This window comes from Lepisosteus oculatus, chromosome 13 (genome assembly GCF_040954835.1).
Source record: "Lepisosteus oculatus isolate fLepOcu1 chromosome 13, fLepOcu1.hap2, whole genome shotgun sequence".
NCBI classification, from domain to species: domain Eukaryota; kingdom Metazoa; phylum Chordata; class Actinopteri; order Semionotiformes; family Lepisosteidae; genus Lepisosteus; species Lepisosteus oculatus.
This window is the reverse complement of record NC_090708.1, coordinates 15,073,972-15,146,060: the sequence shown is the minus strand read 5'-3', so window position 1 is coordinate 15,146,060 and position 72,089 is coordinate 15,073,972. Positions and strand designations below refer to the sequence as shown.

Genomic DNA, 72,089 nt, shown 5'->3' with positions numbered 1-72,089 from the left:
TATAGCCCTACATTCACTGCGTGTGTATTTATTGTGAGAATTTGATGAACTATCAAACACTTCAATGAACACACTTCTCATCAGAGTAATAACGGCCATATTGCTACATTTGTGAGGCACTGGCTCTTGAAAGGTAGCGTTTAAGGCCTGTGATGGATACTAGAGGACCAGCACACATGCAAGCACAGTAACCTGAAATGTCCTAGAAAGAAGAAAAAACAAATGCTGTGGACAAGCAGTTATATTAAATGTTGAAAAGAAATGCCTATTAGAATTTAATTCCAAGATTAACTATAAAATACTGTGTATCTATATCTTATCACCTTCAGCATATATTGTTATATATGCTTCAGAGTTCATATGCTTTCTCCAAAAACAGTGTAAAATGAATTCTTACACAAATTCACAATGTTTTAATAATGACTAATCGGACCGTCACCTGGTCAAATTGCAAGTGTTTACTTGTTATCTTTAAAATCTTCCAATTTCTTGTCATTTCTGTTATTTGTGTTTTCTAGCATCAGACACTTTTAATACCCAACAACACTTTCTGTTTTTATTTTCAACCAATAAATAATTCGAACTTTTTAGCACACATTGGAATTATTGACCACCAAGACTTTGTGATGAAAACTCACCCTGCTGCCCTTTTTCAGCCTGCATATGCAGCAACATCTCTGCAAGAGGCTGAGATTCCCATCCATTTGCCTTGTGTTGCACCTCTGTAGAGCAACATACTTATAATATAATCCCTTACTTAAAATTTACATTCCAGAACCAATGAGTCTATTGACACTTAACCTCTCTAACCTTTTATGGAAAGCTGTTTTCTACCTTATTATTTAACCCCTTCTCTCCAGTCATCAGCTTTTGACATTGTAAGGCCACCAACTCTAATGACCTTTCTGACAACCTATCAATCAGCCGGCAATTACAACATCTGTCGCTACTACAAAGCAGCCCATTAAGATGACTCCAGCTTGTTCTTTTCTTTGGGATACTTCCATTATCTCTGAAGAGTAGCCTCTTTTTGTTGCGAGAGGGGTAGCTCCACAACACAGACAGAAATGTTGACAGCAAACACAAACATAGCAAAAGAATTGGTTTATCAGTTTTGTTTTCCATTCCAGTGCACTAATTTTAATTATATGAAAGTATTTTTTTCCGACTATTTATACTATTTTCTACTGAAATAGCTATGAAAACCTTTTAAAAAGAATAAATACAGACAGTAAAACCTTTTATGGTGTAATTGAGGACATTTTTCTACGCTCAGAATTTCTTTGCAAGGTTTTATATTTAACGTTTATGGTGACAAACAAAAACTGACAAAGCAATACTGTGTCAAGCAAAGTCTACACAGTTTACTTGCAAAACGTCAGGAAACCACGTTAGTATTTTAACCCATACTTTAACATTTTAACCCTTGTTTCATACAATTATGTTATGGTGAATACTATTTTAAATGATCTAAAACCAAAGTCTAATTAGTGTATGGTGTGCTCTATATTTTTAAATATTATATATATATGACAGAAATCATTCCCTAATCCCTATGGATCAATCATAAATCTTTTTCAGGTGGATGCATTTGTAGTTGATGCTTTAATGCTGTCTTTTCTGTTTCACAGTAGGAGTGAGATGCTAGATGGAGCTCCTCTTTCTCTCTCTTCTTTTAGTAGACTAGCAGATAGATTGCATGACATCACTGGCTGCGCTGTGAATATAATGCAAAGGTCATTCAGCACATTGATCTGAGGTCCTGATAGAACCTGGGTATTATGGTCCATTCTTGGATGGTTTTATACACACTGAGCCATAGAAACCATTTACAAATGGAGTCTCATTGTCTTCCTATTCAACTGCTGCAATCACCGGATTTTCACTTTGATGTGGAGCTCAGCAATAAAGCTCTTAGGAGTTCTGACCTTTATTAGAAGCAGATTAAATCTATACTTGCACTAAATATCTAAAAAATATAGTGTACCCAAGATTATGTACTGCTCATATTGTAATTCTTTTTTTTAACTTTCCTTATTTTTCCAAACGTGTAACATTCATTGTCATGAGGAAAAATAAATGAAGCTGGGCTGCAAGACACAACTAGCTTTGAAAATAAAACAATAATAAACCTGTCTCATTACCGAATGTAAAGAATTAATCATTTTCTTTGCAATAGTATTTATGTTATGTTTTTAGACTTGCACAGTTCCTGTGTGTATTGTATGTCTGTAGTATATATATATTTTCCCATGTAGGGCTGCTGTGTGCTCTAAAATAATACTCCTTACCATAGTATTCATAGTATGATAGTCGTGTTTGTCAAAGACAAAATGCTAAAGGGATGAAGGTCATTACAGTGACATTAGTGAAACATTCAACTGTAAGATTTGTTCTACTGCCACAGAAAAAAAGCAAATGAAATAAATTGAGCAAATAACTGTCTTCAAAGATAATAATGAGTGAATATACAGCTGTATTAATATGTAGCTATTTTTTAAAAGATAATGGGTTGTGTTTCATGCATTTTAGAAAAACATAATATACCTTGAACCTTTTCAAATGCTTTTTTCTTAACTATTTGTTAGCGTTTTTTAGAGAGATAGAAGGTTGTTGAATATTGTGGCTTTCTTTTGTTTTTTTTAGAATACAAAAACAGTTTGCAAGGTTAGTCTTTTTCAATCACTAATATGCTTTCACCCACAGACTGTTGGGTTTTAAACTTTCCCCAATGCCTAGTTATGTATCAGTTCCCTATTCCTCTCCCAGTACTCTAAGCTTTATTTCTGTCAACTGCTGACAAATTCAGGTCTGCTTTGCTGCAGTATCAGGCCCATTGATTTAATGGTTTGTTTCTGCTTTGTCAAAGAAAAATATAAACCACCAAAGAACTCTTACTACAGTAATGTCATGGAATGATTATACTCTCCTGGCTATTGCATACTTTAAAAACCTCATAGCCATACTCACTTAATTCAGTAAACTCCTTGGGAGAGCCCACCTGAGAATACTCAGACTGCATGTGGAGACTCAACCCACAATCAACATTAAGAAGCATTACTATACAACAAAAAACATTTTGCCCCATTTCCCCACAGGAAACACAAAAGGCTGCCTCTGCCTTTTCACTTGAAGTACAGAGTTTAATCTTTTGCCATTAAAAAGGAACATAAAAAGAAAATATGCACAATGTATGCTCACTTTTATGAATTGTATTCTTAATTTTGACATTAAAAATACAAACATATTGAAAGCCTTCATAACACAATGCCTGTTTTCACCTCAAATTATTAATTATTCAATGCTTACCAATTAACCTGCTTGAGTATGAAATTGTGTCACCTTTTCTGTACACCTTTTTGTCCCCTGAACATACGATAAGAAACTATGACAGCAAATGGATGTCGAGAAATGAAATGTGTGCTTGAGAATGTGCATTTGCTAAAGCGTTTGTGAGTATATGTGAAATGTACATGATGGTCATCTATTTTAATCAGACTACAGCGACTGCATGACTCAGCAAAGACTTGGTTGAGGTTGGTGCTAGTGATCTCACCACCTGAGTTTATGCTGATCTCATTTTAAGACATATGCTTAAAATCCAGTGTTACAATGACACATACAGAAATCTTTCAAGAATTTTGCAGCACATTTAGACAAGGCAAGGGTTCCTCATAATATTTAATTCTCATCATTGACTGTTCACTCTGGGTAAACTTGGACATCAGTTCCAGCCACATCAATTATCAGTACTGGTCTGGACATTTTTACAGATTGAATGAAGAAATATACCTGTGGTACATGAACAGTGTCTCTGGCTGTAAATTCTACATCATTGGCATGGTTGTGTTGGTACTAGTGGTGGAAAGTCACACACATACTGTACGGTACTGTATGTGTACTGACAGTGGGCGCAACATACTGTATGATGTGTCACATATGATATTCAATATTCTTTCTCAAAAACTAACTTAAAAGTACAAATCAAGAAAAAACTGTCTTCCAATACTGAATCCTGGTTAGTTTTTTTAAGGTTTATACATATTTGTCTTGTATTCTTTTCTCTATTTTTTACAGTATCACCTGCTCTCTTACTTTAAACAAATCTATATTATTGTATCTATAATTATAGTATTCTGCACTAATAAATTGCTTCATGATAAGAATTAATACACTCTTGGTGTATGAAGCACTTATATAGACTGAAACTTTGTTCCATTGTGAATCATGGGCTGTAAACAGTGACAATATCTATGTGTTCTGATGCAGAAATCATTTTATGGACAAGAGATGTACAGTAGATGGTAAAGACATTTTCTGGTTGATGACCATAAAGAACATAATCATTTCAGACAAAGAAGGGAATAACAAGCCTTAACATGAAGAAGAACTCAGAACAAAAACAGTTGCATTAAATATTAATTTGATTTTTTCTTTGCAAGTAGGCAATCATAAATACAGTGATGGATGTTCCTAGTGCTTTATGGTTGATTGCTGGCTGCTGAACATGCGCGATGAAGCAAATGTTGTTTTCTTGGCATTAAGAGTCATTAAGAGTCATGGGTAAAGTAGCACCTAGAAAACATGTTAATCTAGAAAAGAAGATCCCTTCTTTGGAGCTGCTGCCTCCGGAGCCCTGAAGCCTTTTTGGTACATTTAACAAGACAACCTAAAGGCACAATGAGCAGTCATTTAATTACTATAATTTTCAGAGATCTCACAATCTACACTTTGGTGAATATATGAATGTGAATTACAGTATGTTGGGGGTGTGATGCAGTAAGGGTTACCATTTTTATCAATCCAAATGCAGGTGATATTATACATTGTGTAACACTAGTTAGTTTTGGATCCATAATGACTACAATTAGATGTCCAAGTGATGTCCAAGATAATCCTGTGAAGAGTCAAATGCAGACAACTTTCATGACTAACATTAAGAGGAAGAATCCCCTAAGACCCAATTTGACATGAATTTCAAATTACTGTATGGGCGGGATGGGTGACAATAATTTTCGAGAGCGAGGCACCTGCAGGTTTTTGCAGGCACTTTTCGATTAGTAACTAATTAAGACCTGACCTTATTTGACAGGTGATTTCACTTTTGATCAAGATAATTAGTTCAATTAAGTATTCAAAGGGTAAAATGGGATTCAAAGAATATGTCCTCAACAGCTTGAATTGACTATCCTTTAAACAGAAGAGATTTAGAGGACATAGGTATGAAAAAAATAATTTTCAGAAGCCACAATTATAATGTAAATAGCTAAACATTTTGGCTAGTAATAATCATAGTAATAATTCATCATTCAATCCCCAGAATACTCTCAAAAGTGAAAAACGACAAACAGGAAGGTACGTTATGACAGAGTTTGCCATCAACAGCAATTCCTAGGTAATAATTCTACGAAATAGAATTAAAGTTACATGTTTTTTTTACAGAACCTTATTCTGATATGGTAAAGGATTTCTTTTTGTAGGAAGACTGCTAAAAACTTTAATGTAAAGCATCTTACATTTTTCAGCTATGTATCTTCAAAACTCGGGTACCTAACTCTACAACATATTTCTTTTCCACAGGAGGTAGTTATGACAAATTAGAAGTCTAAAAATTTTCTGATGGTGTAAAGACTCCAGCTGTCACCAGGGAGATAGTGATCAGATTTCATAGCTGCATGGTCCCGTGGCGCCACTAAGAGTTCCATATGGTCATCCAAATGCTTCACCTAAATCTGCTTAAAATTTCCAGAGAGAGTTTTTGTGTTACAAAATAATGAAACTGCTGTTGTAATTTTTTTCAGTCTCATTTCTTTATGTGTTAGGTTAACATTAAACCATGTCTAGGTTTATCAAATGTGCTATTACCAAACAGACCAAAAGGTAGATTAAATTGATGGAAAAATGTTGAAAGTATGTGAACATAATTCATCTTTATTTCATTATTTTTAAAACTGTGAATATAATGTTATATTCTTTATTTAATAATATTTCACAATGTGAGCCATCTTTTGTAACATAATCCTCCTTTTATTCCAAATTCCAAATCTGTAATACTATTATTTGCATGTATTGATATCCTGTAATATCTGGCAGTATTTCAATCATAGAAAGCCATTTGTGTCTCAGTGTATGATGGTCTAAGCTATGCCTGTACAACTCTTTACATGAATTACAATTATGCACTGTGAGAAGTTTGAGAGAACAGCAGAGATTAAAATTTCTTCAGACAGAAAGTTAATTATGGGCAACTTAACATCATTTAGGAAAACGTAATTTAAAAAAGAACCCCCCTCCACACCCTCTTCCAAAATAAGAAAAAGAAAATTCAGAATAGAACGTTTGCATAGAAAAGTAAAACATTAACTTGTTATCAAGGAAATAATCATTTTCTGATATTATATCATACAAACTCACAGTTTTATGTCATTGATGGTTTTATGTAACATTTAAATGTACAGCTGCAACAGATGTGGAAAAAAACTTTCATATTGCTTCAGAAGTCTGAACAATGGTGATTAACCACAAACACCCACATTTCAAATGTTTAATCAGTCTCCTAAAACACCAGTGTCAAGGATACATTTCTCCCTTATGCATAAACCTCATACATTTAACTACTGCAGCGTGATACACATCAAAATAATATTCCTTTTTCAACAAAACTACAGAAATAATAATCTAGTAACAAAAACAGAAATTCAAATCAACAAAAGGATGTCAGACAATCATGTTGAGCTCAACAAGCAGTAAATAAAACAAGAGGTCACTGATGAAAATTGTCATTAAAAAAGCAACAAACTTTCACACTGCTAATCCTTAACCACAAACCCTCCTTGAATAAGAATTTTATTATTATTTTCATAGCAGGAAAGGCAAACAATTTGACAGAAAGTTGGGCAGTATAACATAGAGGACAACAAAGCAAGGTAGCTGTAATGTTTGATAACCCCAAAAGTACCAATTATTCAAATAGTACCCTACCCAGGTACCCTGGGAAAGGTGTCAAAGTCCAAATCAAACAGGTCTAGAATAACAGCCAATATTTACAGAGTGATATAAGAGAGCTGGGAACAGCAGTTAAGAACCAAATATTACAATGTCACCAGGAAAAGCAGATTTTTAATGGGCAATCTTCCACAGTGTTTGCTTTTTCACAAGATTATGCATTCAATTGTACAATAACTGGGCAAGGCAGGCCAATGAGTTCCTTCATATAAACGTATAGATCGATGAGAACAGATGAGAATTGTTTACAAGCTGTTCATATGGAAACAAAACAGACAGACTTGCAATAGAAATTCATCACCTGCACTGTCAGGAATTGTCGTTACTTAATCATAGCGTGAGTCCATTTCAACATTGTTGGGAAAGAATATTTTGAAGTAGCCTTAAATAATACAAATAACCACAAGAACGTTGCTAAATAAGAAAGAAAGGTCACAAATGAGAGTAGGCCATATGGGTCATCTATCTCATGAGCTTGATGGCACCTAAGTGATCCAAGGATCTCATTCAGCTGTATCTTGGAAAACAAAGGTATCAGCTACCTCAGCACGGCAGGGTAGCTTGTTCCAGACTCCCACATTACTTTGTGTAAATAATTACATCCTGTTCTCAGTTTTAAATGCACTTCCTCTGAGCTTCCACCTGTGTCCACGGGAAACAAACATCTAAAGAAGAATGGGATCGGCTCTTCAATTGACCTGGATCAAATTCATGTTGTGGGTAGATCTGTTTGGAACAGTCAGGAAACCCAGTCATTTTTACTCAAAGCTGCTTGCATGTCTATGCTTAGTTTCTGTCTCTACAATATCATTTTGTTAATATTTTTACATGCTTAATAGCCACATTGCTGTCTTTGTGTACCAATTCTATAAAGTTAATTTAATCATATCTTTCAACCTGTATGCCACTGTATATTAGCTATTCAGCTCAGTTTATACAGTAATGGAAAGGCATTCATCTCTGCCTACAGACTCAGGGCACAACTGAAAAACCAACTGCATCATCAAGCCTTTAAAATATCACTTCTCTAACTTTATATTTAATACGCTAAACTCCTTGGTTCAAGTTTAGTAAAATGCAGTCTTTTCCCTTCTGCAGTGAAATAGTTTAATAATTCCTAGTGGGTTGTGCAGTTTTGGACGTATTGTAATATTAAAGCTTAGGTGTTTTGACAGCTGACAAACAGAAAAAATTAAAAATAAATTATAATGCCATCATTTAAGAAACTGCTTCAATATCACAGAGTATCCTGATTTTGAAATAAAAAAAAGAATTTGGATTTTACATCAAATTAACCTTAGTTTTATAAAAATAATGTTATAAAAATAATGTTTATTTTAGAAAATGTTATGTTTGAAATTATACTTTTCTTAATTACTTTTTAGGTAAGAATATTAAAGTTAAGTGTTTAATTTCATAAAGTATCTGATGATCTTAAACAGCTTTATAAATGAAATGTTCATTTGAACATAAGCTACAGTACATTAAAAGATTGCACTGTATTATGCAGCTCATGTGAAGTAATGATGAAATAAAATAATGTACTAAAATGTTTTGTAATGATGAGCATTGTTTCCTTTCAAATATCTTGGAAAGTACTTCACCAAACTTAAAGACACCAAGATAACAATTTCTACCCAAATAATTCAAATGATTTAGGTCTGTCACAATGTTCTCTGCTGAAAAAGAGACAATGTCACAAAATCATTCCTTCTTCATCATTTAATAATCTTCTTTTGTTTTACTTTTGTGTTCTTTGAAGGAAAGATAAACATTGTAAAGAAAACAACACTTTAAAAACTTTTTAAGTCTACATTTCTGGGGTTAATTACAGACTATCTTTGACCATATTAATCTGAGCATCACTATGCAGGCATTTACAAACATGGATGATTATTAAAGAATTAACAGAAGTAGTTTATAATTAAACTGAAGTATGGACTGATGTCATTGACTCAGTAAGGAGGTAGGGATTTTATGCCAAAGCACCTGTTGTTTTGGAGGGAAGCAGCTGATATCATTATCCACCCAGCCAGACAACAGTAGTCCCTGCTGGTTCACGAACTGTCCAAAATCTGACCCAAGTGGTGTTTTGAAACAATCAGAGATTGCCATACATTAATACATTGGAAGATACTGGTCCTAAATTCACTTCACTTTACATAATCTGTTATCAAGGTTATACCCACGAAGAACCAGCATTCTGGGAGAGAAGTCCTCTAAGACTCATTATCCAAAGAGGTTCTTATTTTGCCAATGAGACTTTCCAGAGTAAGACAATAAGTCACTTCTTTGCAGAGATCCCCAGGAAAAAAATATTTTATAATTTCATAATATGGGATTGTGATAATTCCTTATACAAACCTTATGATAAACTGTGTGTGTCTGTTTGATACGTATAATGTGCACGATTAATGTATATAATATATATGTAAATGTTTAACCAAATCAAACCTTTGAAAAACTGCAAACGTACTGCTTCCTATATCTTTCCTTACCTGTTTACAAAGAAGAGCTGCAAAAAAAAAACAGTTTTAGAACTTTCTGAAGTGAAAGAAAACTCCTGGATTAATTCAAATTTTAACTTTTCCCTTTAGTCCTTAATCACAGTTTTGTCAATTATGATAGGTTAGTTTATGGCCTAAACTAGGACAGTTAGAGGATAGTTTATGGTTTTTAATAGGCTCCCCAAATTATCATAAGATAACTCATCATTTTGTTCAAGAAATGCATTTTCTGTATACGCTGATACAGAATATCTTCTGGAAAAGGTTCCAATTTTAAAACATCTTCAGCATTTTAGACATACTCATTTTCTATGATTTTGTTTAAAATGCTTTTTGACACTAGAATTTAAATGATGGGATACTGGAACTTAAATTATTAAAGGAAGGAAAAGTTTTAAAAAAACTTTGAACCTAAGATTGAAATTAACTGCAGTAAATAATCAGAATGTCTAGATGATCAATAATTAATAATAATGTTTTGTTGTACAATGGGAATCTGTGTAAAGCTGGCATTACATGATAGATATAGAATTCCACAGAATGTATCATATGTTTCTGCAAAGCCTCAGAAGTATTGCAAATTAGATTATGTTATACAACAATTACTAACAAATAATAGATGATAATACACACTGCTTCAAAATGTGAATTATTTGATTTTTGACAAGCGTTCCAATTGAATATATAAGAAATTAATATTTCTACATCCCACTGTATACTCATTATCTTTTTCTTGAGTAGGATATATACAATTTAATTCTGAGTAGATTATTTTTCAGTTTTTCACTAATTCAGGTTATTTTTCAGTGTTTATAAAGTCCTCTGACTTAAGCCTGAGTAAAATCAAAACTTTACCCACTTGCCAAAAGCTGATTCCAAACCCATTGACTAACAACAGTTTTCCTTTGGGTACTGACCTTATGCACTCAACTACTGTATTCACAACTTCCTGCCAGTGTGTATGATGTTAAATACATTTATTTTATTGAAGATTTCTGGATAATCTTATAGTAAAATGAAACAAAATGACAGACAAGAACCCAAAGCATTTTTTGTTAAAAAAAAGAAAATAGCTGCCAGTTATGAGATCAATATTTTATCATCAAAAAGACAAAGAGTTACTAAAATAATTGGTGAAACAATTAAAAAAGGTTTTATTGTCTTTCAAGAAAATATTGTCTTGCAAGGAAAATAAAATTTGCCGTCCATGTAGCTTAAGTGGGAGTATTTTGTCCAAAAGTGGATTCAGAGAGGATTTATGTTAGTTGGTACAAAAAAGGGATTAAAAGATGTAAATGTTTTTGCAATACTTTTTGTGCCATAATTATATTTTGTAATAAGAGCTTATGTAACAAAGCCTGTGACAATGATTGGACTTTGATCATTATGTAAATAATTTCCATGCAGACAGTATAAATAAGCAGATAGAATCTTAAAATGCAAAAGTACTGTAGGTCTGCAAAACTGATCTAAATTTAATGTAAAAGAAAAAGATCCTGATTTTTTAGTTGTACAATGATTTTGCTTGCCTCATCTTATTAAAGGCATATCACAAATCCTTGAATTTTGTTTTATTCTTCATCATTTTTAATGAATGTTTGAATGTGCAAGACCAAAATGTAGTGTTCATTTTCCTTCTTACTGTATGTTAATGCCATACAACCTCTTAAGACCATATCCAATAAATATGTAAAACACTGTTAGTTATTTTTTTAATAATCAAATATTTGTTCAATTTGATTAAATATATTGATTCTGGGTTAGTTATTTCATGGATTTTTAAAAATATTTAAATTGAAGCCTTCATCCCATCTTTAGTATTAATTAATAAATGCTTGTACCTAAGACTTTGTGTCTTGGGCTAAAGTTGTTGTATGAGGAAAATTGTTTTCCTTTCTTGTGGTCAGTAGGATTTGGCTACTTTACTTTTACACTTATAGTAGGCTGTAATATCTGTCAAGCAGACTTACTATATTTCTGATTTACATTTAGCCTTTTTCATGCATATTGGACACTGGGTCAAATTGCCACTCTGATTTCATTGTTCTACACTACTTATTGTTGTGTAAACCTTGAGGGTGCTGGACAGTTAACAGCTTTCTATGATATAAAATCCAGGACAGAATTGTGTATGGACATGAAACAGAACAAGCATTCATTTACCAAATATCAAACAACAGTGTTGGCTAAACTAATTTTCTGCAGCTTAGTAAAGTAAGGTTTTCATTATGAATTCTATCTTGAACCTAAAAAAATCATTTTGGCAAAGCTGAATCTCAGAAATTTCAGTTTTTTTTTTCAAAGACACCTTATTCTTTCTGTACAACATAAACTACAAGGTCAATATATTTCAATCATTTTTTAAACAATAATGTACAGTAGTTGTAAATGTTGTGAATGTTTTTCTTTGTCAGGAAAAAAACACAATCTGACTTTTGTTTCTTTAATATAATGTCAGCAAAGTGGTTAAAATAATTTAAGAAAAATAAACAGCCTCTGTACACCTTTAGGACTGCAATGGAATGTATATGAAGCTGAAATTGATTGCCTATGGAGAAGGTTATCATCCTCTTTTTCCCAGTTCCCTGACCCTTGAGACAAAGCCTTTTAGTCTCTCCTGGAACCTTCATGTAAGGCCTGCAGTAGTGAAACCAGCAGCAGAATCTCCTTAGACAGTGACAAATCAAGCAACTGGGTGAAATATTTCCACTGGGGGAAAAAACGCATCTGGATTTTATTGAAGTGACCATGCTGTTTTCATTCTGAATGATATAACACTCTGAATGAATATTCTTTCTGATGGAAGTCTGAATGCACTATGTCATGAAAGTCTTAATTCCATGCTCCAAAGTCACTCTCTTGTCCTTTGCAATGTTTCATTGAGCCTGTGCCATCTGGGAGCTTTTGGAATAGTTACTATAACTCCATCTTGCATGTACTGCATCGCCTTTCTGCTTATATTCCTGTGACTGTAGAAGGAGCACTGTAGGACAAACGTTACTAAGCTACTAAGGGGCAAGACCGTTATATTTTCTTGGATTTAAAACAGTGGTTACGCTCAAATTTATAATCAGCATTATTATAATTTCTACTTATGACACACCCTATATGTCTTCCTCACATTTCATAGGTAAATTATTCACTTTTATTCATTGTCTGATATACCATACTGAAAGTTTTTAGTATTTTAACATGCCACAAAGTACTAAAAAGTATTTTTTTAACTGATATATTAACAAACCAAAAAACCCACAAGCCTTCTGAAATATGTTCTGCTATTTACAGCGATAAGATAAATATTTTTCCCCTGAAAAGGTCATGTCTTTTCTTCTTCATGTGATTTAAATTGTAGAATCCCTTTGTCACAGCCTTCTTAACAAGTGTCCACGGCCAGGCTTCCAGGCATGATGTGCAGTCAGCTTGTGAGTTATTTATTAGTGCCATCTATAATGACCCATTTACATTTTGAACCAAAAAGGTCACTGATGGAGAGGTTTAAAACTCCAACAATTTATTATGAAGTAATCTCAGTAACATTTACTGATATGATCAGAACACCTGACTTCAAGACACCAAATGATTCATATAAACGTGATTTTGTGAAATGCTGAAATTGAACCTTCTGCTTGCATAAGAAACATTTTCTTTTCACACTATTCATTGATAACCCCAAGATTATTATTGAAGATCACTTTCAGATATCACAGTAAAAATGCAGTCAGAAATCAAGGAATGTCAAATATACCCATACCTGTTCCGGCATAAAATAAAAAGAATTGTGGTCAAGTCGCTGAAAGTTCTTAATCATAATACAATTAATGACTATAATCAGGAGAATGTCTCTTGTTATGGGAATTTATTCTTGACATGTTTTAACAGTCATGTTATTTGTTTGCTTTAAGCAGTTAAGAGCTGGAAACTAGTTATTTGTAACACCTATGTGATGTCAAATGCAGATTGCATTTGATTTGCATGCAAAAATATTCCTGCCTAAGGTCTATGAAGCAAAACAACATTTTTATTAAAGTAAATCGAATAAAGCCTTTTACTGAAATAAAAACGTCTACTTCATAGAAGTTGTGTTAAGTACATGTAGCTGTAACCTTTTTATCTGGGAAGATTTTTTATCTGCCACATTACCAGCTACCTAACCTCATTGTTATTTAACACTAAGCCTCTTCCATCAAAATGCTTCTGCTGCCTTGAAAACAACATCACTCAAATACATCTGGTGTGTAACTAAGTAGGACAGAAAACTAAATCCATCTAAATATAACCTTTACTCGGTTGATATTTATGAAAAGATCATTAGGCACATATAGGTTACTTGCAAAAAGAGGTTTAGGCTAACAGAGAAGATGAACTACTATTCAGTATTTTATGCAGCTGTTCCTCAGTCAGAAACATATCATGCATTGCTTGCATTGTTTCTTAGGACCTTAAGATGAGCACAGTAATAAATGGTTCTCTCCACTGGGCCTCAATAATGTCAGAGCTCAAGGATAGGGACATTATGGCCCTCATACCCATGGCATAAAGTCAAAGAAAACGGTCAGGACAGTTTATGATGAGATAGGACTTTACTTTCAGAGGTGTAGTGGATAGAACATTATCCTACTTTAGCTCTGTATGACTGGTTCTCCATCATCATGCTTTGACAGATGTGAGCTTTTAAAAGTGGTAAAGTAACTATTATCTTTCAAGACTAGGAACAAGTTGAATATGTAGACACATATTTGTATATATATATATCACATTGAATGTCAAATGATTAAGTATGAACAGTAATAATTGCAGTTATCATTTGAAGTGTCTTATTCAAGTAATTTCAATTCACATTCAGCTAAGGTTGCCCCAGCATGTAGGTGGCCACTAGATGGTATATTAATCACCATAAAACATTCCTTTGAAGTGGCACCATTACATCATTTTCACACCAGGTGGCACTGTGTGCTGGCACCAAATAAAAGGGAATCACACCAAAACATTTATGAAGCATGCTCTGGCCTGCCTATCTGTCTATCTGTCTTTCGTGACCTAAGTCAGAGGTTCCTAATCTTGATCCTGTAGGCCAACACACACTTGCTGATTTTTGTTCCTGCCAAATCAGATTGCCAGATCATGGCCATCTCAGTTATGCAGTTGTAACATAGTTGGCCCCTTAATTGATTTAATTATATCAAATATATTTATCCATATTTGACTACATGGGTGCTCAGGCGCAATGCAATAATACCCTACAAAACATTTAGGTTTGTTTTGAGCTTTTTCCTGCATTGTAAAAAGATTAAATAGATGCGAACATTTTTTAATATAGTTATGTCCCAGGGCTTTAAGATATATATAATAATTAATAATAATTGCTTACACTTACTGTATATAGCGCTTTTCTAGAAACTCTACTCAGAGCACTTTACAGGTAATGGGGACTCTCCTCCACCACCACCAAAGTGCAGCCCCACCTGGATGATGCAATGGCAGCCATAGTGTGCCAGAATGCTCAGCACACATCAGCTATCAGTGAGGAGGAGAGCAGAGTCATGAAGCCAATTCATAGATGGGGATTTTTAGGAGGCCATGATTGGTAAAGGACAATGAAAAATTTGGTCAGGACGCCAGGGTTACACCTCTACTCTTTTCGAGAAACACCCTGTGATTTTGAATGACCACAGATAGTCAGGACCTCGGTTTTACATCTCATCTGAAAGACAGTGCCTTTTTTACAGTATAGTGTCCCCATCACTATACTGGGGCATTAGGACCCACATAGACCACAGGGTGAGCACCCCCTGCTGGCCCCACTAACACCTCTTCCAGCAGTAAGCTTAGCTTTTCCCAGGAAGTCTCCCATTCAGGTACTAACCAGGCTCACACCTGCTTAGCTTCAGTGGATTGCCAGTTCTGAGTTGCAGGGTGATATGACCTGCTGGCCTACAGTGCGTCTGCTCTAATAAAATTAAATGTGAATATTGTGATTATGAGCTTACCCAATTTAACAGTTATGTTAATGAATGGTATTTGATTAGTCCATGATGATTTATGCTGTTAATCCATGAGCTGTAAAAAATGAACAGTGTAAAACACATACTCATTATCTGCTCTTATACAGGAGTTTTTACCCCAAATAATCCTTATGGAGTGAGGTATAAACTAAATTAATCAATATAATAATTCAACCAAATACATTTTGTTTTGGTCGTTGTGATACAAAATGCATTGCAATTCTATGCACAGAAAGTTCTAACTGGTACCTGACTGGTAAATGAAGACAATACAATCAATGCCTGTACAGTCTAGTCTAGGAGATGCTTAGAGATGGGAAGCCATCGATACCAATTCTCTAATGACTCTCCTTTAATGCCCTCCCATCTGCTTTTCATTGCAGAAAATCAACAGATTTATAAAGCCAGTTGTTTCTCCAGCATCTTCTTTTTATTTATAAACCAGGAGTTGCGGGAAACCATACATATAATCCCTCTAACACTTGCTAACCAGGCAAGAACCAGCAACACCCTATTCAAATGAAATAACCAAACCCTACCCACAGAAATCTTGTTAATGCAGGTGGGAGTTTTTTATTTAATTACATAGAAGTAGAGGTGGAAGAGGACTTTTCTTAACGCACTTAATTGTTGTGTTTGTTGCCTTGTTTGTGGGTAAAGTCTTAGTTTATTTTAAAAAAGGGAAAAAAACACCAAGAACTGTTACAAGATTCTATTTTCTTATGTTTTTCTTGTTTGCAGCTGTAGAAAATTTCTGCGCAGCTACAGCAACCCAGGACTCCAAGTCAACTTCAAAAGGAGGAATCAGTTGAAATGATGAGTGCAGCTGCCCTCTCAGTCTCTAAATTAGGTTGTGACTCAAAGACTGGACTCAGCTGCTAAGCAGCGTATAGACCCAGGAGGAGAGCACTGCAAAAAAAGAGTTAGCTTCCCAGCACAGCACATCAAAGTAAACACATAAGATACAGAGTTTTAAATATAAGAACTAAGAATCCACATGCTGCCTAATTACATTAGATTTCAAAGTATGTCTATATTTTTCAGGCATAAAATTAATAATAACGATTATAAATGTTATGCATCGGATTGTATCCAGAAATTGTTTTTTGTTATCATGACTCTTGAAGATCAATAAACAGATTAAAGTTGGAAGACAACTAGTCCAATTCAATTTAAATGTGTTTCTGGTACACCAACCTTAGAGTCTACAACTAAGCATAAATTAGACAAGTAAAGAAAAATAAGGTTGTTAATAAATGAATAAAAATCCATAAAAGATTAAATACTGTAATGTAGTAATGGATCAAAACATCTGTTGAAAATGAGGTTAGAAAACATTTTGTAGTCTGGTTTGAAAAAAATGCCAGTAGGTTACATTCAGTGCTATATTTCTGATCCCAGCCCGCTGTCGCTGATAAAAGCTGTCTTCACATCAGGATGTCGGCTCTGCTGTGTTGTTGAGCTATGAGACTTATCTCTCAGATAAAACAGACACACTCCAGAACATGCACAGAAGCACACACTGCTGTTCTGTCACTGGTGTGTTTGTTAAAAGCCAGAACATGACAAAACGAAATGAATGTTAATGATTAAATATTTGAATTTGGTCTTTCCTCACAGTTAAATTTTTAATTCCATCCTCTTTCATTCTTTACTTTGTTTTCCTTTGTGAGGCATTACTGTACCATTGTTAGAGCCATGTACTGTACTACCGCTGAGGGGATTCATTTGTTAGCTGGGTGGCTGTCAAACTGTAGCAGCCCTGTTGGAGGGTGTGCCACTAACAAGAATGAAGCCGCACAAAAACAGTGTGTAAGGGATCTTACAAATGTGTTGTTCTGGTATGGCTGAGAAACATTGATCATGGTAAATCTGAAAATCAAAGAGCTGCACAAGAGGGGCAGAACAGTGCATCTCAATGTAAACAAAATCTCCATCACTATAGTCTAAAATAAAATGTACTAATCATCTTTCTACGAAAGTAATTTCTAATATTTTGTATAGGTAAATTATATAGAATTTCTATGATAATGCAAGCAAGTGCAAGATCGCATATTTTCAATACCTGTTAATCTTCATGTTGTATTTTCAGTAGTGGCCATTAGAGGGCGTGCAAGAATAACACTGAATCTTTGTTGGAGCCTTTTTCCGAGATAGAGGTAAACAGTGAGCAGACAGTTTTACATGGGCTGCGTAAAAAAGCCATAAAAACAACAAAACGAATGAATATCTGGATAATAAAGATTAAGGCCAGAAGTCGTTGGCATGGCTTTGGTGCTGTCACAATGCAAATGTTTTGTATGAGTACTGGACTGATCATCTATCCAGTGCTAAACATTGCTTGAGACTTTCAGTATGAGAGAAGTAAGAGTATTACAGTAGGTGTTTGTTTTTTTTAGCTTAATTAGTACAGTAGTGCTGTATAAAGGTACACAGAGCTTTCATGCTATCATTATTTTCCTAGCAGATTGCAATGAAAGTTGATTTTCTTCAATTTGTAACACAGATGGTGAAACATCAAGGCTTTTGGACCATGGCCTGTTCAGTTTTTGGTATGAAGTTCTGTTGATTAACGCTGGACAGAGATAAAGTAGTTGCTACAGACCTCACAAAACAAGCACCTGAAAAAAATTTGCTCATTTTTAACTGTTCATCAAAATGTTCCCCCGATTTACTTGCAGAGAACTTACAAGTACTTCCTGACAAATTTGTCCAGAAGCTGCTATATGAAGTACTGACGTTATTAATTATGGCTAACGCTTTCTTTCTGCGTCAATATTTTGCATGAGTCATAAATATACAGTGTGCATTGTCAAAGCAATTAGGTTTTAATTAATCAAAATATTTTGATATTTTTGACTTTTCCTGTACTCAGCACCATCACTTAGTACATGGAACTCTGCATTTTCTCACTGCACCCTCCTGTGTGAATTGAGCAGATTATAAAGGTTTCTCACAAAAAGAAAGAAGTGTTCTGATCAATATGCAAGACTGCTACAGTACAGTATACACCTATACTAAAAACAGGTATGGCTTTACAAAAAGGAAGAGGGTTAACAATATGGAAAGAAACTGAGGCATGATGATCTCAGGAATTGCTTGATTTTTTAAGTTACTAAAAACTAGGAAAACAGCATTATGGTTTAGAAAAGCAACTTTTTGCCAATGATCTTTGTAGCACGGTGACCTACCACTTCAAAATAATTTAGCCTACAAAAATAAACATCTGTGTTCAGTGTAAGTTATTATGTGATCCTTTATTTAACATAAAATGTCTCTTCTTGTCTTAAAAAAATCTATTTTTTCCTTATATTTATGTACTGTATGAGGATCAACCCACACAGTAATGTACCACATTTTATCAAATACAATTTTTTTGGTGCTGGAAGATTTAGCTTAGAAAATTAATGTCTGTATAAGTAAATAGACAAATTCTAAACATTAAACTTTTCTTCAATAGATTCTGACAAAGAAAAAATAAGTGAGTTTCACTTTGTGGGTGACTCTTATATTAAATGATCAAATGTGTACTGTATCAGCACATTTACTTTGCTACACCCCAGCTTTTAAACCCATGGAGAGTTTGTCCCATTTCTCATAAATAGCTTAGAAAAATACTGTGAGATATCAACAGTGAAAACTACCCTCCAAAATGTTTCCAACAGTTTAGTGCATCCATGTTCAAGACTGCTTTGTGATTATTTTTGTTCTCTCAGAGTATTGTGTGTGACACCAAACCAAACCTTTAGTTATCCTCACCTTTGGAAACAGAAACATTTTAACATATATTGTGTCTTTTGTAATTAAAATGATCAAAGTTCTGCATGTGGGCTGAACAATCAAGTCTTGTGATACATCTATCACAAAGGGGACTGTTCTATGAAGTTAGAAGGCATACTGTACTACTCTCATAAATATAGCCTGCATTAATAAAGAAGGGGCCCCCTGCTCTTTTTTTCATTTTCCATCTAATTTTGTCCCTACTACTATTACAATATACTGAATGATTAGATATTCCTCTTCAACTAAAGAATCCCACAGAACAAATAACATCGTAGACTGGGTTAATTTAGCTTTTCAAATGTAGCGTTAGGCACTGCACAAAACCAGATCCATTTCACCTGCTTAAATATTCATGACTCACTCGCCAGTCTGAAAAAAAACAGATAATGCTTTTGATAGCAATCTAAGGAACTTGATTAACTATCTTCTAATCATCAGTGCCTCTGACCTGATTTAAGAGGATATTAAGCTCACAGTTCTCACATTACTAAAGCATGATTGCACATCCTAAAATCGTAGGTATACTATTGCTCACTATAAGCCACTTCTCTTAAAGGTAACTTGGTAACATAGTGATTAATCTAAAGCAAGATTCAAAATGATCTATGTTAATCAGTTTATTCCTGAATGGATTATTCCAAAAGTAAATACTGTTGTCCATTACATTTTTTATTTGATTAATCTGCATAAATATTTAACTAAGTCTTGACATTTTTATGGTCTGCTTATTCTGCTAAACAATTAATGAGATTGCTGTCCTAAAAGGGCATATGCTTGCCATCAAGCTTCAATAAATTACTTGAATTTATGAAAAAGACAAGAACATTTTTATTTTCAGCTTTAGGTGGTGTGTAAATAATTCTTTTTTTTTTGCATGAACACAAAGACCTCGTTGAATATCCACAATTAAATTCTACTGCAACACAGTTCTCTACAATCACTTAATTTCTGTTAAATGTGTGTTCAGTTCATGACCTTCTCATAAAACTGCTGTATTAGGCTTAGAGCAAGGGATGGCCATTTATTAGAAAATAATTCCCAGTCCATCACAAACTGAGTGTCATGTAAGAGTATTAGGGGCTGCTCATGATCTCCTGTAAATAATTAATTAAATAGACTTGACAGTAAAATAAAAAATCATAAAGTATTTTTGAATTGTTGATTTTTAATATACTTAAAAAAGGATTCACCAGTTGAACTCATGGATTAGAAATGAGCTGCAGGTTCATTTAATTAATTTTTTTGTGTACATTTCAAAACGCGATTAATGAAATATGCATGAGCAGTTCATGAATATTCCTTAAAAATCTTGACTTATTTAGTGGGTGGCCTGTTAATGATAAATCATTGCAGTTCTTGAAATGTTTTAGAATATTGAAGAATAATTAAGAATATCTGAAACATTTCCTGTTTCCTCTTCCAGGAATTGTCTGCAAATCCTTTGATGACTATCCTAAACAAAGTTGAGACTCATGTCTAATTTTTTACTTTTAACAAGGATTTTTGCCTTAGGCATCTCACATCTATCTTATTTTTGCAATGTATCAATGAACCTTCAGTATAAAGAGATGTTTAGAATTCAAAAAATAAATTAGGTATTCAAAGATGTGCTGATGTTTAATATACTGTACGTATGGCCTCTAAGTTATTATATCTGAGGGATTGTGTCCTACAAAGTTTGGATTAAATGGATCATCTGTCTGTGGTAAAGAAATTATAAATGAAATAGTAAAATCGGAGGTGGATTTGGATATAAAATGTCCAAACTGACATACTGTAATCAGGAGCACAAAAACTCTGAAGAGTAATCTGTCAGACCTACAGGATCTGTGCTGTATACCACAAGAAAAGAATTGCCCCTTGTCACTAAAATATTAAAAACAAATTTTGTGACAATTGTGAAAAAGTGGTATATTTTTTTGTGGTGTCGCTTCACTATACCTTATGCTCACTTCTGTATAACAAGCTTTGTGGTCAACATCAAGAACAGCGCAATTTATTAAATTGTGCTACTTGGAAGCATTCAGAGATGAATAGGGAATAAATAATTGCCATAGATTTGGAACAACTTAATTGCACAAAAATTAGAACTGGATTCCCCAGTGATCACCATTATATATGTGGCTTCCCAGCATCCTTCAAAGAAGATGGCCTGCAGAGACTGAGTTCATCAAGTAGCTTAACCTGCTAGAAGAACTGAGGACAAAACTACAGGGACATGTCAGGCTATTCCTTTACAGGAAAAAAATGACTACCTGTGCAGTAACAAGTTCATGTCACTGAATCAAATCACAGCATAATCACTGTTGAATCAAATAATTTCTACTCCTCTGGAAATGGGCTTGTAGTCAATTACAATCAAATGCTGATTTAAAACCTCTTTTGCTAGCTTTTTTATTTAACATGATGTCACCAAAAAAAAAAGCTACTAAAATTACATTCAGTAATTCACTATTTCTTTAGAACAGCATCAAGGTTAAGCCTGTGCCCATGTCACTATTAAAATGTGCAAGGAATTTGTATGTTTCAGCTTTTCTTTTTGAGGAAAGAGGGAATCAGCGAGCACAGGGACTTATGATCTTTCTTTGCTTGCATCTCCTTTGATTATACCATTTTTATCAGTGCCTTTGATAAGCACTGCATTTCTTTAGAGGCTTTTTTCAGTTCTTCAAGAAAAAAAAAGACTTCCATTCTAAGGATCACATACTGTAGGACCCCGAGATGTGCCATGCTTGCTGACTGTTTCTTATGTGCATTTATTCCAAGCTGCTTTTTAGACAGTAAGCTTACTGTAGGTTCATTCTGCAGACCCTAGCATGCCTTGATTACATCATTAACCATAATCAAAAACATCACCCCAGGATGATTTGTGCAGCAGTAGACATTGATTCCTTTGATCTCCCTGCTGTCAGGTTTACAAATGCTCATCATTCATGCTATCACTCATGACAAAATAAAATAATTACTTATGGTGGAAAAGGGGAAAATACATAAAAGGTGTTACTTAATAAACAGTTAGGGCTGGCTTGACTAGATGGAAAAAATAATCACCACCATGACAACTGTGAAACTCTACATATCGCATACCTCAAAGCCCATGTTGTACTGTTTCCCTTTCCATTCACATCTGTTATATAAAAAATAGCCTCCTGCAATAATATGCTCCTGGCAGTCTACAGGGGGAATATACAATATGTGAAAATAACACGAGAGCTGCAGGGGCCCATTTTCTTCATTTCCCCAAGTAGGTCAAATTCCATCCACCTCAGGCCCCTGTTAAGTACTACAATCGCTTTTAGTCACATAAAGCCAGAAAAGTGGATATAAGTGTTTTTGTCCCAAATAAAGTTGCTTTTTACCCCTGTTAACTATCCTTCCCCACAGTAATACAAGGTACATAACTGTTGTTGAAGTTCATTTGAACTTAGCTCACCCTAAAACCTAAAAAAAATATGGATTACAGTCATCTGCGGTGTAATTGTGATGGGTCTCTCTTATTCCGGATTAAATAATACTGAATGCCATGCTCAAAATAATACTTCTGTGACTTAATTTGGTGAAATGATTTATTTAAATTTCAACTCCTCATAGGAAGGCAATGAATTTCTGAAAGTGAACTGAGTAAAGACCTTGCAACCTGCTAGTGAACTTTTGGGTTGGTCATACTGGTGTTTGTACAACACAATCTGTTTGGCACATTGGAAACATTTTTTGCATTCCATATGCTCTTTTGATACTTAAGCACTGTGACCAAATGGCTTTTACTTAGCATGTTTCCACAATGAAGCACCAATCAAGCTGAAAGGACTTTTTCAATCCACGTCTCGGTCCAATGCCGGGTCAAGTTTGCCTCATTTATCACTTGTTGTAGGTGGGGCCTAAAATGCACTCATGTAATGCCATTTTAACATTCTCTGACCCATATGTTGAAGACAGGCTCAGGGCTTGTTGTTAAACCAGGCTTCATGTATAATATGTAAGTCTACATATTATTGTGTTAGTGCATAACACTAAAGTCTTTGAACAGTAACTTGGGAGTTCACTTAGTTTGCATATATAAATGTATTCAGACATCAGAAGGGATGGGATAGGATTATCCTCATCAAACATCACTCTATAGAGGGACACAGGATGTCGGTTAAATCATTGCAGACAGAGCCCACCCATTGGAACTACGTCCTAGTCAGGACACCAGTCCATCACTGCACACACAATTTAGAAACTCAAATTAACCCTGTGGATGTCCCATTCCATCATTTTCGCCTGGACCCAAGAACTGTGATACAACAATGCTGAATTCCATTCTGTGCCTCTCTCCACTAGCCCTCCAATGAACGTATCATAGGAAACTTGATACATTAATAAATACTATCAATAAATTCCCTCCTGTGGTGCAATTCCTATCATCCGACTGTTTTATTTTCAAATTTAGACATTATTGTAGAGATTCGTGTTTGAATATATGAAAGTGTTAAAAGCATTAAACGTCCAATGGGAAAGGAACTGAGTTTTGAGACATCAAATACAAAGTTTGTGAATTAAAACGGCAGTAGGAAAAAGAAAAATGCCTTAAGATTATTCTACACTTCTAAGTTTATTTTCACATATGCATCCACAAGGTGACCGTTTTTATGCTGTGGTTCATGCGTGTTTTGTTTATAGGACAGCAGAAATGGAGTGTAACTTCAGCAGTTTTACTACAGGTCAAACAGAGGGCAGCACCAACAGCCTTATGATCCTTGAAGGCTTCCCAAGGTGCCATTGGTCAGAACCTGTTTGATCCTCCACCTGCTGAGATGCCTTCACTTGGATACATTGTTTCCCATTAAACCTTTACCAGATTGTGGAGAGGCTGAGTTTTTAAAAGACAAGAGTGAGAACCTAAGGAACAGACTTTTATACTTTCGAGTTTTCAAGTGACCTTAAGCACCATGTAAAATGTCAAAGGACAGAGGAAATGGAAAGTTTCACTGTCTTTAAAGCTCTTTGTTTTTACTATTAATAAGATATGTTAAAATATAACATTCTCTCCACTATTGACTATAGCATTCTCTCATCACTTTTAATAATGTTATTTCAATTGTTGGGCCAAAAAACGACTTTGTCTCAGAAGTTATCATTTCGAAATCCTCTGTGAGTTTTGATTTGTGTTTTCCCCAAGAATTATTGTTTGTTACCGGTAGTTGTTGTACTTTCTTTAAGATCAAGAGCCAGAGCCGTGCACTTTCTCATTGTAGCATTAAACTATCTGTTCTATCTGTCTGCATGAGAGTAAAGGTGGAACAGCACTGAAGAACAGAGTCCAGATTCTCTGTTGCTTAAATTTGCTTCTAACATTCAGACATGCAAATTAGGAGTAATATGCTTTGCTTGTTATAGCTGAAGCAGAAGTAAAATATCACAATATCCATTTGGATCTCTAGCGTGTAGTCCGTGGAACACTTGCAGTCTATATATTAGAATAGTTCATACTGTACCAAAGTTATGTTAAAACTGTTGAGCAAAGAAAATTTGAAATGTGACAAATTTGAACATTTAAAGAAATGTATCTCTACAGACAAGGATGATATATTGGGGTGGTAATCATTAGATCATTTAAGCTAGTGCATAATTCTTTGATTTGAAATACTTATAAAGTACATTTTTAAATATCATTACATTTAGGGAAATCACACTGTCATAATCTTAAAAATATGTTATGTCTCACTTTAGTAGTAGTCTTTAGACATATCCTGCTTGAGAAAAAGATGGGTACCTCAGGATTACTAAACATTCATCTCCTGTTAGCATTCTTCTCTCCTGCTGTTTCTCTTGAGCATACCTCCAGGCCACCAGGCCACAGTGGCCTCTTGAAACTTTTTGAAAGGAAGCTATCACTCACTGCAGAGGAACCTAATATTGTATCACACTAGGGGGACGGTTGTTATTTAGCCTCTGGAAGGGCCCTTTCCTCAGAAGAGCTGACAACTAGACATAACAGAGAAAGTATGGAAGTTTCCACCCTGAAATGGACAAGTGACCTGGGGTGTTGAGGAAACTTGGTAAATTACATAACTCAGTATTGATTTTAAGCTGTGGAAAGAACACTTTGAGTAAAATATTTCCATTCTTTGGCACCCAGACTTCAAAACAAGCTTTACTACAGTTTTCCAGGGGCAATCTATGTTACATGTAGTTTATTAAAACAAATGTAGTGTACAAAATACGTAAATTTAATATAAAATGCTAAAATGAATAATTAAAATGATTTTTTTACTGCAAGGTTAATAATCACACATTTATGAAACAATCCATAAATGTCTGATATTTATCTCCCGATATTGCAATGAGCACTAACCCAAGGTGTTTTGTCCATGTATGCAATAAGCAGGTAATTGGAAATGCTGTATATACAGTATGTATTTTTAAAAATGAGTTATTTCCTTAACCTATAAGTGATTTCTGTAGCATATGAACTCTTAGGAATGTCAAACTGCTGTGAAAAGACTTGATGTGAAATTTCTTTTTCAGAAGGAAATTATCCATAGAGAAAAACATTTTCCCATTACCCTTTGATAGCTAGCAAAGGAGACTGTGCATGCTGCTAGAAAGCCTTGGGCTAGGTCAGTTCTGTTTGGACAAAAATGTCCTTCTTTTATGCTTCCTTAACACCCCATGACTTACAAATTTTTGGAAGTTTTATTGCCTGGATGTCCTATTACTTATGCTCATAGTTTAAGATTGCACTCAGGTGTCTAATGTCTACTTTGGTCCTTTAGGCTGTACAATAGAATACATTAAGCTACTTGCAGTTTTTATCATTTAACAGGAAAAGTATCTTTTACTTTCAATGATGTTTGGTTAAACTCACAGGCATCTGGTTTGACCTACAGTATGTGAATCATTGTCCTAAGTTATGTAAACTCATGCTTTTCATTTTGAATGTCCCCCACACTAAATTTGTATGCAATTAATTTTCAACTGTCCTGATGTAAAGCAGAAAATTGTCTGTTAATTATATGCATTGTAAGTGAATCAAAGAATGACACAAAATGTTAATTAGTGAGCCATGACTGATTGACTTGAATTTTATGAGAGTACAGCATTCAACCTGTCTTGTTCAGTTGGCTGCTGTTACTTTGATGATCCAAGAATTCTGGAAAGTCATTTCTTAAAAAGTCCCACAGAATAAACAAGATTCATCTGGATCAGATTTAACAAGAAAGTATGGTAGCTTTTTCTACAATGGATGACAGAAAAATTTGCTCCAGATTCCTATAAGTTTATTTGGCAGTTTAGTTAGATACTAATTAGTGCAATAGAGCGACCAAGTATATATACTGTATATAGTATTTTTCTATCACGATCAACTTTATTTAAAAGAAAACATCTCACAATAGTACACATTCTAACAAATAATTAAACTGACATGCAATAAAAAACTTTCCAAATGAGGTGGTTGTCCATTTTCAATCAGTGCAAGTAGATGATGGGGCCAGATTTGCACCATGAAAGAGTCCCTCCAAGCCCTACCACTTGCTTTTGTCCATGCCTTTTCCCTGTCCCGGCTCTGAAACTGTGGAGCAAGAGCTCAGGGAACAAGTATTTCCATTTCAGTCCCTGTACAAGTCCCACAATCCCTTCCAGTGCTCCCTCGCCATTGAGAAGCCCCATTTGGCGACGTTGAAATGTGACGCACTATCAAAATAAAAACATAGAATCAGTATTAACTATGACCTCTGTGAAGTTCAGCACAGTCTGGGCAGAGCTGATGCACAGACTTGATCAGCCTCTGGACAGACAGCTGTGGCTTGTCCCATCGCTCTTCCTGTGCCGCTGCAGACAGCTCTAGCATTTGTCTCCTGTTGCTGGCATTTGCAAGCTGGTCTCTCATATGTTCTGTTGGACTCAGGTCAGCAAAAAAAAGTTGGTAATGGCAAGACCTTGACACCTTGAAGTTTTTTGAATTTGTGTCCTACCACTATGTGGTCTTGCATTGTTTTATTGACACTTACAGATTGGCTTGCAGAAAATGTTAGCTCAAGAACTTCACAAAAGTATCATGGAACAGCGGTTTCCCTTAATCTGCATCAAAAGGTATTCTCTTAAAAGGAAATCACTCCCTCCATCATCACACTTCCATTGACATGAACATCCTAAAAGTCACCAAACCACCCACCATGATGTCTCCATATTTTCTTCCATCAGGTTCGTCGAGGACACAACATTTCGTTGGTGAATAAAACACTCCACCACTCTCTGAGCTTCTATGTCAGATGTTCTTTTGCCCACAGCAGATGACCATTTCATCTCTCAGCTGTCTACATCACCCTCGTACTGCCCCCAAGTATGCAGATCATTTTCATGCAGACCATGAGCTACAGTCATTCTGCTCATGATCATGTCATTTCTTCCTGATGTTTCTGGCCATGCAGCCGTTGCAGTCAGAAAATAATTCGTCGATTTTTACAGGTCATTCTGAGCTGGCATGGTTAACCTTCTGCCTCCCAGGACATGGCCTGTCCCTCACTCTCTGCACACCTTTTTCGCAGAAAGGCCACCATCAGTTATGCTGATTTTAACCAAAGGATCTTCATTATTCAGGGGAGGCATGGTTGCATATTTTGCTGTTTTGCTGTGTTTTTTTAAATTGTTTTTTTGAAAGGCTATCTATACAGATTCTTAAAGAACACATTTGTCATTTTAACTAAAATCAGATATCCAGCCATTGAATTAAACACAAGAGTTCAGTATTGTTAACCCAAAGAATATTGCTAAATCACTCACAATTTACAGATACATAGTTGTTTCATATTGGTAAGCGCCCAGAGGGTTACCAAAATAAAACTTATACTGCTGTGTTTTCATTATGCTTTTGAAGCAGTATAGTATAGATTCAGAAAGTGCCGTTGTTTAAAATAATATAAAAGTCACATTATTCCCTGTTTCAAAGTACAGCTAGCATCTGTAGAATAATCATTAATTTTAATTTGCAACAAGTAACTTCTGTTGGAATGAAAACGGAATTCTAAATTCTGAATAAATGAATTCTAAATGACATTACACAGGAAAGGACATTACAACACGACTGAAACTTAGTGTGAAAAAAGCTAAAGACATTCTATTGCATCCTGTGTATAATAAATGCATGTTCAAGGGTACTGAAGAAAGACAGTATAATAGTGTGCAACCTTTTCTGTACAAGAAAAACATAAATTTTATACTTGCTACCATTTATAATATATATATGAGTAAATCTTTATATATTCTAATGTTAAAAAATAATTTTTTGAAGCTTTCTTTTTTTGTTATTGATGTGTAGAAAGTTTCAAAATTACCACAACATAACAGATAATAATATGACAAAAACAGATATTTAGGGACAGTATGTCTCTATATACTGTACACACTTGATCACTCACACATGTATTCGAACATACCTTAAATTTGATGAAAAATAGTAATCTGACAGAAAGAAAAAAGAAAAAATGTTCCGACATCAAAGAGGGGTCTTAGCCCCCAATAAAGACAACACGATGAAAGTTGAAGGGAGTAGTGTAGGGAATTTTTCTACCCAGGAAATGGTGTAACAGCATCACTTAAACCAGATGGCCTTCAATGGTCAAGAAAGAAGAAGCATGTAACACTCCTGGAGTTCCCTGCCCTGGGAGTCAGGAATGGAGGCTCAATATTGAGGGCTGAGGAGAGAGTCTACCTGTCTCTAAGTGAAGTGTGCAGTGAAAGCCAGCTAATCCCAGCAGAGGGATTTCAATACACTGGGGCTAGCTGTGAAAGGTCAATTTATTACCATTTATGAACCTAGAATACAAGAACAAGAAAAAGAGATTGCTATAAGAATGCATTAGAACATAGCAATCCATGCCAGAAGCCCTGCTCAGATACTACTTTATCTTTAGGAATATAACAATAAGTCTTTAATAGCAAAATGCGTATTAATACCATAGCACTGAAAAAGTTTTTATTTTACATCAGACAGACATCCAGGATAAAGATGTTGTTACAATAGAACTGGTTTGGTCCTGTCTTTCAAAGCATTATCAACTTTGTTTCATTTGCCGTAAATAGTAGGTTGGATTTGTAATTTCAGTTGTGTAATAGCTGTATTGCACCTTTACAAATCAATGGAAATATTCTGGTTTTACATTTAAGAAATGTAAGAATGACCTTGAAATCCCAATGTCTAATTAAAACCGATTCTCTAAGCCTGCAAAATGCTTTAATTGGAAGTATCCATATCACAGTAAGGGGTCTACATTACAAGATGGTGTGACAGGTATTTAATCAGATGTGCTTTGGGTAATTGCAACAAGAATCCAACTTGCTTTAAGTTGTTTTACATTCGCTTTTAACTGAGGAGCAGTTTTTATTTGTGTGTGTGGTCCATTATATATGTAAAACAAGAAAAAATTATTTAGAAGGAGTGTTTGTTTGAATTATTTTGACTTCATAGCTTGGGGAGAAATCAAAATGACCTTTTTAAAGAAAGTTTCATATTCTTCCTATTTAACAGTTCTTCATCTGAAGCAGAATGTTTTTAAAGAATAAAAAAGGAAGGTAACCACGCGTATTAAGACAATTAAGCATTAAATATCAGCATTTAAGCATTTTAAATGAAATTGCTTGACACTATTACCAAATCACAATTACTATAACTATTATGATGCTATTATGAAAATATTTAATATTTTTCTCACCGTTTTTAAACTTACCTATCATAAATACCCCATCAGCTATGTACTGTATATAAAACATCATCAGAAATTCAGTTGGGTAGCAGCGTCAGCATGAGTAGGCTGCAAAGGAACAAGTAATAGGTTTATTCCATGCTGAAAAAAGAAGAAAGAAAACACGCTTAGGCCATGGAGCCTTCTTCAGGTGTCAGGCCAAACCTGAAGAAGGCTCCACAGCTGAAATGTAGTTTTTTCTTTCTTCTTTTTTCAGCATGAAATAAGCCTATTACTTGTTCCATCATCAGAAATTGTCTTCCATCAGTCCAAAATAGTGTCACACATGCTCAGTGCCATATAGCAGTTAGCTTTTGTTTTCTCCACATCATTATCATTCATTAATTCCTTTAGACAACATTATGCTTCTTGTTCCCACATCTCATAGGAAAGATCTATATCAAGCAGTCCACAGTTTTACTGAAACCACAGAAATCATTTCCTTAAAAACAGAAAGTCATTTTAACAGAAGGAATCACTTATCTTTGATGCAATGACATCGAATTGCTGTCAGTGCACTGCTCCGTCAAAACAGCATGCTATGAACTGCCCTAAACAGCAGTAAAAGAGTAAACTGACATTCTCTAAATATATCTTTTTTAACAACTTGACAGGGTACTTTCAAACATCACCATTTCATCTCCACATATGACAGGGCACTGCATTAAAATGGCCTTTTACAAAGAAAAAGAGCATGTTATTGCTTTTCTACCCACTTCTCCAAAGTGCTTTTAAAAAAAAATAGAATAATGCTGATTTAGACATAAAGATCCAAAACACAGATGCTTAAGTCAACTCTTCTGTGTAACAGAAGGAGCAGCAATGTGTTTCATAAGTTAGCATGGATGGAAAATAAATTTGAGCTAATGAAGACTACATTCACTGGCAGTTGACATGACAATGGTTCTCACAAGAGAAACACTGTTCAAGTATGTATATGAAAGAGAGCAAAAAATACAGGGCTTAGTACATATTAAAATTAAGTGGTAAAGCATCTACTTTCATTATACTGTACTCCAGTTAGTCATATTACAATAGAGTTAAGTTCCCAAGAACGGACACACTTTGTTTTCACATGCACACTTCTAGTCACTCAAATGTTTTAAACATCTGGCTGTAACACCATAAAAAGCATGAACACAGGAACACTTTAAAAGTGCAGCTTAGCTTATACAGTATGGCATTCTCAAAGGCTTCAGTGCTGTCTGTCAAAATGCTACGATCAAAAATGCATAATGGCTTTGATGTGTGGCACAAACAGCAATTTGATGAAAATATTTCGTTCCATCTGTCCATCCCTCGTCATCAAATTATTGCAATGCTGTGTAAATATCCTATCCATCTGTTAAGTGTGGGTGAATCCTTTGCTCATATGTGAGGGTGGTCTTTTGCCACCTCTTAAATACTTTCATAAGTCAATTTGACCCTAAATGTATTTTTCAGTGCTTGCGGTGTCTTGATTGCTCCATTATGTTGATCAATTTAGCAAGGTAAAGAACGAGCTTTATAATGTAAAGAGCCCATTAAGTGTTCACTCTGAATTAGATAGTTCAGGGAGGAAAAAAAAATAAAAAAAAGTGAATGTTCCAAAGCAAAACCCAAAAATACATTTAAGAAGAGAACATAAAAAAGTGAGACCCTCAGATAGCTTTAGAACAAAGTGTGATCTGGGAAAATTCTGGGGAAAAAAAGCCTATTCTGTTTTTCATGGTTAATGAAAGATCTCCAAAAAAATCTGAAAGCTTGCTTTGGTGAGAGAGAAAAATACATTAGTGGCTTCAACCAGCTGCCAAATTATGCCCTTGATTGCCTCCCTTCTCTTGACAGAAACAGAAGGTGCTAGCGGTGATTAGAGGAGTTATATCCCTGATGAACAGATGTTAATAACAAAGAACATATTCATTCTGTTTAATAGCCAAGTACACGAGACTAGTTATGGATGCCAATGAAAATCTGTATTCGATTGCTTTCTTTTATAAGACAATACTATATATTAACATAGGCTATATGTCAGTAGTCATTTGAAATTTTCACAAAGAGGTAATAAGAGTTAATCATCGGTTAGATACTGCACATTATTTTTATAGTAGATGCAAGCTGCAGTTAGAATGTAAACTTACTGAGACAGCTATCCAAATACTCATTAATTGGTATCTCTTTAAATAAAAGAAACATAAAATGTTTGCAACAAATGGTGTATTAGCCTGATCTGTATTCGGTTTTAAAATCACCTTTATTTCAATAATTTCCTACAAATATAAACAATGCATATTCCTAACTCCACACAGACACACCTTTATGAATACAAAATCAAGAGGAACGCTGCTAGTTTTCTAGGAAGGGGAAAAAACAGACACACACATTCTTTTTTAGTTTTGTTAATGCTACAGATTTTAAAATAACAATGCTATAACCTATCCCTCTTCAAATCTTAAAACCATATTTTGCTTTTGTAAACTTGCATAATTCTGTACATAAATGTGTATTCATAAAGCCAAAAGGTCTATTTTCAGGAAACAATACATAAAACAGGGCAAAACTGAATTATGTAAGGGTAAAAAAGAACAGCTCATGAATTAAGAAAACAAACTTGTTTAGGAACCAGACAAAAAGTGAACAAATAATGTTCAGCTAAAGGTGAGGTGGAATTATGGTTCTGTGTTCCAATGTATGTGCAATTTACTTATAAAACATTAAAAGCTGTAAAAATGTTTTGAATTATTTAAGCAAGGGAGATGGCACAAATTGAATTGCTTTGCTGTATTTTTCTCAGAAAACTTACCATTTATCATACAGGTATTGTAGCCTTTTTCTACTCAGAAGCACAGCATGAAAAAAGTTCATTTCACACTGAAACATCAGTATATGGAACAATGTGATGGAATGGATCACAGGAGGAGAGGTATTTTTATTCCCCTGTAAATAGTACGTCTACAGGAAAGATAACATTTTCCGCTTTGACTGATCCATCACTTACACACTTGAATCTATGCCTTTTCTAAAGTCAGGAGAGAAAGACATAATGAATGTACTTCATAGATGCACAAAATATGGGTAATGTGGCAGATATGTTTTAGAGGTGCCTGATTTGACACTGTAATGGAGGGCATTTTTTGTAGTGGTGGCGGGGGCAACACATAATTTGTTTTAAGTTTTATTACAAACTTTACAGGACACAAATGCTGTATGACAGAAAAAGGTTGAACTTTTTTTGGTCCTAGATAAAAGTTCTTTAAAACATTTGCCTTTAATTAATTGTCTGTAATTAGAATTACAAATATAACAGTCATTGTAAGATATTCTAACATTGCCTGCAAAATCTCAGTAGATGGAGCTAGTCATGCTTGCAGTCAGCGTGAATGGGTTGAACAAACTATTAACATCGGCTTCCAGTTCTCAAATTGTAACCAATTTCTGCTCTAGCCTCTGTATTTGTGGTTATCTGATTTGGATATTTATTGCATAATATGTCTAATGCAGCCTAGGAAAAAAATAATTGAAGCATTTTGAACAGTATTTTTTTATTTAATTCTAAGTAATACAATTGTGTATTAGGTAGCCTCAGGAACTGCACTAAATTTAATGCTGATTTTCCAACATTTGGTTACTGTATTGTATGTTTTACTCTATTGTTTCACAAATTAATGTTTTATACTAGGAGATACTTGCCAATAATTCTTAACAGTCATAACTGCAAACACCTATTTTCCATTTAATTTCCTCACGCCAAAGATTAAGATATACTAGGTATACTTTAACCATTAACACACAGGTTTAATAATAATTCTGATATAATATAATTGTGTGATATATTGACAAGTAAACCCAGGAGATATGTTATGAAGTAACTATTGTAACACATTATGTGATTTTAGGGCCAATGGTGGCCTTGCAGCGCTGGGGGCCTGGGTTCAATTCCTGGGGCTCTCTCTGTGTTGCGTTTGCATGTTCTCCCTGTGTTTGTACGGGTTTCATCTGTGTGCTCCACTTTCCTCCCACAGAGACATACTAATAGGTTAATTGGCTTCTGGTTAAAATTGTCCCTGGTGTAAGTGTCTTACACTGCCTTGCACTGTGTCTGTGTGTGGCCTGTGATGGACTGTCCAGGGTGTACTGTACCTTACCTGGTGCTCGTTGCTTGCCAGGATAGGCTCATTGCTTGCCAGGATAGGCACCCTATATTGAATAAAGTGGTTTGAAATGCCTTCAGTTTGTTTTACTTCAGATTTGTGTAGTCTTCCAGTGCTTTGTGGAAATTGCAGGCACACCTCTGAAGCAATAAGTTAAACACTGTTCAAGTGTTTCAAGTTCAAGAGCAGTACGATTGAAGTTATTTCAATCGATGTGTTCTGTCTACAAGTTTGCAGGACTCTTTTCCTTGTGCTTTGCTATACTATTTGTTGCTGAAATCTATTGCACTTTAACTACAAGTTTTCCTGCTCGGAGTCTTACTGTAAGATTTTAGTGTTTACAGACTCATATGATTGAAGTTCTTTGTCACAAACCATACGACAAAGTACAACACCTGTGCTCTCAACAAGGTTAGCTTCTTGGAGGCACAGACAAATCATTTTTACAGATGAGACACAATACATCCCTAAATCAGTGACTTGTGCAAATTCTGATGATCTGCTTGTAAACCTCATGTCAGGCTGCACTGATGAACATCTGTCCACCACTTCAAGATATCACAGTGCCTGACATTGCCACTTCAGAAACATAGTCATACTGTAACGTATCAGTTCTTTCCAGACCCTATGCGGAACACTGGGGAGAAAAGTCATGCAGGAATCGGGGATCAAAACGGGGGGCTTGTCCTAGGTGCGCTGGTGTTCAGGGGGAGTGAGTCCGGGGCAAACAATCCAGCAGTAATCCGAATGGGAAATCCAAACACGAGCAAAAGTCCATGGCCGGGGAGTCCATCTGGGAACAAACTAGATAAAACCTGGAAACGGGTTGGAACCGGCGGAATAGGAATGGGAACGGAGAATAAAACCTTAACGAGACCAGGAGCTTCCAGGCCCCGCACTCGCACGATACGGAGATCAGATGCAGAGCCAGGACTGACGTCAGCGCCTGGCTTTTAAGGAGGACAGGAACAGGGGACAGGTGTGGGGAATGAGGCAAACAAGGAAGAGCCAGAACGCCCTTAAGGATGAGGGACTACAATCGTGACACGCTGCACAGACTATTTACCCTCGAAAAATACACCATGCTTTATTAAAAATTAAGCTTCCACAATGTCTGAAGTATAAACAGTGTATGTGCCAATGAATTCCCAGCCGTTACTCCTTGAACTGGTTGCCATTTTCCATTTTCCATGAGACCGTTGTGTTCAGGTTACTGAGTTTAAGAGCTACCTTGATATCCCTGTAAAAAATCAAAATGTGAGGAATTCAAACATAATAGAGTGCTGAGCTGGATGCTGAAAGTGAAGGCCTCTTAAGTTTTGTTATCCAAGGCCTGGCGACATATAGAACTTCATCGATTTAGGTTTTCTATGCACATGTCCTTTGAACTACTAATTCTTAATCTTATAAATAAGTCTGCATTGTCCTTAACCATTTATCTGTGTAATGATAAACAACCCCCATTTAATTGCATTAGGCAAAGTTGCCTCTTGGTCTACTTTTTATTTAAATACCTGCATACATTCTGTACACTATGCTTTTTATTGATGGATCACATGCAAGAGTACGTTAAAAATATTAAATTCATCCCAGAAATACAAGATATTACAGTTTCTAGAACACAGCCATTGAGATATCTAGAATGTAGAATGTCTCTAATACATTATTAAATAAATGAAAAAGGCCACTGCTGCACTATACAAAACTGATGTCGGTGCAAACTAGGATTTGATCATAAATATATTTTGCAAAAACTGGCATCCACTTTTGATAACACTTAGACAGTAATAGATACAGTTATCCTAGCATGCACTAACCGAAAATACAGGAGTTAAGTGTAAGTTCTGATGTTCCATCAGTTTTTAAAGCATTGTTTTTCTATTGCTTATTTTAAGTAATGCAGTGGAGGTCAGGCTGATGTTTATTCCCTAGAAATGCACAAAAAAGAAATGAACAAAGGTTCAGTTGCTATCTTAAGCATGAAGCAGGACCTTCAGCTGAATATCAGACAAAAGTCAATAGCTAATGTGAGTAGAAAGAAAAGAATGAACAGGAACCCACTTTCCTTCTTAACTAGAAACTCCCCCCAAAATTCACCAGCCTAATTTACAACAATGAATACTTCAAGCTGATTGAAATTTCAGAAAGTGGCAAAAAGGCTATTAGTATTTTTCCCTTTTGTATTTGGCAGCTGTCAATCTTTTGGAAGCTGATTGACATTTCTGCAGTTTGTAAAACTATCACAAGAACGTTTCAGCTGAAGAAGCATGTTTCATATTGAAGCAAAAGCGAATCAAAATGTCTTTATATCAGCCAGGAAAGGCATTTGTACTTGATTGTATGGGACTTCATTACTGCATGGTATGTTGTGGATTGTTAACCCAACTATTAGCCCAAGCCACTACGAAACTCAAGTCAATTTAAATGTGAGAGGTGAAAAATTGTAAGAACTCTGGTCTCTATGACTACATTTACAACAATATTTGCAAGGCAAATAGAAGTGCCTTTTTTCATGATTGTGATGTTGTAGTACTACTATCTCAAAGAAGTTTGTCAAAGGCATAGGGCAAGTATATCTGTGTCGTACGTAAAATCTAGTAGAAAAATTGATAGTTCTTCTGGTTTTTGGTGTTTTTATATGAAATAAAAAAGTCAATTAGATGCATTTTTATCACAGGATTCAATTTACTGTACATTTTAAAATGAGTTTTACATAAACACATTGTGAATTATTGTGAAATAAGTTGAACAGTATTTCTTCTTCTTGTTCTTCTGATATATTGCCTTGGAGAGTTATTAGGATACTTTAAGTTACATAATTCATTATGAAAAAATATATTTTCCTACTCTTTCAATAATAAAATATAATTTTTGAAAAGGAGAACATATTCAGCTTCAGTTTATTTTGGAAATTATCCAATTATATAAAAACGTTAAACAAAACATGCGATTTGATATTCTCAGTCACATCAAAATAATCATTTAATTTTTTAGGTGAAATATTTCCTTTATAAAAGAAAAAAATAAAAAGAAAGCAAAATAAATTAGTTATTTTCAAAAACATTTAAAAATCTTTTCTAGGGGGGACAGTGTAGTGAGAATAATTTATTGATTTCAGACTCTGGGCAGGTATTTTAAGAAAAGCATTAAAAAAGTGAAGAATTGCATGTTAAAAAAGAACCTGAATATCATAAAATCATATAAAAAACACAAAAATCCTTGTAATAAAGGAACATTGTTGATCTCTGTATGTACCATCAACGGGATGCACTGTAATTTGCTGACACAGGCTGTAATTTGGAAATTAGCAGTGAATTCACTGTCAGAATTTGCAGCAGATGAATAGCTGCAATTGCCAAAGTCACTATTAGCACACTTTGCTATGGAAACCATTTTTTTTCTTTCATAGGTAGGCCTGCTCAACCATATTCCAACCCCCCTCCTTCCCCCCATCACTTCCATATGTTAACAATTCAATACATTTATCAATTTTATTGAAGATCCTGAATCATATGTGCTGCTTCAATTTGCCCCTCCAACCTAATTTGACACTTTTGACTTTCCATTGCCAACCTCCAATATCCCTGACCTCTCCAAAGCTCACAGCACTTCAGCCTAAGAGAGTATGTTTGATGCTCGCTTGTTAAACACATCATGTTTAATCATACTGTGGTAAAGGAATCACAAGTCCATGAGCATCTAACAGCATTCGACACTCATTGTGATGTATAGCTGTTGTGTAATTTCCTCCGTCTTTGTCTCTATATCCGTGGGATTTCTGTCACATAATATTGCGGTTAGCTTCATGACAAACTGTATACAGATCAATCTGGAGTCAAAGACAATAATCAGGAGCAATTTCCAAAATGCATCTGTACGCACCAGCTAGTCGGTCACCAAATCCATTAAAGTCAAGAAATAATGAGTCATTTGAACTTATTACTTGTGCTATGAATTTGGAGATTCTAAATTCTAGTCCTCTGAAAGGGCTGGATTTCTGCAGAATCAGTGTAAAAACATCACTAAAGCCAATAAGGGATACAAATAGGTGCAAACACTACCTCATGTTTAAATATAGAGCAGAGGAATTTGGAATCAACAGGCAACATCTTTCACAAACGTACAGGAGAGGGATTTCCAAATGCTGCCGCACCTTAGATTAAATATTCATGTCTACACATCTACACAAAATAAAAAAGCTAAAACAAGAAGCTGTATTTTAAATTGAAAGAATATGAAGATAGTTAAGAATTATACTCCCAGAGGAATACTTTATGTCACAAGCTATGAACACTACTGTTTAATGTACACTCATGCTCCATCTACCTCCTTTTCCATTATTCGAATCTCCACACCAGTTTCTCATGCACACTTGGCCACCCCATGCTGGGTTTTCTATTTATTGAATACATTTTTTACTCTAACATTTTTCCACCTGAGCTAGCAGTTGCAACTTTTATGGCTGTGCAGCATGCAGGCCCCTTCCAGATTATGAACTTCATATTTTTCATTTGCCTCATGCTTGAGTTGCCTTAGTTGATCTAGCCTGGAATGTACAAACAGGAAGGTGTATTTCTTTTTTATGTACGGTAGGACCCATTGCCACTCTTGGCCACTGAAGTGTCATCAATTAGATTAAAACATTGGTTTTGAAAAAAATGTTTCAACTTCACTTCATAAAAAAATAAAAATGGTCTATAGGGACACCCAGCTGAGCTAAGATGTAAAAATTGCTTTAAAGGGGTAAGCATACATCTCCTGGTCAAGACTATAATCTATTATTCAATGCCATTTTGCTAGATCAGTTTTAAAGTACGTCAATTTATACAGCTAACCAAGTAGAAAGAAAGAGAAACGTAAGTAGCAGTAAACAATGTACTGGACCATGAACCACTGATTACAAGTGTACCGCCACAACTATTCCACTTAATGTATCCCTTTGTCCAACACCACTGTCAGCTGAAGCTGCCTTCTTCAAACAGTTTCAATCTACAACTCAGACAAACTGCAAATGACTACAGAACTGCATCAATCAAACTCATTTGGACTGTAATTTGAAATGACACTATCAAAGTATTTTTTTTCAAACAGTAGACACATTTTTATTTCACTAACCCACTACAAAGCAAATTCGTTTAGGTTCCTTTTAAATGTGTACTTACAGTAAGAAATGCAGAATTCCATATTCTAAACTACATGGTCTGAAAAAGAACCACTAGCATAGTGTGGTGTAAGTTGTTTTTTTTATTTATAATCGCTACATTTTGAAAGGTTGCTTCTTTAAAGAGGAACAACACTGCCTGTCATCTGCATGAACTTAAAACTTTGCTTGTACGAGTCTTCAACCAGAGGAAAAAATGAAGGAAAACAGAATGTTTAACAAATATCTCTGTTTTCACAGGGACAAATAGCAATTTTGTTGATTTGACCAGAATATAATGAATTATGCAGTTGTCCTTAAATAATCACGATGGGGAGGGGGGGTAAGTAAATCATTCAAAAGCTTGCTAACCCTATCAAATTCAGGTCAACACCATCTAAGAAGCCATCTGAAATTCACTCCACTAGAGTTGGTTTGAGCTTTGTAATCATTGCAAGCAAGGCTTTCGAGCAGAATTGCACCAGCTTTGTGTAAATAATCAAGGAATGACCTGTAGGGTTAAAACCCATAATTGAAGTGATACTTCAAAGCAATGACTACCTTTTCTAGGCTGCAGCATGGAAAGAAAGATAGCACGATGACTTGGAGGGATTTGATTGGATGGTGACAATGTTGCCGAAGTGATATCCTCACCAGCTGCTGCTTCATTGTGGGCACTGTCAAATTAGGGGCTAACGCACAGCATTAGGGAACATCAAACCCACAAATGAATGCAGAAGCCAATACCCTAATGTGATCTTTTCTCTTTTCTTCCCTGTTCTTTTCGTTCTCTTTTCTTGAATAAATCATACAGAATGTGGGCTGTGAAAGGCACATTAAATCTCACTGGCTTCTGCAACAGTAAATTCAGACTCTGCATTTGCATTAAAATACTGGTTGGGTAAAAGGATACCAAGTGGGTGATTTCCTTGGAAAGCAGGTGTTTTAAAGACAGTAATATTTTCACTGATGTCCTAGCTATTTATTATAACTGTTGTGAGGAATACCATTGTTTATTTCTCTAATTATACTGTTATGTATAACATTAAATTAAGAAAACATTATCAAACCACTTAGAGCTGAGTAACAATAACATTGTACATACTGCATCTATGAATGTTTGAACCAGAATGTGTTTTACATAATGGTATTTCTGTTTTGCTGAAACATCAAGATTTGTGATGTTGCTTGCCTTTTGGTTTTTATAACACAGATGATCATCTGCCCAAAGGTGGTAGAACACATCTGTGCACTGAAACAATGGGTAAACAGTCAGGGCAACATAATTCTGTTATGGCCTTTTTAGCCCTATTGAGAACGTGTAACCGACTGTATTTCGTGGATATTTGTGTATTATTGTGGAACCATCTCAGAAAAACTGCTTTTACCCCTTTGGATTCTGTGGGAATGGACTCCAGCCCCAAGGATGAGGACTGTATTTTGCCCGTTGACTGGGTCCTGCATTTCACACTTTCGCAATACTGTCAACTCCAAAACAAATGAATTGCACTTGTAATCCTGATTTGTGTTTTTACATTTCCGTCATAAAAAATCACACATTTCTATACATATGCATTTCTATAAAACCTATCCAATTTTCTGCTCATATACATGCTAGAGGTGGGAAAGAATAGAAAGACAACAAAAAGCACATTCTACTCTTGCATCCTTGGTGAAATCAATTTTTTCCATGGTTGTGTTTTTTGAACTAGTCCAATGTTTACCCCAAGTGATGGAAGTCATAAAGCCCAGATGCTCAGCTATCTAAAACAATTACATACATGCAAAACAAAGTTTCAGCACCGGCAGCTATCTTGTGGCATTTATTACTACTTCATGACACTCTTGCTAATGCATTTCAATTAGTGCTGGAGAAAAAGACTGGCATTCTAATTGAATATTAATTAGCCAAGTGGAGGTGCAAATGCCGAAGTCTGTGAAGGCAGCAGTGTGTGTACAGAATCATAATTATTCATTTACACCAGTGATGCTATTGCCCAGCTATGATAATCCACATTTTACAAAATAACACTCCCTTACCTCAAGCAAACAGAACCACTGTTTAAAAACTGTGGATTAATCTCTGTTATGGTTTACTACATGGCTCCCTCCCTCATTAATTTTACTGATGCCTCCAGATGGGAAAAAAAAAATATTAATTTTATTCAGCCTTAGGCATTGTAGACTGTTAAGGTACTCGGTAAATCACTGGTCTTAAAAAGCATTAATATCAGAATTCTGCTATAAACATGTAAGACCCATGGGTAAAAGGTTCAGTTTGTCATAAGTGTAATTAATTGTACATGAGAATGATTAATTTATCCAAATGGCATAATACACTGGGCAGACGAGACTGTTGAGCAGCCTAGCCTACCTTAAAGTCATGGCAACACTTGCTGAATTATGCAAATTAATTGGCTCTTTCAATGTTGCATAAAATGCTAGTACTACTACATTGCATGGTACATTAGTCTGTTCATCCAATAAAAACTGCATTCTTTGCAAGTGAATCCTTAAGTCTGAAGGCTCAGGGATACAATTCATTTTCTGCACAGATGTAGGAATTTGGCAGCTTTGAAGTTGCTTTCTGTTTCAGTCACAAACTGGATGACATTAAGCAGGATATCCTGAAGTTTCAATGTTAGGCAGAATAAAAAGAGGTCTGTGGGATGCATGTTTCAATACCCTGAGACATGAGACTGCTTGTTCCCTTATAATAAACGCAAACCTTTTGTTAGTGATTGAAATCCGCTGTTGTCTTCTCCAGCACCATGAAAGCATCGTGTCCACATAAATGTGATTTTGTCTGTGTGTATAGTCGGGAGAAGTAAAAACAAAAAAAATCAAACAGGCCGAATCTGCAATGCTCAGAATTAGTTTGTGGCAGGGATGTTCTGCGACCACATACTGAGATGGTTCTTAAATTGCTATATAAAAACAGCACCCTGATTGCAGCAACACTCAAATATCACTTCAAGCCAGTTGTTTACACTGCATTTAAAGTCAAAAGAAACATCTAACATTAATGGTTCTTTATAAGAATTCTCTATTCTTCAAAGAATATTTAGATATCAATATTATTTTTCACTTTCATGTGCCATTAATTACTCATTGTATAGAAGACGACTATCAAGGTTAAATCGACTTATGGTGTTGCAGAATGTAAGCACGTTTCACGAATTTCACTGTTATCTTCAAACAAAATTAAAAACAGAAGTAAAGAGAAAACAGATAAATCTTATTTAATGATTGCAAAACATATGGAGCTAATCTACTGTTAGTGACCATGTATAAATTTAGATCCAATGTAAAGTAAAATGTAGGCTGTATGAAGGGCTTTCTTGGTTTATGCATTCATTCACAGATCGATGATTATTTTGTTTTTTGTTTTATTGCTGTACATGACAATTCTTCTTCTTGTTTGTTTATCTTATCTACTTGATTTTTTCAGAATGGTGGATAATAGCATGTAATGTATCACAAAGCTTAGCAAAGTACATATCATTTGTAGCATTAGAGCATTTAGCAAGCCCAGAGAAGGTGTCTCACAATAGCAGCTGGACAGCGTCATGGTTTTCCCTGATTCTCACTGATCCTGTAGCAGCGTGCTGACAAAGCACATTTATTTATCTCTGCTGAGGTTCGAGCAGCCAATTTACCACAACTCCGGTTCTCACCAGCTTCCTCCCTTTCAGCCATAATGACTAAAAAACAGACATAATAGCAAGAAATGCGCAGTGACAATTACTACACAAACTTCAAAACAATGGCTGAATTGTAGCTTGATTGCTACGATTTTGTGTTCCCTTTTCTGTTTCTGCACCATCAAGTGATTTGCCAGCTTAGCACCTTTCAATTCTAACTAGCTTTCTTTCTAAATACCCCCACTATTTAGCAGCCTAAAGGGAACCAACGCATCAGTAACACCTTCTATGCACTGTTGAGTCCCAGCTTGAGAATGCTAGACTCAGGGGCATTTTAAAATTGTTAAAGCCAATCAAACATAAGACAGATTTTCTGTTGTGGGACTGGAGAGCTGCACCTTGGCACCAAATAACATTTTGAGCTTTTTTGATATACATATGTCACGGCAAAGTGACAAATAGCACATATTAATTAGGCACTAGACTTGGTGAGATTGCTGTTATTAACTGAGAGAGGATGGGTTGAATTTAATTGTGTGTGACATCAAAGTCAAGTGACTGATATTTCAAGCATCATTTAAAATGTTTGATATTGAAGTCATTGTACTCACATAAAGACTGTCTAAAAATATAAAGGAGACTGATGAGGAGGAAACATTCACATGCATTTACACAATCTATCTGCAAAATCGAATGTAATATCATTTTGGTAGTGACAAATTGACTACATCCTGAAGTAAAATGTATTATACTCTCTTCAGCCTGCCTATCACTCTGCATTCCTTTCTTCTTTCAGCATGTAAAGCGTGTATTTTATTTATTTATTTTAGTTGGTAATTTGTATTTCAAATATCAAATATCTCAACCTTCTACAGAAAGCAAAAGAAATTTGCTTGCATGGTTGAGAATTGTGCTTCATTTAATGGAATTTTTATTATAGCTGGAGAAAGGGAAAGACAAAATGTGAATAGCACAACAAGGTCTTCACTGTTTTTAGTTATAAAATAAAATTGATTCTGTATCTGAGGAAAAGTAAAATGGGTAGACACGTTTTTTCTGTATGTAAAGGTGAAAACAGATAGGAAGAAGGAAAGCCTGACTGTTAAGCAAAACTTGTGTGATAAAGATCAAAGGAAAAGACACAATATGCATTTTGAGACAAAGCTTTGTTTTCCTCGATAGGTAATTTCTTCATTTTTTTCTGAATGCCTTCAAAGAAGAGCATCATGTGTATATGATTAACATAAAACTTTTTCAATCAAGAACTATAGTAGGTGATCAATGTACCTGGGCTGATTATGTGAAAAAAGATCTTTCAAAGTCCATAGTACTTTAAAAGGAATGATATACAGAACTGATATACTACATGTGATGACACATTGAAGATTACAATAGTGAATGACTTGATTATCAATGAAGACAACTTCCACAGTCATATCTTTATAGAAAAAGTGTTTTTTTTAATAATATTTTTACTGATTTGTCCTTGAGTGCCAGTACTGTATGAGCTGTCTTTTTAGGGACGTCCAGTTTTGAAGTTTCTGGAAGCCTTCTTGTTGACTGCATTGCTGGTTCAGTGACACACAGAAGACATACAGTAAGTGTGAGATTTGTTCAATGACAGCTTTGACGATGTGTGTGTTATTCACAGAAACAATGTGCTGCAGCAGCTGAAGACGTAATGCCATTTTTCTTTCTTGTAGTGGAGATGTCGTCTCACTACAGATCTGTGGGTAAAAATCAAATAATTGTTAATTGTCTGTAAAATAACAGAAATCTAGGGTAAGCACACTCAAGTAATATCGGCCCAGTCTGTTTTTCACATATACTCTCTTTCTGCCATCCAGCGTCAGGAGGTCACACAGGTGATATGTCATCAAGAAGTTCCTGCTGCAGCTGACCAAACTATAATTTGTGAAATTGATCCATACAATTTCTTTGTTCTTACAGATTCAAAAATGTCATTTATAACTATAATTTTAGCTTTTTTTCTCATTTATTTCAAAGGCAAACAATGTAATTACATAGGTCACTTGCCTTTTAGGTGGATAAGGAGAAATATTTTAAACCATGATTAATATTTTCTAGCTTGACCAATGTATTACGTTTTGCTTTTGTTGTATCTTTTTCAGTGAACAACCAAACACATATATAAAAGCTTGAATGAACATTCAATATTCATCCACAAATTAAACAATAATAGTAATACAGCTGGGGACTTCTCGCTCAGGTACACAGGTACTTATACGTGCAATACTTGAGAGGGCATATAACACATCAACCATTCCTATATACATTTAAAGTGAAACAGGATATAGTGCGGTCAGTATAACACCAGAACCTCAGGCAGATGGATAACTGGATAGATTACAGACACTGACATTCTGTACAAAATGCATTTTAAACACTGTTCTATATCAAGGAGCTAACCCTTAAACTGATTGATAAGACTACTCAAAGATGGTGTTGATGTGCCCCTTACATGTGCATAGTGCAATAACAATTTTCCCATTTCACTGCTGTTTCCATGGAAACAGCTCCCTCATATGTGGCTTCATCCACCCTAAAATTAGTACAGAGGTCATAAGATTAAAAATGAACCCTTGTGTTTCAGATTGTGTAAATTTATGCCTCCAATCTCCTAAATTAAAACACCATTCTGGTATTGTCCATTGTTCTCTATGTGATACAAGGACTCTGAGTTCCTATTAAAGTGTTCCAAACAATAAATATGGGTAATACTTCATCCTTTAACTTGTAACCATGCCTACAGATTTTTTTATAGGCTTTAAGGTCCCATTTGAGTGTTTCAGATAACTCTAACATCTGTTGGTCACATTTATCCTTTTTTTATCATCAGACATGTGACAATAAAACAACTCCCAGTGGATATTTTTTCAGTCATCCATTCAGACAAATAACGTCACAGGCTAGTCTTAATTAATCCACTGGCTGTTCCTCAAACTGTCTTAAAAAACTGTTTTGGTACCAAAAATGCATGGTAGTCAAGACAAATAAGAAACTGTCCACTATATTATTTACTACTTTTCTGCAGCTGATCTTTACAGTTTTCCAAGAGCTCCTTTTGCAACACAAATAGCTTGTTAATTTTATGGAATATTCCGTCCAGTGTAGTTTGCCAGTTTTTGTCTTCAGTCTCTCCAAATGTACGTACTCAAAAACATTTCTGGATTGCCATGCAAGCAATAATGCACAACAGCACAACAGGTGTGCTATTACTAAAATTAACAAACCAACAGGGATGTGAATTCAGCATCCTGACTAACCCTGAAGTCAGCGTGGTGCAGATCCTATAAAATTGCCCATTATCATTTTTTTAGTACAGGAAGAAATACTTTTGTGAGCTTTTTTTACTGAAATGAAAAAGGTCACTGACTCCAGTAAAAAGTCCGTACAGTATATCCACAGAATCTGTGTCCTTTACAGGTCAAGGTGGTGGCAGTTAGGGCGAAGTCTTGGTGGTAATTTACCTGTCCACTCAGAAAATGGCACAAAAAGCTGATTTGTTGTTACAGTTGAAGATTTGAAATATAAATTGTCAGTTTAGCAGTTTAGTTAGATCCTACTGAATGCAATAGAAGGATGAAATGTGAAGTGGGTGTAAAGCATGTCTCCATGACTCTCCTAGCTGAGGGAATGGCAGGCTAGCTGTGAGGATGAGGCTGCTTGAATCCCTGCTTGGTTACTATTGGAAGGGGAGACCTACAATCAAAATCAGGTTGCCTCTGTATGTGATGTTGGTGGACATCTGGACTTACCTCTGGACCAGAGATCCCGGTCCAATGACCCATTATGGTGACTGGGCACACTGAGGTCGTAACTACTGGGCCATTAAAAACCCCACAGCACTGTTTGTAAGAGTACGGGTATTAAACCGGTTTTCTGGTGAAATTTGGGTTTGCAGTTTGGACAATCTAGCTTCCCTTTCCCTTTAATTGAACAAATAAAGCAATTTCTAATTTTCCAGCTCATCTGTAGAGACCTGGTAACCGATTACTGCAGGCTTCCCAGATTGGGGCTGTACCTCAGTTTTGAATGGTGTGAGTCCAGTCCTATTTGCAAAGGGCTTTAGGATCCTTTTGGACGAAAGTCCCTATACAAATGCAAGGAGTTATAATTATATTGACTATTATGTGGTATGCAAAGGTACTGCTGATAAACAAATCATTTAACTTGTTCAGAGAAAAACAAACAGTACCAAGCAGAGACTAGAAAAGTCATACTGACAGCCTCTTCTTAGACATCAAAGAGGGTGAAAGCATTATTATTTGTTACAGGGGCGCTGCTTCCTTTAGAATAGATATAAGTATTCTGCCACCCTAGCGCTGAATTTATTAAGTTATTTTTAAAGGAACCAGTGAGTTCAGAGAGACAAGGTTGGAAGATAATTAAGCAAGTTTGGCTTGGTAATGATCTCCATCTTAACAGCTCTTTCAGCATCTTTGACGCCTTTTTACCATGTGCCCCACGGGTCCTCGACCCTGCTGAATGGGCCTGCCATGAACCCCTCACAGCTGTTCGGGACACAAACAGTAAGGAGACAATGAAGAAGAAAACTGCACACGGTGATTTAAACACACTGCAGCTGGACTAAACCTGGACTGAAAGCAAGTCCACCAATTGACACAACATCAGGAGACTGCTTGTTCAACAGTCGTAGTGACTTTGTACATCTTCCATGATGAAAGCTCATTGCATGCACAAGGAGGTGTCGAAAGAGTGTGTTCCGCACTTGGGAACACAAGACATGCATACAGTGCTGGAATGTATGCACAAAAAGTATTTTATAGTGGCTGTAATTTCTCAAACAGCTGAAACCCAACTTTACATTTAGTCAAGGTGAGTGATGACAGGCTACATGCATTCTGTGATTACTGTGAGAGGGAGAAAAAAACATATTGATTTGATGCCGTGGTCATCTCTTACCCCTGACGCAGATCACAAATCAAAATTCTAATCAGTCAGATTATCAACTTGCTGCCACTCCCCTCTACAAGATCAACAGCCCTTTGCTCTGCTCTTAGTGGACCTGAGGAGAAATGTTCCAGTGTGAAGCATGCCAACATTAATTACCAACATCAGACACAGGCGCCATACTTGTACTCTAGAGGTGATACAAATACATTATTAAATTGTAACCCCTTTTTTTCTTCATGGCTCCTATTGTTACTTGAACGTTCATCAGCAACAGGGAAAACATAAGGTTTGTGAATACAACTGATTTACTGTAGGTGCTTTTTATCAATTTTTTTGCTTTTATCAATTACCATTATCATTTGTGAAAAAAGGTGAGAAAGCAGGAGAGAGGAGAGATAATGAGCTGTTATGTGACATAGTGTTAAAGATATTGGTCAAATAAAATACTTCTTACTTGAGATGTCAAAACAAAGGTCTGTTAAAATATGAGGGTCAAATTACACCAGAAAGGGTTAAAATGAGCTGTCAGGCTAAAGACATCAATTGCACACCTCTAACTACTGTATACCTGAATAATATATAGAAATTGATTATTAAATTTATAACGTGGATAGATACTTTTATCGCATTCATCACTTCACACAAAATTTAAATGCAGTTTAGCATAAAACAAGTAAAAGGGGGATCTTCTCAATGCCTCAGGTCTTTGGTTGTCTTAATAACAATACTAATGTCAGGATTTTGTTTTTGTAAATCATTTTGTATGAACTGCTGAATGTATCTTTTCTGTATCTTAATGTATTCTAGATATTCAATTCATTTGTGGATGGAAGTCATTTCCAGAAATGCTTTTTGTTGCAAGTTTTTTTTTTGCTGTGCATTAGTCAACAACAGAATTTACTTCTTCACATTCAGAAACCAAATCACAGGGGTAAATGTGGGATGTAGTTTTGGGGAAACATGTAAAAGCATTTAAAAAGTCTTAAGTTCTCAGCAGAGTATTTAGGTTCCTCTCACTTACTTGAGTCTTTGAGTTGTTATTATGACTTTTGGTAGCTCCATTATGAGTTGCATGCTTGCAAAAAGAAACCATCCTATTGTGATAATACCAAGAGTGAATTAAATGCTGCAGTTCAGTGAAGATACAGAACACAAAGTTCAAGTAAGACAAGAAAGAGTCGGTGGAGGACCAACTGTTTAACTGCTTTGCTGTTTAAAAAAAAAACACAAAATCTGTCAAAACAAACATGTACATTAACTCTCTGACTGAAAGATACAACAGCCTATTTCCAGTTGTATATTAACCTCTAAATGAAGAGAGATTTTGTTTGAGTGTACTTCAAAGTTCTCTCTGCCTGTTCACTAGAAATCAGCTTGACTCCTCACTTCCCTTTAGACATCAATGTACTGGTATAATTATGATCATATATCATTCTTTTAAATTATCCTATCCAATTCTATTTCGTTCATAGATGACAGTCTAGTATTAATTTCTAACTGACCTGCAGTGTTTTGGACTGACGCCATATTATGGAAATTAGAAATCAAATAATGTAATTCATCTTTTGCAGTTGCTGCCCCCCTGAAGAGACAGGGAGCTTTGACCTGACGTCATATTGGAAAGCGCAGACAAATGTCTGCCGTTAGATTACCATGCTTATTTCCATTTGCTATTTTGCTTAAATCTGAATTGTTGCAATATAGCAGCATTAACCAACTCTGCCAAACGCTTATTATCACTCGTTAATTGTCAAGATCTTGTAATACCCTGAAAAGACTTTTAAAAAAGCCTAGGACCTGAATTAATATAGCAGGAAGTCATAATCAATCTTTTCTTGTATCATTACATGACGTAACAAAATGCACATTGCAAGGTCTGACAATTACATTGTAATGTAGGAACGCCTTCGTGTAGTGGAAAATCTTTGAATTCCGATGGCCGGCAAAGTTACTGAATTGACAAAGATGTAGAGCATTTTCTAAATTTCAATGGTGAAAGGAAACGAACGATCGAATGGAGAACTGCTTATACGTCTTGGTTAATTAAGTTACCTTCTTCAACTAAGCATTAAGAAGCCTATACGATTAATTAAAATCATATATATTGAAGTATTTGCTTTGCTGTACAGATTTACTCTTAATGGAACGCACTGTGTATTTCTATCAGTTTGAAGATAAACATTACATTATCTTTACTTAATTGCCAAATGTATTAAGACCTAAAATAAATGATTTTAAATAAGGTATTAAGAATTTGTTTTGTGTTTGCTTTACTGATAACGACTCCCTGCAGGTGAACTGCCCGTGTAGCCCTGAAATAGCTGCTCACGACGAAGTGCTCTGTTTGTGTGTCAGGAATTAATAGGGTGTACAGCAAATACGCGTACTGCACGCTGTGGATCCACGAAGACACGATGTTAAGATCAAAGTAACAATAAACTTCTCGAAGACCGATGTGTTTCTTGAAATATACTTAAATAATTACAAAGGCTGTTTTCCCTTCACAGTGATTCTCTTGTTCACTCGCGCTCTCGCCTGCTGAGGTTGCGATTGCACAGTAACCCAGAACGAACAACCTAAACCGTGTGTAAAAAGTTAGTCGACTAACAGCAAACGGATCAGCCAAGCTGTCAGAGAGCTAAAGCGTAGAGAACTAGCTGAACTAAAGACGTTGCTGCAGTAACTAGTTACTGTATAAAATGAGAGAAAAACACTGTGGTGAACTGTCTACAAGCTTTGTGTGCATATGCATTTTTCTTTTCTTTGAAGACAGAGCACCTACTTGTCACCACAGGACGCACCGAGGAACGAGCCGTATATCTTTTTAAAAAAAAGAGAGACTAGCGAAAACGTTACATATGAATGCGTTTTTGAACAAAGACTAGTGTTTTTTGTGTGTTATTTTCAATTCCTTACTGTTTACAACTAACTGCACCATTTCGGTGGCCTTAGTTTGGAGTTCATATAATCCAGTGTTTTTCTTCGTAAACGGACTAGATTTACAGGCAGGTGTTGCCCCTACCTTTTCTAGAAGCACAGTAGCAGTCAGGGGTGGGGCTGAAGAAACGTTATACTGCCGCCACCTGCTGGTTATATGCTTTCGAAGCACATCCTCCGTCTAAAACTGGAATGTGATTCCCAAACTCTAGACACAGCACAGGGGGTGTCTAGTTTATCTTCCCTATACTTCTTTTTCGATATCTGAGTTTCAAGGTATTTCCAAATCTGCAGAGTCGGTAGTATGCAGTGCTGCCTAGACTTATTGTTGATTCAGTAATTCAAAACGTTTGGCGGGACGGATTTTTAGTATTACATTAAAGAATCACATACATTGTATTGGCCCATCATTAAACTTTTCAGCCCTTGTCGGGTTTTAAGATGAGTAAAAATGCATTACAATATATTTGCCTTTTCTTGATACAGCACCAAAGACGACAACAACAACAACAACAACAACAACAACAACAACAACAACAACAACAACAACAACAACAACAACAAACATTTCTGAAACGCTGAAATTATTTTATGCAATTTGGTAGGTCAATATATCTTCGATATATTGCAAGACATATTTATAATGAAAAAGTCGAAATACAGTAAAAAATTCCAAAGTGAGAAATGTTCAACGACTGTAGCAATAGGAAGTATGACAGACATGTACAGCCAGACATCCCTGCGCCTTTTCATAGCTGTCCCTCGTGAGCTGCCGTCTTCAAAGAGTAAATGGGCTGATCTTTAAAATGTAGCTGTAACCGATACCATTCAAATTCCGGTTTCACCTCCGTTTCATAATGATATGGGCATCCCCGAAAGACTTACATGAGTAGACATCTGTCAGCGCCCCAGGTTGCTAAGTAGTTGTCAGAAACTGGCAGAGGTGGCACCAGTGCCCTAACCGGAGAAGCCACCGGGGGGGTCTCATCCCAGACAAGCCTCGTGGTACTTTTATTTAAATAGCATTCCCTAAATACGCTGCAAAAGCCAAAAGTCGGTGGAGCGTTTCCCACTGTCTTTGGTTATGCGGTACTATAGAATATACCTCGTAGGCGTTATAGCAATAGGTCAATTAATAAAAATGACACACACAAAAACTTTGGCACTAACAATTGGCTTTAAATGTAAAGCATATGTACGTACATCTCTTATAACTGCTGATGTGCACGGCCTGTCAATCAACAAACATAGCCAGTTAATTAAACGCGGAATATGAGGAAAGGAGTGAGCCGTGACAAAACTTCATTGGCGTACACGCAAAACGTCTATTACGCTTCTCAGTTTGCGTATACTACAGTACGTCTGAGTTCAAGACGCACAAAAATCTTCTCATTTAACTTCAATGTGATGAACGTGTCTTCCTTCTATTATGCCTCATGTGTAATGTCTTAGCAAAATATGCAGCGCATACCAAAAATGAAATCTAATCTTGACTTGTGTCGATTTTCATTACATTACATTAAACTTTTTTTCTTAAAAAGACAAAGATGCGTCACACAGTGATACGACCTGTCTTTTTCAATTTTGATATGAAATGGACTTTGAAATTATTTGGTATACACGTTTAACATAATTAGGTTATTAACCTTCTTGTGAATGTATTAAATTGTGAATCCATTCAACTGAGAATACCAGCTGTAAACACTGAAGAGGCGAGCTCTATTTTTTTTGTCATCCGCATGTTAACAATCAAACTAATAAATAAATAAATCTAGTGTGCTATCTAATAGGCCCACCGAACTTATGTCCACGGGAGGTAAGTCTAACAAAATTAATATGCAAAGAAGCTGAGCTCTGGAGACCTATAATTTTCTTGCAAATTATTTCCGTTTTAAGATGAAACAAAACAAGACAATGGCATTTTGTGTGCGACTGTGAGTGTGCGTATGTACTCCCCAAAGAAGCTGAATTTAAATAACTTAACCTAGGCCAGCGGGTGTGTGTGTATGGGGGGTGTGTAAGTAAAAACGCAGAACGAGAAGAATCATCACTGCACTAGTATAATACTTACTGTATTTGATCCGATTGGGTTCAGTATGATGCCTGACTGTGGACTACATTAGAATACAAAAACTTGTTTCATTTGGAAAACACCCATTTGCTCTTCAGTCTGTTCTATAGACTGGCCTGTTCTGGGGTATACTTCATTTTAACTAATTCAATTAAATATCTCTCAAGACAGTACTCTTTTTCAATGAAATTGCAACTTCAGCTTTTCTAAAACCCGTTATTTGTAAACAAACAAACAACATAAGCATATAAGTCATGTTGCCAAAGACAGACACTTTCTGTATGATTACAAGTTAGGCAATACGCATTTGCCATTTTCAAAGTAACTAAAATTAAAATAATTTAAAAGTACAACATGTTAGTCCAACATGTTGACCAAAAATCAGAAGGTTTAAAACAGTGCGAAGCTGGTATACAGTATATATAATTGATGAGTTGCAATTAATTATCAAGTTATCAGTAAAGGCTAAATAAAATATGTAAACGTACTTTACATTTATATTGTATACATACTTTACACTATGTTTACGCTGACATTATATAAAAACAGCGTCTTTAGAAAAACCTTTTTGTTTGTAATAGTGAAGGTTTAGTGATTCACATAATCTTCAATACCTGTGTATGGATTATGCATGCGCGTGAGGCAAATATTTAGGCACAAAGTTTGGTTAGACTGTTGGAAAAAAAAGTCGTACATTACAGAGAAAAAAAGAGTTACATTGAAATTGTCTCAAATTTAAGATGAAAAACTTCACATCATAAAGAGTGAGGCAAATTGGATTAAAAAGCTGTGAATATATATTTTAATATTAGACTAATAAAACAATTTCATTATGGGAAAAAAGCAACTTTATAAACAGAAACGTCTTTTAACCTCTGATTTTTTTTTTATTTGCGAACCTGTAAAATTGCCCCTCTGCTCGAAAATACCTAAATAAATAAAAACCAATATATAGAATTTTATGTCTGCTGTTTTATGTCCCTAACGCGGTCTGAAGTAGCTCCTGAACATCATAAATCTCAGACGCATGCATCCCGAGAGCTTTCTGCGCTGCGAATGAGAGGAAATCGTGCCCTCATTTCTAATGCCAACTTTGTAAAATTGCCTTTCCTAATAGCCATTTTAATGTAATAGTATTTGCAAGCCATAGTTTCTTGTAATTTTGAATCATAAAATGTTTTAGTCCCCTGGTCCCATTTAATGTCGATGCGATTCGGAGGTTCCTACTCGTTTATGTTATGTTCTTCCGATAGCAACCAGCTTTACGTGTATGCAATTTACATTCAGATGAAGAGAATCACTGCAAATTGATGACGAAGGTACTAATAAAATTAAAAGACTGCAATTTAAAGCCAGACTGAAATCATATGACGACCATCGAAATGTCCTGCATTGAACTTAATGCAGAGTCTTGTCTGCTTAGCAGTTTCTGTTCTTGGCATTCTTAAACTGCGATCGGAGTGATAGTACACTGGGATTATACCTAGAACACCATGGGTCATCTTTTAGTTTATGAAGCCTATAACGTACGCATCATTTGGAGTTATTCTACTTGACGCAGTATCTCGGTGGAAATAATCGCAGCTACAGTATAAACTGAAATAAAGTGTTAAAGAGAACTTTCTCTGACTTCAGATATTATTGAATTAAAACATCTATGGCTACTATACTATCTGGTATAACCGATAATTAGTGTTATTCACACAAGTGTAAGAATGATTTTATTAAATCTATGGCATTTAACATTTTTCCTTGCTGAATTCATTTTATAGTAATGGGCAAATATAGAAACTGTTGGGTTTTTTTTTTTGCAGAGACATACCAAGAGAATTTTGGTGAGCCAACTTTCACAAAATAAATCATGAAAGGACGAGTCTCATTATTTTTTACGACCTTGTTTGCAGGCTTTTGACAAGTAGTCCAAATATTGATCCACAGAATGAACGTGCGGACACTGATGCAAGTCAATGATTGGCGAAGGTGACAAGTTTCCCTTTGGTGAACAGTTTAAACAACGATTCACTGTGTGTGAACAAACAATTAAACAGGGCCGGTCTCGAGAAAGTGTCAAGTTAATTTAAGTCAGAAATCAAGTGGATTCATGCAATGTGGAGAGACCCAGCATGGATGTTTTACAATCATAAAAAAAGACTGTTAACATTAGCCCGTGTTCATAAATCGGAAAAATATAATGTTAATGTATGTTGATTTAAATACAAGTTGTATCCCCACGAACATACATTGTTGCCCTTTCGTAACATTGATCGTGTAACTTATTAAATCGAGGCACATTTGCCATTTTTTGTTTCGTTTAGTTTTCGGTAAAAAAAAAACAGTTCAAGCAATTTAGATAAAACCTTCATGCTCCGAAGCAGTGTTTTTCTAACAAAAACTTTTGCCTTCTTTGTCGTTTCAGGCAGGATGAATTCTTGTGGGGAAAGAAAAGCCCGGAGAGAAACACAAGAGATGTTTCAAAAACAGTCATGCACAAAACTTTCAAGGAACCACAAGTTAGTGTAGCTTCATCTTTTATTTCCAAGCTAGGGAACCAAGCAGCAGAAGGAAGGCTGTTTCAAGTTCCGTGATCTTTAAACCATGATGTTTCTGTGCTGTCTGTACGGGTCGTTAAATGAGGGGCGATTTGGAAAGTTTCAGTGGAAGAGGGAGTTGCAGCAGGAATCAGTCTCAAAATAACTGGTGTAACGTACGTATACTAACGTAAACCTTTACTGTTGATGTAGTTTAAGTATTTTCGGACTTCTTACATTCCGAAATACGCCTTTCTTTGTTTGAAATTCCCGTCTTGAATTGACTTGAGGTGAGAAAAAAAAACATTTAGAATGCGGGTGGCACTGAAAACGTCATATAACCAATACGACTTAAAACAATGGAAAATTAGTACTAGTTTTTAAAACTTTTTTTTAGTTTTTTAAAATACTAGCTAACTAGCTACTTTTGCTTGCTGTGCAATTATGTATTTCCCTCTACAATAGGGGTTCTGTACCAAATACATCAGCACACCCACCAAATGAAAGAATGAAAGTAAACTGGAATAAATATTGTCGTCAGGAGAAAAATGTCATGAAATAATACACGTATTGTAAAATGTTTTAAGTATTTTTATCATTATTTTCATCGCATATTTGGTAATGTGCCTGCATTTGTGTGCGCAATAGCAAACAATAAAAAAGTGAACAAAACTGATTCTTGTTTGTGGTTTCCATTAGTCCCAATCGTTTTAAGAATGTAACTGTCTTCTTTCAGTAGGATCATAAGACGGAAATACGACTGTTTTTAAAACAGTCTGAATAGTAATGTATTTGGTGATCTCATGAAAATATTCAAAGTTTGCACTATAAATGTTAAGGACTATTAATCTGAACTAATCTGAAAGATATGAAAATACCCTGATACGTTCAAATGCCTGCTTCTTTGCCTGATGTCCAAATAAGCTAACACATGATGTCATTTTCATACGTTAGTTGTTTCCACCAGTTGTGGTCTTGTAGGTGAGACCTGTTCATAATATGAAGGGTTGCTGTTGAGTGGAGGTTGTCTTTGTTTCAATAAAATTAGAAACCCAGTCCCCTACATCCTTTTTAATTGTCTGACTTGAGATGACCATGTAAAAATTGGTAGTAATTTAAAAATAGAACAGAACTATCTGGGGGTAAAACCTGGACAAATTTAAGGTAATTCAGTAGCTCAGACAGCTCTAATTAAGACAGGAAGTGGGGAAGTAATTAATTATATTTTCGTAATTGGCTTAACCTGCTTGGCCGAGGGAACAGCAGCCAGACCATGAGGACGAGGTCATCAGGTGGAATGAGCCAGGGGCTGAAGCAAGGGCATTGATGGAGTGGGAGAAAGAATGGAAAGTGAAGGATGCTGGGAAGGTGTGTCAAAATCCTTTAATTTATGCTTAGGTGAGTGGAAGTGGATGAGCACAGGGCTGGCCTTTCCCAAAAAAGTCATTAGAAACCCACTTACGCAGAAAGCAATGATGACTCTGCAGCCAAACTCCCTCAAGCTGATACATGCTCACAAAGAGCTAAGGATCCTACATTTTTAGGATTTACTGTAAGGCAAGTTTCTTCAGGTTAATTACAGAATCGTTGCCATTCTACATTACCTCTGAGATAAAAATGTTTTGAAACGTACACATTTACACATAAACTAACAAAAGAAGTTTGACATCATTATATTGTTTCAAAAGTGGAAAAATAAATTGTTTACAAATGATCTCGCTGCAGAAATATGTGACTGTTTTATTTCTGTGGTTTATTATTTTGTAATATTTCAAGTCATATTCCAGGGCCGGACTATAATTATGTTAAGGTGCAAATACGGAGAATGGATTGCATGTTGCAAACCTCAAGCAATAAATTAAAAGCCAGAGAAATCTATAACTTTCTCAGTTTCTTTAAAAATGGAGATGTTAAACATCTGGTCAAGAGCACCCTTTGATTTACTCATAAATACAAGTGTTAGATTTTCTAGTGTTAAGCATGTTGAACTCATAATATTTTCACTGATCTTATTTTATGGTTAGCTAGTGTGGCGTTATTTAATGATACTGTATCAAGCTTGTCCAGGCACTAGCCTTCCACCAGAGGAGTTGGAATCTAAAGCTGCACACCAGCTTTGACACCATGCTCACTGTGGGCTAAGGTTTGAAACCACAGATAGCTCAGGGTGATGCCGAGTTTCACATCCATGTGCGACTGTCTCTTCTAAGACACCCTGAAGAGCAGACAATGCAAGACTGAATTCCGAAAATCTTGAAAAAACTCCTCATCTATAAAGAGTTTTGTTTAATTGAGTTTCAGTTGACTGTTCTATTCAGTTATCAGCACCTCTTACAAGTATAATTGTTTCACAATAAAAAGCTTCAAAGACAACAAAAATGTATTCAGAAATGTATTCTCTTTGTAGCAATGCTGTAAAGAGACCTAATTAGAAATTTATCTTGAAATAAAGCACTGTTTTGCAAATGCAATTACATTAAGCACTAGGTTTGTGGAAAATGCAATAATGAATGCAAATGGGTAAATGTACATAATATCAAGTAGTTATATAATAAATTATAATGGCATTAATTTGTAAAGTTTAATGTCTCAGTTCAAAAGCACAAATAATCACACATTTTACCAACCTTGTATCAGTATTAGGGTCTGGCAATACAAAGTGCAGGTAAGTCAATGAGATAACTTATTCTGCAGAATCATATACAATTAATGTTCAAAAGTAATATCATATTGTAATTATTGTCTTAACTATTTTCCACTTCCCCATAAGGATTTGACATGCAGAAAATGTAAATGTTCATAAAGACAGATATCTATAGGCACACACAATATACAGTACATTTTACCTCTCTCATTTGAATGTGTGTGTTTTACATATCATTTTCACTTTTCTGTATCCCCTGCCTGATGAAGTAAGGAACCTGAAAGGTTTTGACTTCAAATGCTAAAGAATAAATGCTCTTTCATTATGGCAAATGAGTGTACAGAGAACATATTTTCCCCTCTTGTAAGACCTGTTTAGGTCTCTCAGGTTAACATTGGAAAAATCTGTAAACATTGTAATATGCAGTTATTACTGAGTTAATTATTCTACTTGAAGTATAATTTCTACTAGTCATTTAGGTGAAAATGGTTCACATATCTTAGAATACTTTTGAGTACTGCACTGTGTTAGCAAGAAAACCCCTAACTCTAGTTAGTCTGTACCTTTTGGATTTAGACTTTATATCACAATGTAAATATTTTTATCTATACAAGGACATAAAGAAGAGAAATATATTAGCCTTCAAAGAAATGCAACAGTAATACAGCATGAGGGTTTTTAAGATAATGATTTTATGGATGATCGTGTAACTTTTGAATCCTGAACATAAAGAGTCAATTACATATATGTTCTTTAAAAGGTGAGGAAATATTTCCAGAAGCACTCCATACAATACAAGTGTCAGTGCTCCACTTGTGTTTATAGTGCCCAGCACTCAGTGCAGTTACAAAAGTTAAGAATTTTAATTAAATATTTTGAGCACTGATTTTTGTTCCACAGATCATATTGATAGCATTGAGTCATTCTTCTTTTACATTAATTCTGGGGGTAGTATGGTGGCCAGGTGGTTACAGTCGCATCACAGCTCTTGAATTCAGAGCTGCATTTTCTTATCTTTTCCACCTGGGGTTTCTCTGGCTGCTTCTGTTTCCTCCCCTAGTCTAAGCAGCAGAGTCTAACTCTGGTCGTGGAGAGCCCCAATCCGGATAGTCTTCAAACACTATTTTTAAAAACTTCTAAAATATTGATTTATCAAGCAAGTAATCTGCTCAATTAAGAGAGCTCTGGTCCTTGAGGGCTGAAGAATACTTAGACTTTAGTCCTAAGGGATCCATAAATTACTTAATTTAACAAATCACCAATTTAACGAATCACAATGGAATTGTTCCATATCTTCAGCAATTGGTGATTTAATGGTGACCTACAAAATATGCTGAACTGGAGCCATCCAGGACCAGGTTGGTCTGAAGATATGCTGTTGCAGTTAATTGGTGACTCTGACTTGTGTGTGTGTGTGTACCCTGAAATGGACTGGTGTCCTATCCAGGGTGTAGTGTCAGGGTCTGACTCACCATGACACTTAAAGGATAAGCTTGGTACTTAAGATGGACCCACCCATCTCTCCATCCACTACGCAGGAGCTGGACACCACAACTATACAGTATTTGCCCAAGAGAGAAATGATCTGAAATAGGAAAAAAACTGTTCTTGAAAGAGTAAAGAGATTCATTAGTCTAGTGACCCAATTTAATTTCTATAATTGCTGGTATAAATCTTGGGAGTCTTTGTTTTGTTTTTTTACTCAATTATGATTGTCCTCAGTCTTCTGTGTATTACTGTGGAATATTTTGTAATATATTAATGAGCTACAACCTACCCACGTATACCTGGTGTATGTGGGTATGGGCTTGCTATTAATGCACGTACCAATAAATTCTGGGATGAGGAAGAAAACATAAAACATTACAGAATGATGGGTATATGTCCCATTATTGTTTTTCTTAGATCTTAAATGGGCTTTACTAGGACTCTGAAGGAGGTGGGATTTCAGAATATTAGATCAGTGGCACACCATGACCCTCTACAATAAAAGTGGAGTGAAAATGGATGGATGTTCACCTGTGCAGGGTTTTCTAGCTGTGAGACACAAAGGCTAAGCTACCATCAGCTGTCTCTGTTGCTCTCCTATTCTTTCCTTCCAAGGTCCACTGTAAAATGCAACTTTCTGAACAATCCTGGAATCAATTTATCTTATTGATTTTTAGATTCAAGAATTTTACTGTAAGTTTGTATATGATTTTGGAACATTTATTCTATAGAGTTACTATGGTTTATTTTTGTATAGTACCACATCTCTCCATAATTTTTCCTACATTCATTGTGTTTTAATACACTTCACTATGCCTTTACCCTGTCATGACATAACATTCACTATATAGATGCAAACCCTAAAATTCTAAATTTATTTTTTAACCTCACTTCTTACTCATTTGGTTTTCAGGTAATATGTGTAGGGATTCTATGCTTTAATTAGAATATTAGTCAATCTTTCTGTCAAAACATATGTACTAATGGAAAAAGAAACACCTCCTCCGCACTCTGGCCCTCCCGTCTGCATGAAATGGGATGAAGGGTGACTCATCCATGAAGAGGACCTGATGCCACTGCTGACGAGTCCATCGATGCCCCTGTCTGGCCCAAGCCAGTAGGGTGTGACGTCTAGGAGGTGTGAGCAGAGGGCCTTGCTCTAAGGCCAGCAGCATGGAGCCTCACTGTCCTGTCACTGATGCAGGCAGAAGTATGGTTGGCAGATCTGAAATGATCTCTCAGATGGACCAGCCTGATGTGTCAGTACTGCTCTGGTGTGAGGGCAACCAGATTTTGGATGGTCATCTGTCCTGCCAGTCTACTGAAACGTTCTCTGCAGTTGGGACACAGTGGAATGGCTTACTCCACAGTGTCTGGCAATGCTGGCACATGACATGGCTGCAGCATTCCCTCATGCTTCTGGTGACATTCGAGGCATTATGGAATGCACAGAAAACTGACTAAGTTTTCTTGCAGTGACCTAAGCTTTGAAGGTGACCTGATCAGGCATTGTTCCACCTGGACCTCATTGGGTAAAACTGCACCTAACAAGCTTTTGTGTGCTTGGCAAGTTGCAATGCCCAACTGCACAAGCTGTATTGCTGGTCAGAGGACTTAAAACAAATTGACAACTTCTTGTGAAAGTACATACTGTAGTGAAGTGAACCATGTGAGTGTTGGACCCTATGCAAAGTCCTAGAAGAGAAGTAGGAAAACCAGGTGATCTTATCCAAGAAGTCAAATCCAAAGCCATAGTCTAAGAAGGAGAACTGGTCACAAAGCCAGGAGTTCAGGAAGGTCAAGGTTAGATGCACTGGGCTGACACAAGTGAGGAACACTCCACTCACAGACTCAATGCCAAGCACATTGGAGCAGGTAAGCAGTCCTTAAATAGTGTGGGATAGGATAGTGAGCCCAGGTGATGCTGTTTGTGGTAATTAAGAGCCGGTTAGTGTTGATTAACGGAAGCTGACACTAATTAATGGTGGCGTCTCCTCGGGGCAGGTGGAACCGTAACACATAAGCTATAACTATAGTATTCTCATTCCGGAAAATGTTGAGTTTCTTTTTCCTTCAGTATATTTTATGTTAATATTATCTTATCTATGAGTATACTATGAGTAGAGTATACTTTTAGAGTCCTTTTACTCAAAAACACAAGTTGCACAGCAGACACATTTGATTTATACAAAACGTGGAGTTTATAATGAATGTATAGCAAGAGCCAAGTTCAATCAGACGCAGCTGTCAGTAACTGGCCATCACTCCTGACATCATTTCCTCATATAAAACATTATAAATACTAGTTCTTATCCCCATCTCCCTCACATGTATCTTTTTGCATCCTAACTCTACCCTATCTCCACCTCTATAGCTCTCCCTTGGTCACTCCTCACTCTGCCTGGTGATTCCAGCCTCCTCGTCCTGTGGCCGGGAGGTTAAGCCAAATGTTGACTACAACACTCTCAGTACACTTGATTCTTGGGTGTTGTTATTCCTACTGAATTTAAATAATGGTCAGAACATGGCAAGCTTTGTAAGACACCCGTCATTCACAATCGTCACCTTTTGATTGATGTATGTGTGAGACTGACATTTCAGCAAGCTTCAACCCACAGTATGGATATCGGTCCTAGTGGGCATCACTTTATATTTTCGCATTGCATAAAGTTAACTCGAGTTAGTCAGTCTTTAAAATACTATACGCACATGTTTCTTGTAAGTTAGTTAACTTTTATTGCACAGCTTGGAGAAGCAACTGAAGTGCGGAAAACTGTATAATAGCAATTGCAGTTTGTGATGACAACCCCCACTGCTTCTAGGGAGGTTTTCATCTTATTCCAAAGCTCTTGCAGAGTGTGTTCCTGAAAAATAAAGGTCTACACTTCCTGCTGTGAAAATACACAAGGGCCAAAAGAAACACCACATCTTTTTACCTTGTGGATATCATTATAGATATCTTGGCATTCGCTAAGGTATTTTATTATAAAACAAGATCGTTACCCATGATAATGATCTAGGCTGTTGATCTTTGTAATGGCACTCCATATTACAGCAATTTTGTGCCACAGATTTCAAAATAAAGTATGGGTTTCAAAGGGCTATGAAAACACAGGCCATTAATTATTTGCATAATCCTGCACACTGTGGATGATAAACACCATTAAAGAATGGTTAACATTTTAGGTTTTGGAAGCTGCCACACCAACCCAGTTGGCCTCAGTATGTGCAGTTGAACGTACAGACAATTCTAAAAGATTATAAACTGCTTTCCACTGCAACACTGCCTCATCCTCTAAACTCATATGAACTTCTCCGCAATCTCAATGCTCAATAATCCTGGTGCAAGTGCCAAATTATGCCCCTTCAACATTTTGCACACCATGAGAACCTTGTTATATTTCACCATGTCCCTGTACAGTATAGCTTGGATAAAATGGTTGTATTTGCACATTTTCTTTGCATCTTATGCCCAATCCCCTTACAACATTTGTTCTGCTAATGCGAGTTAATTTCACAAATAATACTTTGGCAAATTGTTCCTCCAAACTGCTACATCATTTATGTAAGGACTTCTGTGAACTTTGAAAAATTAATGCCTTTAATTTTGGATGATGGCAACATCAGCAGAGCTCTGTAAATTGCACTTTAATGAGATTTTGCTACAGGGGATAATCTGCTACTGACAGAAAAACATCTTGAAAACATCTGTAGACCTATAATTTTACTCTGACGATTAAATCCCTCCACAAGACTCCAAACACATATAAGAGGGAGAAAAAGAAAAACCTATGAGTACTAAATGAGAATAAAACCTGCTCTCTGATGGGAAGAAGAGAGAAAAAAAGTTTTGTATGTAACAAAGATAAATCAATTCCTCTGACTAATTAACATTTAGCTTTATTTAATTAAGAAGGACTATTACTCTGTATGCTGCTGTGTGAGACTGTACATAATGAAACAAACAGCAGGAGGTATAAGATACCATGGAGGATATGCCCAAGTAACCCAACCCTATAGGTGCAAAACAAGGGTCGTTATTTTTAAATGACTCACTGGTTAATAGAGCTTTTCTTTCAACTAATGCTGTCATAAGTAAAAAGATTTTTTTATAGCTGTGCACACATATGTTTCCCCTCTGATGAAGCAAGAAAGTTGATTTAAGTGTCAGAACAAAATCTGTCCAAATATATTATCATTTATTTTGGGGGTTAAAAACAACAAAAAATACAAAAATAACCTGCATCTGGTTGTGTAGGCTTCCAAACCTATCTATTCACTTTAATTGAGTGTTACACAGGTACCACATTTTTACATACTGTATTTTTATTGGTGAAAGATGTTAAAGGTAATTTTAAACTGCAAATCTAAAATCGAGAAAAAACAATACTGATTGCATAAGTATAAACATCCATTGCAATAGCAAACCTAAATTAGTTCAGGTGCACAAAATTACCTTGATATGTTACACAATTAGTTGAATGGACTCTGTCTGTGTGCAGTAATAATGGTTCATGTGATTTAAGGATAATTACACCTCTCTCAGTAAAGTCGATCAGGCTGGTATTGAATTTCAAGCAATGATTCAATCAGGAAGACAAAAGAGCTTACAAACAACTCAGGAATACACCTAAATTAGTTCAGGTGTACAAAATTAATTTGACACATTACACAGGTAGTTGAATGGACTCTGCCTGTGATAAATAATTGTAGTTAATTTGATTTCACAATAAATACACCTGTCTTTAAGATTCCCTCAGTTAGGTCATCAATTTAAAGCAAAGAGCTCAGTATGAAAATTAAAAAGTTTTCCGGCCAACTTGGCATAATTTTATAGGAAAATGTAGCTTGAGATAAATTGATTAAAACATGAAATATTTCTCTGAGCGTGGTGAAGTTGTTCATGCCATGCAGATGCTGACTATATCAGACTATTCTTTCAAACTAAGCAGTTGGATAAGGTGGGATCTAGTTAGGGGTGTCAATGTGCGGCCAACAGCAACTTTGAAATAACTACAAACGTAAATGAGAGAGTTAGGGGAAAATATCAATGAGTCAGCAATAGCTTGGTCACTCCACATAGCTGACTTGTATTACAGAATGGCAAACTTACCTTAAGTCCTACATGAACTTAAAAAAAAAACATTAGAATGATACTGTAAACATGTAGAAAAAAGGTTTTGTGGTCAGAGAAGATAAAGTTATACGTTTTTCGGTATGAACGCAGAGTGTTGTGTCTGGTGCAAAACCAACATAGTGCCCAGTCACCTAATGCATATCATTCCTGCTTCTCAAGTGTGGAGGTTGCAGTGTTACTGCATGTTATAGGGCTGCTTGCCAAGATTGAGGGGAAAAATGGATTGAGCACACTTCAGATAAATCTTTAAAACTGTTTCAGTATGCAAAAGATCTTAAAGTGGGGAGAAAGTGAGACCCTTCCAGCAGGTATTGGCCTTGTGCTTTGGGTCTTTTGCTAATCTAGAGTGTCTAAACAAGAACACAGTGAATGTCTTTGAGTGTCTCAGTTAAGGTCCAAACTTCTGCAGGGTACCATAGATTCATTATTTTGGTGCTGTATTATACTAATCATAATTGGAGTTAAGCCAATACTTTTTGCAGAAGGGCAGCTAGTGCTACAAGGCACATTTCTCCGAACAGGAGTTGCCAAACAGTTTCGTACAGAAGTCTCTAGCTTTACTGGTGAATTTCACCAAGCACATGATTATTTGACGTGGACATACAAAGTATAACACTGCAACCTGTAATGAAAACTGGCAAGTCAATTAGTAGAGCTGTCCCAGAACAATTGTCTTGTAAATTCCTCCAAACAAAATAAATCATAACTACAATGATACCTACCACGTTTGGACCTAATTGCCAAACCATCCTTGAACACAGGTGCAGGTTGTGTAAGAGGCTGTGTTTTTCCAAGCAGTTGATGACCCGTTGCAGGAGGGAAAATTAACACAGCAATGTGAGAGGTGCAAGTCAAGAAACAGTTTGGTTGTTCAAATAAATCTGCCATTTCATTTCAGTAGTTGTAGAGGCTGCCAAGATTGAGGCAACTTAGGTATGAGAGCAAAATGGCAGCCAGTGACCATCTTGGTGTACAATGGAGAAACAGTATGTCTGAAGTTAATCTTATGATCGATAGAAAGAAGACAACCATATCTGGAACACAGAGAGAAAGTATTGTTTAATAACAGAAGATAGTGTAAGTATATCAAAAATGTGTCTCATAATCAACGCTAACTTGAGGTCTACCTACATTCTCCCCAAAACAAACAAATCAGTTAGTTTTACTATAAGAAAATCCTGATATAAAGGACTAATTCAAAAAATGTAAGTCCCATTCTTTAATATAATACAGGACTGCAATATAGCACATACACCAGTCCTAAGGATCAGGATTTTTTTATTAACTGGACACCAGTCACACTTTGAAATTTACTGTTGTCTTTCTCATCCTCTTTCAGAACGGGTCTAAAGTAAGATTGGTTGGTAATGGGCATAGGAATTCTTTTGGTTTCCTCATAAAGATCTTTCAGTACTCCTGATACTATCTCTGATACAGGTATCTCCTGTCCAAACACTACCCATGTCCCTATGTTACATTATCCATGCTTAAGAATGGATTTTGCTCTAATTTTGCAATAACCTACCAAAACACAATTCCTTGCCCATGACGTGTATCAGGTAAAGGCCTTCCTACAAACAAAAATTGATAGATTGAAATTGATTCTGGCACATGCTCCAAACCCCGATCTGCTGGATGGCACACATGATTAATTTCCAGGATTGAAAAAACAAAGGATTAGAATGTCTTTTGTTACAGGAAAGCCAGTCCAAACAATATACTGGTAATAAAGCATTCCAGGAATGTCCTGTAGATGTATAGAAAACTTATCATTTGTTGATTTTTGTTTTATTGTTGGCACAATGGTTTTGTATTTAGTACAATTGTTACATTCCCTGCTATGCTGGTGCAATAAAAAGATCAACTTCATCAATTTAAAGCTCTGTGAAAATGCATTAATTCAGCATTAATGTTAGTGAACAGAGACCCTTCTCTCCTCTGTAGAGAATTTAGTCATGTTATCCTACATCAGAATTCCTGACATTTATTGTTCCATTCTTATTCAATGTTAAAAGGACTGCTAATGTTTTCCATGTGCTACCCTATAACCTTGCACCAAAAGAAGATGTGTTTCTAACTCGTTCATGGTGAGAATTTGTCTGTTATGAAAAACATTCTTTCTTTGAGCATGCCTTTCAGTGCAAGATAAAAATGACTCACTTTATAAAGAAGAGCTTCACATACCAAACAGGGTCATCTTCGCGCTGGGTGGAAGAGCTTGTGAAATGCTTCAAGAAATATTCCATTACTGTGACACTTCTTGTCTACATTGGAAAGGCTTTTACTGTCACTTATCATGTTTGCATGATTATTGATTGAAATGATTGTTAACATGTTCAATAACTGTAATTACTGTATAGCTAGATCAATAATAGAGAAGCATTTCAAATTGTTTTTTTTTCTTTAAATGCTGTATACCCAGTATAGATTAACCTTGTCAGGTGCAATTGCTCCAATTGTTTTAACACAATGCACTTTTGCTGCTCTGCTATACTGTACATTGTTAACTTATTATATTAGCTTAAATTATTATATTAACTTGCAAATTCCAAATTATATTAACTTGCAATATTAACTTTAATAGCAGCAAACATATTATAATTAGCAAACTACTTATGAAATATACAGAAGCATTTTTTCAATTTATGAAATCCATTCATAAACATTAAGTGTATATAGGATTTTTAATAGAAAATGGTGATTCTTATTCTTACCAGTTAAACAGTATGAACTGCTTGAAATTAATGTAATCATATGTACACATACAGCATTCAAAAAGTATATTAAACCATTCTTTTCATGCCATTCTGTTTCTCTCTTCATCACATTTTTATAAAGTGTTTGGGTTTTTTTTTACAATTCAAACCAATGATAAAACAAATCCTGCAAAAGGTTTTACACCTTAAAAATAGACTAGAAATTAAATACTACTTCATGAGAGAAAGAGGGCACATAATAATGACCAATAATTATTTTTTTTACATCAAGCACTGGAAGTACTTTCTCCGATTAAAAATTAATAAATTAAGCCCTGAAGAGAAAGGCCAGATGAGATAATCCTATGGCATGTGATTATCCTTTACCCATGAAACCTTTCCCAGAGTGACATGTTCAGTAAGTATCTGTGATTGCTGCCATGAAAAGTGCCAACAAGAAATCACGTGCCCAGCAGGTGCCTAGATCTTCAATAGAGTGTGCGGCCACCTCTTGTTTGAATAACTGTCTGGCAATGCCATTGCATGCTGTTGGGATGGCATTGCACGTCTTGCTGAAGCAAGGCCTGCCACCCTCCTACAGGGCTTGGAACAGACCATCCAGAGTTTTTTGTACCACATGCAGGCTCTGTAACCGTCTGGGCAGCCTGTCCCATGCATTAAAAAGCTCTCAGAGGTAGGGAAACTGGCTACCTCGTAATCTTCTCTTCTCCACTTCTTTGACTGAGTCAATGGGGATTAGCAGTATTGGCTATTACTACCATGCTTGGGTCAATTGCACCAGCAAGAGGGGCCAGACGATGATCTAGTGAAATGTGCCATCATCATTGTGTAGTCACTGGCATGTTACAGACCATGACAAAGATCATGCAAGACAGCTTGCAATCAATAAATGATTCAAAGCCTGACAGATCATCTGTAGAAATCAAAATGTCAGCCAAATAAAGCTCCAAAAAGGCAAACATGTATAATAACATACATCTGATGACATTACCAGTTATAATTAACTCTACGTTCTGTTTTCCATTGGTCACCATGTAGCAGAAACTTCCACTGGTGCCTAATTAACTTGGATGTTTCTTTGTACATGCACTCACGTCTCATCAAGATGCTTGGAAGATATCTAAGAGCATTCAAACAAGGTTTTCAAATTATTCATCAATTGGTCATGCAGCAGGAAATCAAGGGATGGTGTTAATACACTGTTGGTCCTCATCGTTTTGCACCACTACTGTTATACACAAAACTAGCAACTAAATATACAAGCACTCTTTTTATAATTTTATGGTGGTGATAAAATCAAATAAAACTCAGTTTGAGGGATTTTTCTGTAAATCATAACTCTAATATTAATATTAATATTTAACCTACTGCAGTACAGAAACATTGGGTTTGTGATGTTTTTTTAAATGGATGTGGAAATTGATTCAACCACTTTCTCTTCGAACAAGTGGACATGTTACAGTATTGTGGAAATTATAAGAGAAAATCAATGTACTTATGTCACATTTTTTTTCACTTTGACTGCCATCCAAATCTCCTAGTTTCTTTAACCCAATGAAATGAAAACAGGGAAAAAAGCTGTTCAAGTGTCTTCAGAGTTACTTCTTTACAGCATTTGTAAAAAGTCTTTAAGGTTTTAGATCATTAAGTTTTAACAACATCACACTGTTTTTCTTCCCAAAAAGAATCTTTCAGATCTAGTTTAAAGGGAGCCAGTTGTGATCACAGCAGGCAGGTCCAGAGAATTTAACACAAGGAATCCTTGTGAAGCAGATGTACATCACAACCACTAGCTACACCAACAAAGGCCTATTTTACAATGCAAGTGGTTGTGTACAGTCATATGCATCATGTACTGTATATGGGACACATTGGAATGAATAAAACAGATATCCATTTCAGAGATGATGGCTAAGTGTCAAATTCTGTTGATGAAGTCTTTTAAAAATAAAACAATGGTACATTCTAATTGTAAAAGGAAGTGTATTTGCATTACATTCAGTTGAAAAGTTTTCCATATTGTGGTCCTAAGATCAAGCCAATAGACAAAGCATCATGCTATGATTGTATTCATTTTCACAACACAATCACAATGTACTGGCACATGAGAGAATTGATAGGAAACCAAAAAGTTGAAAATTTTTCACATTGACAAACCAGTAAGGAGCTACTTAAAAGCCATTCAGAGAACCTAACATCTAACACATTAAAAATAAATCTGTTACCTATTATTCCAATTTTTATATATCAGATCACTTATTTATATTTCAACAAATTATAGAATTTGTCTTTGCACTGAACCAAAAAATATTTATGTCTGCAATGTAAATTTGGAAAGTGTTCATATTCCATTGCCCAAAGCAAAACAATATATACACATGTTTTTGGTATAAAGCTAAGTAAATGGCCCATTGACATGGAATGAAAATATAAATATTCAGAGTCTGCCTGGGATTCTAACATGTATAAAACTCTTTTTAATTTGATTTTCTCCTTAGATAAAAATGTAGATTTCACTTAAAGTGAACTAAGCTTCTAACTTGCCACCATATGTTAAATAAGACCAAACAGCCTATCCGTTTTCCATGGTAAGTCCCAGCAACATGAATATATAGTATATGTATATATTTTTCCTTTTGTTTCACTCTTGACTACATTTTTGCTGAGCAGGCTTTCTAGGATAAATACTGTTTTGCTTTTTCAAATGAAGATGTCTTATCTGTTCTTATATTTGACATGTAAATGATTTACACAAGGCTTAATTATTCAGATGTTTATTATTCTGTTCATAATGAAATTTAGAGCCTCATATTTTCTTCCTATTGTTGAGAGCAAGCTGCAATTATAGGTACAGATATCTGTTTATTTGATGAATTCTGTTTCTTCTGCATAGTTTGATAAATAAGGAAATAAGTCAAACCCTACTTTATATACGGTAATTAAAGTGAAAAATCTAGTCATGATGCAAATCCTTAATTGGACTCCAAGAGAGATATTCAGAATTTCTCTTTAATAATAGGAGATGACTAGGGACAGAAAAACAAAGCACACTAAAATATGGTTTAGAAGTTCAATTAATCACAAAACAGAAAACAACCAATTTAGCATTGCTCATTCAGTGAATCTCAAGGCTCAGGTAATGTTCTTTTAATCATCTAGCTACAATATTAGCCTCCCTGTATCATAACGTTGAAATAAAACAGATAACACATACTCTCAGGATAATGTTCCTTAGGATGTTGCAGAGGAGTGCTTTTAATAAGACAATATTAATGACACATGGGTAAATCAAACCAACAATTTTAAAATGCTGCTTTATTAGCATAGAAGTACAATATAGATGTAATGCACAAACTAGGGTGACTTGATTATTAATTCACTGATGAACTGGTTCTGGGGGTGGAGTGAGGGGGATTTGGAAATAAAAACTTAAGTGGCAGTAGGTTTTTAGGCTACATTGTAATAGGCTCTTGTTAGCTCTTGATTAAAATACTCTGTTTGATGTATGCATATATATATCCATTTAGAATAATTAAAATATATAATGCCTTAAGATATAAGAACTCTTATCTAGATGCAAGCTAAAGGGTGTGTATTGAAATATTAGCTGTGAATAGACATTTTAAATGACTTAAGTTGAAACATTATGAATCTTCTCCTTCAAATCCAAAAGCTAAAGCATTTCCAATGCCAACTTACAGCTCAATGTGCAAGGTATCCCCCCCATCTGCACACTGCCACACACCTGCTTAGCTTTAAGGCTGTAATGATTTTTCACAATGTGCATCTGAGCTCTGAGTGTTAAACTGGCTGAAGGAATTGGAGCGTAATTTACTTGTCAGGCATAAGTGTTCATTACTAAATTTGCTGAAGCCTCTTGTCGCATTGCTAATTACAAATAATTTTGAATGAAAGTAGTTGACTGTCAATCCCCTGTGCTCAACACCACAACGCACTTCTAACTCGCTCAAAAGCAGTGCTGCTGTCTTTCAGCTGTAGGTCTGCACAGTAGACTCTCAGGTATTTAGTCAAGTGATAGACAACCCATGAAATACGGTACTGAGACTATTTGCACAAATTCTGCATTGATATTAAAGATTTCAAAACAATAGGATAACAAATAACAAATTTGCAGCTGGCAAATATATCTTTGAAAATTGTTTATCTTGTGTGTCCTATTCCTATGTCGCTGTATTTCAATTTTAGAATTTTAAAAGCTGCAACTTTATTTTGTACCACTAATGTCTAGGAGTATTTGATAAATTGAGCTTAAAAGGGGGTAAATGGCATAAGCAAGCAATTAGTCCAATTGTGTGTGGTTGAAAACGTAATCACCAAACCCTTTCTTGGCCCAGATGTATCTTCTGCTTTCAGGGGATGACACTAGCAGCAGCCTGTCCTGCTGAGGGCTATTGAAACCAGAGATGCTTGATGTGATGTCTGGTACGTCAAGTCTCTACTAAACCCCTTTCAGGTCTAGGATTCCTAACATCTCCTGCCGAATAAAGACATTTTGGACAGTCTGGTCGAACAACAGTCTCCTCAGACCACCCTGAGCTGGTCAGGAACCCCTGCATACACCTGCCATAAAACTTAAAAGCTACAGTCTCATCCTGCTTTGAAGTGTTCAAAGGACAGCAGGCCTGACCTTTGATGATACTATGCACAACATATGTTGGCAACACATATAAATT

General features: G+C 35.7%; 1 long non-coding RNA gene across 2 annotated transcripts; it reads right to left on the bottom strand.

The window, feature by feature from the left end:
* Nucleotides 1-44,402: 44,402 nt before the first annotated feature.
* LOC138242271 (uncharacterized) lies at nucleotides 44,403-51,788 on the bottom strand. 2 transcript variants are annotated; one of them, XR_011191478.1, is made up of 3 exons: nucleotides 51,696-51,788; nucleotides 47,883-47,985; nucleotides 44,403-44,662 (listed from the first exon to the last, which is right to left on the bottom strand). It is a non-coding gene; the product is annotated as an uncharacterized lncRNA (long non-coding RNA). The 2 variants fall into 2 exon arrangements; XR_011191477.1 differs by lacking the exon at nucleotides 51,696-51,788 and adding an exon at nucleotides 48,895-48,964.
* Nucleotides 51,789-72,089: the final 20,301 nt, after the last annotated feature.